This window comes from Amblyraja radiata, unplaced genomic scaffold, assembly GCF_010909765.2.
Source record: "Amblyraja radiata isolate CabotCenter1 unplaced genomic scaffold, sAmbRad1.1.pri scaffold_313_ctg1, whole genome shotgun sequence".
Lineage (NCBI taxonomy): Eukaryota > Metazoa > Chordata > Chondrichthyes > Rajiformes > Rajidae > Amblyraja > Amblyraja radiata.
In genome coordinates, this window is record NW_022630505.1 from 51,014 (window position 1) to 123,102 (window position 72,089).

At 46.9% G+C, this 72,089-nt stretch overlaps 1 protein-coding gene across 1 annotated transcript; it reads right to left on the bottom strand.

Moving 5' to 3' along the window:
- Positions 1–22,887: 22,887 nt before the first annotated feature.
- LOC116969863 lies at positions 22,888–57,893 on the bottom strand. Its single transcript, XM_033016627.1, has 5 exons — positions 57,827–57,893; positions 55,841–55,933; positions 32,964–33,248; positions 30,713–30,805; positions 22,888–23,093 (listed from the first exon to the last, which is right to left on the bottom strand). The coding sequence occupies exons 1-5, from the start codon at positions 57,876–57,878 to the stop codon at positions 22,888–22,890; spliced, it is 729 nt and encodes a 242-aa protein (XP_032872518.1). The 5' UTR covers positions 57,879–57,893.
- Between the last annotated feature and the right edge of the window lie 14,196 nt (positions 57,894–72,089).

A 72,089-nucleotide genomic window follows, 5' to 3' on the forward strand; every position in this document is an offset into this window, starting at 1 on the left:
TCAGGCCCTCTCGCCGGGATGATGGAACTCCAATGACGGAACGGGAGAACAACCTCAGCGGCTTGGACCTCCGAAATCGGCCGCTTCCTACCGGAGTCCGTGGGTCCCGAAGTCCACAGGCCACACCGAGTGGAGACCCATGCTGGCGGCCCTCGGCAAAGATGCCCCAGGGCACCACGATGTTGAAGTCAGCGCCACCCGCGCTGGAAGCTCTTCAAACCACAGCCCCGCGATGTTGTTTCATCAGGCCCAGCACTCGGTAGCTTCAAACAGCGATACCAGGTGAGGCATCGCCCGCTCCGCGATGTATCCAGAGCTGCGCCGCCGCTGCTGGAGCTCTGGTCCGGTCACCGCCAGGAAAGGCCGCGCCAATCCAGTTGGTAGGCCGTGAGGAGGGGGGCGAGGACGCGACCCGAAGAATAGTCGCATTCTCGCCAGGAGGCGACTGGGAGATGGTTTCCCCCTTACCCTACTCCCCTCCCCCACATAGAAAAACTAAAGAAACCTCCTCAACATACTTTTAAACAAACTAAAAAATAAATTAAAGATGGAAAAAATGGACAGACTGTAGGCCGAGGCAGCCTTCATGCGGCGCCCCTAGTGGCCAGGAAGGGTGATAGACAACCCCATATTTACCCGAAGAAATATTTTAAAGTGGAGAAAATAGTAGCATCAGGGGCTTGCTTCAATTGTAACCAGCTAGGTCACTGGAGCAGGGAATGCCCTTCACGAAGACAGAGAAGGAAAGAATGGAGCAAGAGCCAAGGGGAAGCTACAGAGAAACTAAGAAGGGAAACAAAGTAACTGCTATTGATGTGAGGGAACAAAGTGGAAATAAAGACCCTGTCCCACAATGCGAGTTTTCCCAAGAGCTCTCCCGAGTTTAAAAAAAACCAAACTCCTGGTACTTCATCACGAGTATTTTTTTACTCTTGGAAAATTTTCACACTGTTGATAAACTTCACGAGGTTCACGAGCTTACCGCGTTTCCCGAGTACCTGCCGTTAGCTTTATGAGCTGCTACTAAACGTCCACGAGCTCCGGCGTACCCGCTATGTACATTCTACGTACTCACCACGAGTTAGATTTTTTTTAAACACGGGAGAGCTCTTGGGTAAACTCGCATCGTGGGACAGGCACTTAAGAATTTTGGCACTAGAGGAAGGAATGGAGGCCACTGCGGAATCCGCTGAAGTACCTGTGAATTTATGGAAACGAACTGCAGATGTTGCTCCACATATTAGCAAAAAAGTAAACTTTCCAACAAGTGCAATAGATCTTGGAGCAGTGGTGAAAAAGGCAATTAATATGACAGACCCGAATAAGTACGAAGAGCAATATTTGTCTAACCAGTGTATTGTTATGTTTTATCAGGTCCCAAGGACAGTTGTTACCCGGCTATGCCAGCATCTGGGGAGTGAGTTATATTAAATGTGGACCCGCAACTATGGGTAGAAGATGCAGCTCAGGTAGGATGTGTTTGCATTGATCAGATCCAAGTAGCTCTCCAGACAGAGGAAACACTGCGTTCGATACAGCAGTATCCATTGAAACCACAAGCCATTAACAGCATAGAAAAATTAATTTGGGGATTGCTGGAACCTAGTAAAATGCCAGTCCATTTGCAACACACCAATCCTTGCAGTTCCGAAACCAGGAAAGAAGGGCCAGTACAGATTAGTCCAAGACATAAGATCGATTAACTCAGTTGTAGAACCGCTCCATGCGCTATTGCCAAACCCTGCCCACACCTTAGCTCTAATCCTAGCCGAAGCAAGAATCTTCTAGATAGTCGACCTGCAACATGCATCCTTTACCTTGCCTCTCCATAAGAACAGCCAATATTTGTTTGGTTTCACATATAGGGGCCAGCAATACACCTGGACCAGATTGCCTCAGGGATTCATCAATTCGCCAACTTTATCTTCCAGGTGTCTACAGGACCAATTGAGTACTTTAAATTTTAGAAGAAGATCTACCCTCGTGCAGTACGTTGATGACTAATTAGTGGCCAGCAGAGATGAATCAAGCAACCGTGAAGATACTGCACAATTACCAAATCATCTAGCGAATTTGGCATATGTGGTCTCCCAGTCAAATTTACTGATAGCCCAGGAGAAAGTAACATTTTTAGGAGTCATCATTTTGGCAAAAGAAAGGAGTTTAGAAAGAGTGTCAATGCCAACTAAGGAAGCGCGAGGCTTTTGAGAACCTGAAGAAATTGTTGATGCGGGCCCCAGCATTGGGACGATCACTATATGACAGACCCTATAAACCTTATTGCACTATTCTCTCTGAATGTTCGATGGCAGTCCTTACTCAAAAACATGGGGATAGGCGTAGACCAGTGGCCTATTATTCATCCAAACTCGACCCAGTAGCAAGGGGGCACCCATTATGCACCCAAATTCTGACTGCTGTTCACAATAGTTTACAGTCTGCTGGAAATTTGACCCTGCAGCAGGAGATAGTAGTAAGTAAGTAGGTTTATTGGCCAAGTATTCACATACAAGGAAATTGCCTTGAAGCTCCGCCCATAAGTAACAACATGACATACAGTGACAGTTACTAATGACTCCGAAAACACTAAACATTAATAATAATAAAACATTCATGATAAAACACCATTGATCAAGCATGTGAACCAACAAAATTCCAGATCAAAGGGAGGCTACAGATGTTTGGCTGTTGAGTAGAGCAACTACTCGTGGATAAAAACTGTTTTTATGTCTGGCTGTGGCAGCTTTGACAATCTGGAGTCGCCTTCCAGAGGGAAGTGATTCAAAGTGTTTGTTGACGGAGTTAGAGGGGTCAGAGATGATCTTGTCCGCTCTCTTCCTGGCCCTTGCAGTGTACAGTTCATCAATGGAGGGAAGGTTGCAGCCAATAATCTTCTCTGCTGATCGGACGATTCGCTGTAGCCTCCAGGTGTCGTGCTTGGTGGTTGAGCCAAACCAAAATGATGGATAAGGTGAGAACAGACTCTACGATGGCCGTGTAGAATTGGACCATCATTGCCTGTGGCAGATTGTGCTTCCTCAGCTGCCGCAGGAAGTACATCCTCTGTTGTGCCTTTTTGACTGTGGGGTCGAGGGTAGCCCCCCACTTCAGGTCCTTGGAGATGATGGTTCCCAGGAACTTAAAATACTCCACAGCTGAGACTGTGGTGTTGTTGATGGTGAGTGGGGTGATGGGAGCTCTCCTAAAGTCTACAATCAATTCCATTGTCTTTAGAGCATTGAACTCTCGGTTGTTGCTACGGCACCAGGACGCCAGCTGTAACAGTCACTGTCTGTAGGCAGATTCCTCCCCATCCTCGATCAGTCCAATCAGGGTTGTGTCATCCGCAAACTTGAGAAGCTTGACAGAGGTGTCTGTGGAGGTGCAGTCGTTGGTGTAGAGAGAGTAGAGGAGAGGAGAGAGTACGCAGCCTTGCGGTGCTCCTATGCTGAGCATTTGCGGGTCCGAGATGTGCGTTCCCAGCCTCACATGCTGCTTCCTGTCTGTCAGGAAGTTGGTGATTCACTGACAGAGGGGTTCAGGCACAGTCAACTCGGAAAGTTTGGAGTTTAGTAGCTCTGGCAGTATATAGTTCGCATTCAGTGGCAGCCTTGTTAGGGCAACTCCAGACTAACAATGACTCGTCAGGACAAATATGAAATTAACTTATTGAATAACCCAAAGCATCAGTTTAAGCATTGTACAACAATTAATCCTGTATCTTGTCTTGTTTTACCCCCAGAGGAGCAGTCAGAGGCGGGACATGACTGTTTGTTTATAATCGAGGAGACATCTGTGAGGGACAACATGAAAGACGCACCTATAGAGGACCCTGACATGACATTGTATGGAGATGGGAATGCATCCATTGCACCCTGGGGTGAGAAATTGTCTGGGTATGCAATTATTAATCAAGATAGGGAAATGTAGAAGCAGGTGCCTTTTAGTCACCTTATTCAGCACAGCAGGCTGAGTAATTTGCTTTAATTAGGATTAGCATCATGGGGTAAAATTTAAGGGTAAACATATATACAGATTCTAGATATGCATTTGGAGTGGTGTATGATTTCAGACAATATGAAGAAATAGATGATTTCTTACCTCGGCAGGAACTCAAATATCAAACAAACAATTGGTGACATTTATTTTCCTGGCTCTGATGCGACCCAGACAATTTCAGCCATGAAATGTAGTGCAAAGTCAAAGTCGATTTTATTCGTCATATACACTCGAAGGTGCAGTGAAATAAAATGCAGTGAAGATGCAGGGAAATGCGCACACACAAGGGGACAGACCCCCAGCAGACATTGGTAATCATAGTGCCGATCACGCAGCAAAGGAAGTATCCCGGGAACGTAAGATGGCGGTACCAAAGATGATGAGGCAGACTAAAAGTTTAAGTAACAGGTCCCCATTGGAGAAGCCGTTGCCAACTGTCCAAGAGATTATTCAGTTGCAGGAGGAGGCTAATGAAAGGGATAAAGAATGATGGAAGCAACTTGGGTGTACACTGGATTGTATGACAGGATTATAGACCACTCCGGCAGGGTAAACTTGCATTACAGATTCTCTGGCAGTGTGGGTTGTAGAGTGCATGCACTATGCAGGGAAATCTAGCCTTAGCCCAGCTGAAATTGTTTATGGTAGAACAAGGTAAGAACACCTTGGAACCAGAATGTGATGAAAGTTATAAATGTCCATCATATGACGGCGGAGATGACCGACTACATTCTGGCTTTGAATCGATCTTTGACAGAATCACATTGTACGGTGAGAGCAGAGTTTGGTGAGTTGACTTTGTTGACTGCTTCTACTAAAGTGGAGCCTCAAGAATATGTCCTTATAAAGAACTGGGTAAGGAAAGGGTTAGATGTTTGATGGGCAGGACCCTACCGGTTTCTCCTAACGACTCCAACAGCAGTGAAGGTAGAAGGTAGAAATGCATGGGTGCATCTCCACCACTGCAAGTGTATCAGTGAGAGAGTAGGCTGCTGACTTATTTTGTTTAAGATTTTCTTAGAAAACATCATATTCCTCAAAGTCAAAAACACATGCAGCTGAGAGAATGGATGGAGGAGATTCACGGCCATGAAAACTCAGGAGGTGGAGACTCATCAGGCAGGAAACATGAAGCTACGCCCATGAAAACTCGGGAAGCTTGGTGAAATCCTGAGAAATTACATCAGCATCTGCATGTTAGGATATCTGACTAGAATGGGGTTATTGTTGTGTTTTGGTTATCATAGTATGATAATATTGGCCAAATAAATATGTCACACAATGGAGGAGCTCTGCATTTGCAAAGCCTGCTTGTTCTCTTTCTGTGAAAAGCTGCAAAGCCACAAGTTTCATAGCTCCAAGGTGTCCGGACCCTGGGAGGAAGTTGAAAATGGCGGCGCACACAGTTGCAGCAGCTCGATGTTCTCCCGGTCAGTGTTTCGTGTTTTTTGTGTATGTGTGCGTGTTGTTTTGTGCCCTGTGTACTTACTGTCGGGCGAATAACGTCTACGGCCGGCAGGAGCTTCTTAGGATTGGAGCCGGTCGCGAACGGAGGGTTACCGCCGAGTTTGTCCGCTCACATAAGATCCCGGCGGACTTAGCAAGGAGCCCCGACTCTCCGTGGATTACCATCCCCGCGGGGAGGAGGCAAAGACAGCGAAGACGGCGCAGAGAGAGAAGGCAAAAGCGCGGCTGCAGGGCCGGCGTGCTAGCCAGGCTACGGAGGCAGCCACTGAAATCACCGCTTTCCAGCCTCTCTAACAAACGCCAGATCGGCAGGTGCTGTGGGTTTGCTCTTGAAACCATCCAAAACTACCAATTCAATTAACACTCCGTCTCAAAAATTGATTTAAATTGCATTTATTGATTTTAACCCCTGCCTGAGGTTTGTCTGGCTTACACTGATGCTGCTCCTAGCTGATGATATAGAGGTGAATCCTGGCCCGCTATCTGTGAATGTCGCAGGCCTAAACATCACAAATGGCTGGAAAATCTACCCGTCTGCGCTCCTCCTGCCATCTGCAGTGTTCCCGTGGCTGCCTCCTCCAGTGGCGCCGTGGTTCTTTCCTGGTGGACTGCTCGGGACCAGCGACAAACATCTTGCGGCCCAGACCTGGGACGGGGGCACGACAAGGCCCCCGGTGGTCCCTCGGGCAGCTTCATCGACGTCTGCGGATCTCCACCGGCACCAGGGTACAACAGCGGTTCCGCGCTCACGACCTGCGGTCCAGCAGCTGGCTCTCTCGGCCCCAAGGGATTCTCGGGCTGACTCACCGACCGCATCAGATACTCCACAAACTGGAACTGCTAATATGATAGTCCAGGGGACCAAAAACAATCACAATAGCATTACGGTCGCTAAGATGGATGAGTCCTCCAATGTCACATAGCAAAACTGGCAGATAAATAAAGCGATTACTAAACATCGTCAATACAGGTTCCTCCAGACTTTAAACCACGCTCGTGTCCTATGGGACTCAAAAGCTAAACCAAGGGGTCTATTTGGTGGACACTTGAATATCAGAAGTATCATATCAAAATGCGATCAAGTACAACATCTGCTTATTAACTCAAACTTGGACTTTCTGTGTATTTCTGAGACTTGGCTACACGCCAACTCTCCAATGGCTGGTCTAAATGTACCGGGGTATAACATCTTCAGAAAAGACAGGTCTGAGGGTAGAGGTGGGGGGGGGGGTGATGTTTTATGTAAGGGATCACTTAAAGTGTAAACAAATACAATGGTCATGTGTAAATAACATAGAATGTATTGGTCTCACGATAATTCTCTCCCCACAAATGACGATCACACTGATTGGAATTTATAGACCTCCATCAGCCCCTAGTGTATTTTATGAGGAACTGCAAGCTATTCTTAAAGAATGTAATTTTAAGAAAGAGGTTATTTTACTTGGAGATCTTAATATAAATTGGAATGACAAAACAAATCGAAAACGTTTAAAATCAATAACAAATAGCTTTGATCTCTCACAACAAATTACAGGACCTACTAGAATAAGTAGCTCATCAGAAACATGTATAGACTTGGTCTTCAGCAATAAATATGACAGAATACAAAAAACATATAATATGGTTACAGGTCTCTCTGACCATCATTTGATCCTCTTTTCAAGAAAACTGTCAAAAAATAGGTTCACCTGTCACTCCAGTAAAAGGTCTGAGCAACTAAGAATACCCAAGGGTGAAATAAAAAACCTGGAAAATGCCTTGAATGAAATTAACTGGTCTGATCACCTCAACCATGAACACGTTGATGAAAATTGTAATGTATTTATGACAGTTATTCAAGAAACAATGAATTGTTTTATGAAAAAGATAAAACCAAAACCACGGAAAAAGAATCATCTTCCCTGGCTAAATAGTGAAATATGGCCACTGATGAAACAGCGAGACCATACCCTTACGATATCCCTGAAGACAAAAGCAGCACATAATAGACAAATATTTACCTCACTCAGAAATAAAGTCACTAAAGAAATTAGGAATGCTAAGGCAAACTTTTTTATTAATGTAATAAGCAACGCAAGAGGTAATGCTAAGGAGATTTGGACAAACATAAGGAAACTAACTGGAAATAATATCATCAACAAGAACATTAGGGAGTTGCAACTAAATGAAAATCTGACTAATGATCCAAATGAGATTGCAACCGCTCTTAACACGTATTTTATAGATTCTGTGAAGAACTTGACTCATAGTTCCTGTTCCGCAGTCCGACATGCTATGCCGCTGAACACTGCTTCTCCGGTTCTTATTTTGAATGAAGTGTCTCAGCCATGGGTTAACAGGATTATTTGTGGTCTTAAAAATTCAAAAGCCAAAGATGCTTTTGGTATGGATATAATGTTTCTTAAAGCTCATCAACAGTCACTCATTGCTCCAATTACCAGCATCATCAACAAGTCCATAAACGAATGTGTATTCCCAAATTCTTGGAAATCTGCAGTAATAACTCCAATTTTAAAATCAGGAGACCCCACTATAATTAGTAAATATAGACCAATAAGCATTCTTCCGGCAATTTCCAAGATAGCTGAAAAATGGGTTGCAGGACAGATAATTAAACATTTAAACAATAGTCCATATACCCTAAACCCAATGCAGTTTGGCTTCAGAAAATATCACTCCACTGAGACGGCACTTTGCTTCCTTTTGGAAAATATGAAGTCCAAAATTGATGCAGGTGGTGTTATAGGAGCTGTTTTTCTTGATTTACGAAAAGCCTTTGATACTGTGAACCACCAGATCTTGATGACCAAATTGTCCTATTTTAACCTCTCTTTGAGCATGATGAAATGGATTGAGTCATATATGGTACAGAGAAAACAATGTGTTAGAGTGCACAACAGTAAATCTGCAACTTCTAAAAACCCTCTTGGTGTACCTCAAGGTTCAATCTTGGGACCGCTATTATTCAGTCTGTACATTAATGATTTACCAAGTAGCTGTACATCAAATGTAACTTGCCAGATGTATGCTGACGATGCAGTTGTGTATGTACATGCCAAAAACAAACATCAAGCTGCACAAGACCTATCAGCTGCTATGATTAATGTGTCAAACTGGTTGCATTTTTCTGATCTACATCTTAATGTGTCAAAGACTGTCTGTATGTTTTCTCCAAAAAGGCAAGTACTGATGGAGATCCTGATGTGTTTGTACATGGAACAAAACTTAAAATTGTACATGAGTTTAAATATTTAGGAATCGTGATCGATTCACAGCTCTGCTTCAAACAACAGGTGAAAAGAACAGTAAATTTAATAACATTTAATTTGTCCAACTTTAGATATATTAGAAATAATTTAACTATTGATTCAGCCAAACTATATTTTAATGCAATGATTGTGCCATACATGACCTACTGTATAACAACTTGGTCACTGGCATGTAAGTCCACACTAAAGCCTGTTGAAATTGCTTATAAACAAGCCCTAAAAACTCTTGACAAAAAGCCCAGAATGTACCATAACTGTAGCATCCTGAAGAAATTTGATCTGCTGAGCTGGGAAAACGTAATAAAATATTCGGACTAGATTTTGGTTTACAAAATCTTCCGTGGACTAGCCCCACCTCCGTTAAAGGACTTCATAAAGAAAAACACAAATAGGTCGACAAGAGCTGCCTCCAGGGGTGATTGTATAGTCCCGTTTAGGAAAAGTATCTTTGGGCAGTCAGTATTTTCATATCGAGCGTCGCAGACCTGGAACGCGATACCATGCGTCATACGGGATCTGCCAACCCTTACCTCATTTACCAAACATCTAAAAACATGGTTATTGCAAAATCAAAATTGCAATCATAATCTACTTTAAAATTATCCTATGGTACTCTTTTATTGTTACTTTTTTACTTTATTGTTTGTTTTGTTTTGGTTTTGTCTTTTTTCTTATTGATTGATTGTGTTGTGATGTGTTTACATTGTTTACCAGAGGGACTAAAGATGGAAATTAGCTACTGGCTACAATCTTGCGTATTACAAGTAAATGTTTATTAATATGCACTGTCCCCTAAATAAATAAATTACAAATTACAAGTTGAATACAGGGTGATGTCCAGATGTCCCCACTATTGTTAATATGTGTGAGGGTTTTGAAGAAAGAGCTGAGCAGGTTTGCAAATGCATGATCAGGATTGGTTATGGAATGGGGTGTTGTAAACTATTGTTCATTATATTGCAGAGTCTTTGTGCTGTTATCTTGTGATTGGTCAAATTATGGAGCCTTGTTCAAATTGTTTATACTACCTGGGGAAATGTTTCTTTACTTTGGTGAAGTGTCTTCCAACTAGAACCTTCTGTGGAAGCAATGTAATGGGGTACTTTGTGATTGGGAACTGTCAATAAACGAGTTTTATTATCTTTATTTGTGATTAGCTTGTAGGGGTTGCCCCTCAATGTACTTTCGTGCCACGGGTCTGTAACAGTATAAAAGAGGGGACACTACATGGATCAGAGTCGATCTTCTGGAAGTGCACGTGGGACTGTGTTGACTGTCTGGAGGTGTCTATTCACATGAGGCTGAGGGCTTGGACGAGTAGAGACAAGGATCTGACCCACGGTGTTGGTTAGGTATCGTATAGGAAGTTTGTTTGTGAGTGAGAATAAAGAGTTAGTTGATCCAGTGCTTGACTCAGTGTTTTGTTGAACTAGACTAAATGGGTAAGCTGTAGGAGTATAATTACAATATATGTTGGTCTGAAACACTCTACAGTGCAAGAGCCCACTCCATCTTTTCAAATAACATGGACCAATTTCAAATGGACCATTTGAATCAAAGTTGCCTTTGTATGTATGGGGTATCCACATAGAATGTAGAACAGTACACACAGGAGCAGGCTCTTCAGTGTCCCTGGCATGTATAGTATGGCACCATGTTAAACTAATCTCCTCTGCTTGCTTGTGATCCATATTCCTCCATTCCCTGCATATCCATGTGCCTCATAAATATCACCATTGTTTCTGCCTCCATCACCACTCCGAGCAGTGCATTCCAGGCACTCATCACCCTCTATATAAAAAAAACTTGCCACACATATCTCCTTTAAATGTTGCCCCTTTCACCTTTATCCTTGACAGTTCCACACTGGAGAAAGGTCCCTGACTGTCGACACTATCTATCTAACTTTTATACACTTCTACCAGGTCTACCCTCAACCTGCGATGTTCCAGAGAAAACAATCTAAGTTTATTCAAACTTTCCTTATAACTAATACCCTCCAATCTAGTGACATTCTGGTAAACATCCTCTCCATTCTTCCTGCAATGGGATAACAAGAACTGCACACATTACTTCAAATACGGCCAAAACAAAGGCATACAAGGCTATAAACATGTCTTCCATATTCATATACTCAATGATACAACTGATGAAGGTAAGTCAAAGATACATCTTTACCATTCCATCTACTTGTGTTGCCACTTTCATTGATCTTCGGACTTCGATCCCATGATCCTTCTTTCATCAACGCTGTTAAGATCCTGCCATTAACTGTAGACTTTGCTCTTACATTCGACCTCCCGAAGTGCAACACCACGCACATGTAGAAACATGGAACTACAGATGCTGGCTTACAAAAAGGAAATAAAGTTCTGTCGTAACTGAGTGGGTCAGGTAGTAGTATTTTATTTTATATATTTTATTTCAAACATGTAAAACAAAAAAAAGTTAAAAACAAAGCAAAGTACCAATAAAATGAAATGAACAATAAACCGATACACAACTCATTGAATAACTTCTCATAAACATCACAAATTAAATCTTACATGTTCGAAAAGGAGTAGGAGGAAGTATACACTTATTTATTCCTAAACCCCTTCTCCGCTACTCATCAATTAATTCACAAACATGATCTCATCTACATATGTATATATACACAATGTGCACATACACAAACATGTGCATACATACATACATATATCCATACATAAGCCATATGCATACATACACGCATATTGGTGGTAGCCCGTCGGTAATGATGATGGCGGGTTGTGCAGTCTCAATTCTGATGAGTTCTACCTCAAGAGTTGTAGTGTAGAGAAGAGGGCTGCACAAAAACCTGTGCGTGAATGAGTTTAAGGTGGAGAAGTTGTTGCACTGTAACAACCCCATCCTCTCGGCCGCAGAAGTCAGAGTACAGTGGTATGAAAAATCATCCCGGCTGGAGACTTCTTGGCTGCAGTAGATAACCATGTGGTCTTTAGGTATCTGACTGGCCCTTCGCATTCCACAGTGCATTGCTGCGTCGCCTTTCCAGCCGTTGGTTCATAAAGATCGCTTCCTCCTGGTCCGCCAAAGCAGACTTTCCATGAAGGATGAGTATGTCCCACAGGTTGAACTGGACTACATGGTACCATGGCAAACTTACATATATACAGTTCATAAACAATTATCCAAATTCTATGTACAACACGAATATCACACTGTGTCATTAAACTAAAGCATAACCGTCATCACATCCCTTCCTCATTCTAATACCTCTGGAAAATATTTTGTTTGGACTTCTTAAACTGAGTAATATTTGTGCTTCGCTTGAGTTCCACATCCAAATAATTCCACAATTTCACCCCACAGATTGAAATACACATAATCTTCATAGTTGTACAAACACATAGTTTCTTGAAATTAAACGTTCCTCTCAAATTATACCCGCCCTCCCTGTTAAAGACCATTTTTTGTATATTACCTGGTAGTAAATGATTTCTTGCTTTATACATTGTTTGTGCTGTATTCCACTAGATCCACAAACTTCAAGGCATTTGATTTTAAAAACAGAAAGTTGGTTTGTTTACAAACTCCTACATTATTAACTATTCTCATGGCCTTTTTTTGCAGTTTGCTTTTGTAAATGTTACCCTGCAGCGACACCTGCTGGTGCGGGCCAGCGTTGAAACCTGCGGTCGGAAGCCGCGCGAACGTGACTGTGGAGCGGTTGTGTATCGGCGCGGTTTCTGGGCTCAGCCCGCCAGTGTATTGAGGACCACCGTTGTGGTCAGTTGTGTGTTAGGACTTGTGATACCAGAGAACCTTCATTCACAATAAATCTAGTTTCAAACCACTGGTCCTTGTCTGTGATCCACTAAAACCCCATACTTCCACACAGTAATTTAGATATGGCAGTACAAGTGAACAATAAACATTGTACAGTGCTTTGTGATTCACAATGTGCCTTGTTCTTCCCAAGACTGCAATGCTCCTTGTCCTTGCCAGCTTTGCTCGCACATGTTTTATATCAGGTTTCCAGCAGATGTTGTGGCTTAATATCACGTCTATGTGGCGGCACCTGGGGGTCGGCCACAGACAGAACGAACCCTTGGCTCTGGAAGGAGGAGATAGGAGGCGCAGGTCACGGGGTTGACCCTTAGGGGTATTTAAGGTCGGGCAACACCCGTACCCATTTGAGAAGTAGGAAGCTGTATCTTACCGATAAAACACGTCTCATGCACAACATGTGTCCATTAGTTGTTGGCTGGACTCCAGCGAGTCCCCGTTATACTGGTGACGCCCACGTTCAGGAGTGTGTGTAATCCTGGAAGGGACATTTCATAAGAAGATGCATTCCGCCGCTGCCGCCAACGAGGCCGAACTAAACGTGGTCTCCCTGAAGCTGCTACATTTTGGACTTCGCAGCCGCGGGTTTGGTTCCGACCGGCCGAATCTTACATCCGCGGAGTAACGGCTGATGAGACCCGTTACCACTATGTGGGTAAGTGTTCTTGATCAACGGACGGCCGGTCGGGTCGTTCCTTTCACCACGAAAACCCACCGGCGGCGGGTAAGTACATAGGCTTCAAGAAGCTACAGCTCCAGATCTATGGGCCGAGCCGTATGGAGCGCGGCTGTCGGGTCCTCAACATGGGTGGGCTCGGCGACCAGAAGCCCTTGACCATGAGTGAGATGCTAACGCTCCTGGGCGACCACCAGCCCTGCCCGCTGTTTGAATTTACCCACCTGCAGCAGTTGCCGCGAGACATCCGCCGGCAGCTCTCAGGGGGAGAGCATCGAATATCCGATTAGACTAGCGGCACATGCCACCGGCGCTGGTGGACTGTCCGTACATCTTTCTGCACCGTGACGCCCACAGGTCATCCTTGCAGCGCTCTTATGAAGGTCCCTTTCGGGCGCTGTGGCACGGGTACACGACATTCGTCTTGGACATGGGGGGCCGGCAGGAAACTGTATCAGTGGCTCATTTAAAGCCAGCCCATATTCACCTGAGTGAGCCAGTACAGGTGCCTCAGCCCCTCCGTCGCGGGCGCCCACCATCCCGGGTCCCCTTAAATAATTCCCGACCGGGCAAGTTCCCTGTGCGATGGGACGTATTTACACGATCTGGCCGCCTCGTTCGGCGTCCCGTCCGTTCGGGGGGGAGGGGGGGGGGGGGTCATGTGGTAGGCCACGGGCAGAGTGAACCCTTGGCTCTGGAGGGAGGTTAGGCGTCGCAATGTGGGAGGCGCAGGTCACAGTGTTGACCCTTAGTGGTATTTAAGGTCGGGGCAATGCCCGTGCCCATTTGAGGAGTAGGGAGCTGTATCTTACTAATTAAAACACATCTGCAACACACAACATATGTCCCCTTAGTTGTTGGCTGGACTCCTGTGAGTCCCCGCTATACCTAGAAATGTATTATCATAAACTCTTTCTATATCAACATCCTCACTTGTACCTGGGTGATTATTTTACATTTTCCAAACAACATCATCTTTGTTTTGTTCAAATTTAATGATAATTTTTTTCTGCCAAATCACCTTTTTATTTTTCTCATTTCTGATGTGATCTCCTCCAAAACCTGCTGTAAATTCTCTCCAGAACAAAATATATTAGTATTGTTCACAAATTAAACACATTGCAATGCTTTTGATACTCTCTATATATCATTTATATACAAGATGAACAATGTTGGTCCTAATACAGCCCCTGAGGTACTCCACATGTAAAATCCAATCATGTTGATTAATGCTTACCTATCTTCACAAACTATTGCTTGTTACATAAAAAGCTTCTCAACCAATTGACCACCACCCGGCTGATACCGTACATTTCCAATTTATCAAGTTGTAGCGGCACCTGGTGGCAACCCAAGGGCACAACAATCCATGGGCTCTAGAGGGCGGGCGGTGTCTTGGTATGGGAGGCGCTACTCACAGGGTCATTAACAGAGTTGGTATTTAAGGCCGGGCAACGCCTGTGTCCTGTGTCAGGTGAAGTTTAGGGAGCTGCATTGGAGAGAATAAACACGTCTAGTGCACACAACTTGTGTCTGACTAGTTTGTGACTGGACTCCTGCGAGTCCCTGCCACATTGGTGACCACCAACACCCAGGAGTGTAATCCTAGAAGGGAAATTTGAAACAATGCATTCTGCCGCTGCCGTCCACGAGGCCAGACTCAACGCAGTCTCCCTAAAGCTACCGACATTTTGGACCTCGCAGCCAAGGATTTGGTTCCGACAGGCCGAATCCCAATTTTACATCCGCGGCATTACAGCCGACGAGACTCGCTATCTATGTGGTAAGCACCCTTGACCAGCAGACGGCCGGTCGGATCATTCCTTACCTGGATAACCTGCCGGTCGTGGGTAGGTACGCAGGCCTCAAGGAGCTGCTGCTCCGGATCTACGGGCCGAACCAAATGTAGCGTGCCTGTCAGGTCCTTAACATGGGCGGGCTCGGGGACCAGATACCCTCGGCCTTCAGGAGTGATATGCTAATGCTCATAGCCGGCCACCTGCCATGCCCACTCTTTGAATTTACTTTCCTGCAGCAGTTGCAGCTCGCGGGGGAGAGTTTTGATGATCCCATCTGGCTAGCGGCCCGCACCGATGAACTGTGGCTGTCCGACCAGCAGCAGGTGAGCACGCTGGAATGCCTGGAACCGCTGGGATCCCCGGAATCGCTGGACCGGATTAATTCAATGACCAGGCTGGCCCAGCAACCTAGGACCACGCCCACAAGAGGACCATGCCCACAGGAGCCACAGACAAGACAAGTTGCACAGGAGAGGAGGATGGCTGAGCAGGACCCAGGAGATCCAAGGAGAAGAATGTGGGGTTTTTACCACCGGCGCTGGGGTTCAGCAGCCCGCCAATGCCACCAGCCACCAATATTCACCGCGGTTGCCGGCAGGATCCATCGACTCTATGTCTGGGACCGGCGATCATGGCTCAGATTCTTGGTGGACACCGGGACGGAGGTCAGCGTATTGTCTCCATCTGGACTCAACCTTCGTGCTGGTAATAGTCCCCCCCTCCCTTGTTAACTGCTGCGAATGGCAGTTCAATCCACTCATATGACATCTGCACAATTCCTGTCATTTTTGGTGTGTGCCATTTCACCTGGCCATTCATCATCGCGGACGTGGCCCAGCTGCTGCTGGGCGCAGATTTTTTGTGGGTGCAGTCACTCCTCATGGACGTGAGCTGCCAACGTCTCGTCCATGCTGTAATGTCTGCCGTACGGGCCTGTTGTGACGAGCACAATGAATAAATGTCTGCCATCTTGTAAGAAAGATTTAATCAGAACAACCAAACAAAACTTATAGGTCACCTGACCTCAGTCACGTGGCAAAGGCACATTTGCCAGCTTCTGCTTTTGGCCTCGAGGGGAGCTGGCATTTATAATACACGAGAGCAAGTGCAGAGGGGGGGTGGTGGGTGATGCGGCTTCATACGCACACTAACCACCCTCCCCCCCCCCACACACACACACACCTGGGGGAGGGGGTAGAGGGGGGGAGTGGAAGGGAGAGTGGGGTGAGGGGGAGAGAGGGGAAGGGCGAGAGAGGAGTGGGAGAGAGGAGGGGTGAGAGAGAGGAGGGGGAGATAGGAGGGGGAGAGAGAGAGGAGGGGGAGAGAGAGGAGGGTGAAAGAGCAGAGGAGGAGAGAGAGAGGAGGGGGAGAGAGCAGAGGGGGAGAGAGCAGAGGGGGAGAGAGAGGAGGGGGAGAGCGTGGGGAGGGGAAGTGAAGGGGACAGGGGGAGGGGGAGAGGGAAGGGGGAGATGGAGAGAGGGGAGTGGAGAGAGAGGGGAAGTGAGGAGAAGAGAGGTGGTGGGTGGGGGTTGGAGGAGTAGAGAGGGGGTTGGATGAGGGGAGAGGGGGGTTGGAAGAAGGGAGGGGGGTGGATAGAGGGGGAATCGTGGGGATGGAGGGGGTGAGTGGTAGGGGGGAGAGAGGGGTGAGAGTGGGGAGGGAGGGGAGAGAGGCAGGGGGAGGGAGAGGGGGTAAGGATGGAGGGGAGGGGAGAGGGAGAGGAGGGAAAAAGAGAGGAGATGGGAAGGGAGAGAGAAGGTAGGGAGAGAGAGGAGGGGAGAGAGGTGAGGGGAGAGAGTGGGAAGGGTGAAGGGAGAGGGGGGAAGGGAGAAGTGGTGAAGGGGGTACGGGAAGGGGAGAAGTTTGGGGAGGGGGAGGGGTGGATAGAGATGGTACAGAGGGATAATGGTAGAGAGGGAATATGGTAGAGGGAAAGGGGTAGATAGGGAGTGGGGAGAGAGGGTAATAGGACAACTTGCTCTATTTGATTTTATTTGATTGTGCACGCCAGACCATGTGAATGTTGCAATCTCCCACCCCTGTCCCTTTGTGGTTTAATATCATATTGTGGCGTCAGTCTAAACACCGGCCACATGCTCGAACCCTCGTCAGGAGACACGAGGGCGGGCACGTGACGTCATGGGCTAGAGGGAGTGTCCTGGTATTTGAGGTCTCACCTCAAGACCATGAGGAGTCAACGTGCTGAGCCCGAGAGAACAACCTCGCTCTGCTACAGCAACATTGTAATATAGTTAGCGCACCAACCTAACGTGTCACCACTGAATAAACGACTCTTTGAACTGGCCTGACATCTCACCTTTATTCACCACATACGGTACCGCTATACTGGTGACCCCCGACTATCCAAATTGAAATTTGGACTCTCCTGAAGCTCGCAGCCTCAGGTGACCTGGTGTCTGCAGCTGGCTGCCCAGCCCTGCAGAACGGCGCTGCCACTAACCCAGCCCTGCAGAACGATGCTGCCACTAACCCAGCCCTGCAGAACGATGCTGCCACTAACCCAGCCCTGCAGAACGACGCTGCCGCTAACCCAGCCCTGCAGAACGATGCTGCCGCTAACCCAGCCCTGCAGAACGATGCTGCCACTAACCCAGCCCTGCAGAACGATGCTGCCACTAACCCAGCCCTGCAGAACGATGCTGCCGCTAACCCAGCCCTGCAGAACGATGCTGCCGCTAACCCAGCCCTGCAGAACGATGCTGCCACTAACCCAGCCCTGCAGAACGATGCTGTCACTAACCCAGCCCTGCAGTGAGGAATGCCGCCTCTTCCCCACCAGCTGCTGCTCACCGGAGCTGAGAAGCCGCCGCTGCTGCCGCTCTCCCGCACCCGGCAACGGGCTAGGCCCACACCCTGCACCGCACCGGGCCTCCCCGCGACACGGCTCCAGGCCCTGCACCGGCCTCACCTCAACCGCACCTGGCCCCGCCGGCCGGCCGGCCGCAGCCCAAGGCCGAGCCACCCGTTAGCTCGGGCTTACCTGGGGCGCCTGCAGAAGATGCCCTTTCTTCACCTCACCGGCATGGACTGTGAAGATCCCTGGGTGTTGGCTGCCTGTCTGGCCCAGGGATTCAATCACTGTTCAAAATGGCCGCCGCGCGCGGCTGCATCAAGTAAACGGCCAAACAACTACTAAAATGGCCCCCGCAGCTGCATCAAGTAAACGGAGCACAACTACTAAAATGGCCGCCGCTCAAACTTACAGTCCACAGCGCCACCTCCCAGCCGGATGCCGTCACTGCAGCCTGACCGCCGGCAACATCGCCACCTCCCAGCCGGATGCCGTCACTGCAGCCTGACCACCGTCTACAGCGCCACCTCCCAGCCGGACGCCGTCCCTGCAGCCTGAGCACCGGTTGCAGCGCCACATTCAGGCCAGAGGCTGTCACTGCAACACTATCCTGCACTATGGACAGTGGACAATTTGAACTTTGGACACTGATTGCACTGTAAATTGACTTGTTACTGTTCATTTTGTGTTCACTGCTTTTCCCCGCCCGGTTCAGGAATTGGTTTGTTTATATTATGTCGTTTTTATCTTCATTGTTGCCGACGTCTCCCAGCCGTCACTGGGGGCCGTATTTCTCAGGACACGATCCCTTAGCTGGTCGACTGTGGGACTGTGGTACCTTGGGATCACCCACGCAGAGCGTCACTGCGCCCGTGGAGCCTCCGTCCCGACTCACGCCCGGGGTGTCCCCGACCCACATGCAGGAGCCACCCTTGACCATTCTATTCCTTCCTCCGGTTCTGGGACGGGTCCTGTGGCATCAGTCTAAAAACGGGCCACTCATGCTCGAACCCTCGTCAGGAGATACGAGGGCGGGCACGTGACGTCATAGGCTAGAGGGAGTGTCCTGGTACTTAAGGTCTCTCACCTCGAGACCTTGAGGAGTCGACAGGTAGCTGAGCCCGAGAGAACAACCTCGCTCAGCTACAGCAACATTGTATTATAATTAGCGCACCAACCTAACATGTCACCACTGAATAAACGACTCTTTGAACCGGCCTGACGTCTCACTTTATTCACCACGTTTGGTGCCGCTACAATATGTAAATGAGATCCAATGTAATTGAACATCTGTGAGATTGGACTTTGAATCATGCAGCAGTTTGATTTTAAATGTTTTAAAAAAAAAATTTTACTAAAAGATCAGGGAAATTAATAACCAAATTTTCTAATTTTCAAAGCAAAATGTGGAGGAAGAAAAAATCTACAGGAATATGTAAAATGTCTCAGTTGCGGTAAAGGGTGGAAGAGTTGATCCCCAAACACTTTAAGCAAATAGTCACGAAATAGAATCCGCATAAACCAAGCAAGCAACGAGAGTTTTAATAGTTACTAGACCAAGCGCATTGACATTAATCCAGAGAGGCAGGGGGCGGGGCCCCGAGCGAGCTGGGCCACGAGAAAGGGCAATGTTGGGTCAGCAGCTTGGCAACCTTAATATTTTTAAATTTACAGTTTGGTTATAAATTTTAGTAAATATCTAGGAAATAATTGACCAAAGTTATAGAGGATTGGATTTTTGAAATCATAAGGAACATTTCTAACACAAGAATAAACATTTTCAGTTAAAAAAGGTCAGATAGGTCAACAATGTTAATGAAATTCAGGAAAATAATGTACCAAATGTACAGATTTCTAAAATCACAAGGACAATCTCTACTGAAATATATTAAAATTTCCCCGTTTCGGGAATTGGTTTTCGAGGAGATATATTTCAAAGGCAAAATTACACACATACAACCACACACCCCCAAACAGTTTTAGTAGTTCAAGAAGGCACTGCAGATGCTGGAAGTTCGAAGGTACACAAAAATGCTGGAGAAACTCAGCGGGTGCAGCAGCATCTATGGAGCGAAGGAAATAGGCGACGTTTCGGCCGACACCCTTCGGTTTCGGCCTGAAACGTTGCCTATTTCCTTCGATCCATAGATGCTGCTGCACCCGCTGAGTTTCTCCATCATTTTTGTGTACCTTCAGTTTAGTAGTTACTAGGCCAAGTGCAGACCCATTGGGTCTGTTCCAACGTGCGGTTGCAGGGGCGGCATGTGGCGTCACACAGACTAACCACCCCCGCACACACTCACAACCGCCCCGCGCACGCACCAACTACCCACCTTGATTTAATATTAATATTACTAATTTGCTCTTCTTACACCATAACCACCCTATCTACTGACGCATAGCCCCCAACTCGCAGGCGCGTCTAGAGAGTGAGGGGGGGGGGAGGTAGAGAGAGAGGGCAGAGAGAAAAGGGCAGACAGAGAGAGAGGGGCAGAGAAAGCGAAAGGGGCAAGAGACAGAGGGATAGGGGGTGGAGCGGAGGAGGAGAGGGAGGGTGGGTGAGGGGGGGGGGTTGGGGAGGAGAGAGAGGGGAGGAGAGAGAGAGGGGGAGAGAGAGTGGGGAGAGTGAAGGGGGGTGAGAGGAGCGGGGAGAGGTGGGTGGAGGGGAGGGGGGAGAAAGGGAGTGTGGGAGAGGGGATGGATGTGGAGGGAAGGAGCTAGAGGAGGGTGTGGAGGGGAGGGGGTTTAGGGGAGGGAGGGTTGGGGAGGGGGAAGGGGAGAGAAAGGGGCGGAGAGGGAGAGAGGGCGGAAGAGAGAGGGGGGGAGGAGAGGTGGGGGGGAGGCGGTGTAGGGGAGGGTGTGGAGGGGAGGGTGTGGAGGGGAGGAGGCTTTAGGGGAGGGGAGGTGGTAAAGAGAGAGGAGGGAGAGAGGGGGGAGAGAGCGACTGGCTGCGCGTTGGGTTTGCGGAGGGTGGAAGGGAGGGGCATGACTGTATTCGCTAGCCGGGGGCAGGTTCCCCACAGGGAGTAATGGCCGTGAGGGCCGCCGCCATGTTGTACCATCGTGCGGGTAGACGGAGCGGAATCAGGAACAAGCCGGTGGCCTCTGGTGACCTTGTGTGTGACCTTGTGTGTGTGCATGTGCGCGTGTGTGTGTGTGTGTGTGTGTGTGTGTGCGCGTGTGTGTCTGTGTGCGTGTGTGCGCGCGCGCGTGTGTGCGCGTGTGTGTGTGTGTGTGTGTGTGCGTGTGTGTGTACATGCATGCGTGCGTGTGTGTGTGTGCATGTGCGCGTGTGTGCGTGTGTGTGCATGTGCGCGTGTGTGTGTGCGCGCGTGTGCGTGTGTGTGTGTGTGTGTGTGTGTGTGTGCGTGTGTAAATAACTAATGTTTGGTGATGAGCTGAATTATTGAGGAGTGAGGAAATTGGGCACGTCTCCAGTGCATCCTACCTACCTCTAAATATGCAGCATGGAAACATGGGTGTACTACAGACCTTTAAATAGTCAACGGGAATTAGAACAAACATGCCAGGAGATTGCCCCTACCTCCCTCCCCCCTCCAATCTCACTCTCTCTCCCTCTCTGCCCCCTCTCACCCCCCTCCCCCCCCCTCTCCCCCTCTCCCCCTCCCCCCCCCCCCCTCTCCCCATCTCCCCCTCTCTCCCCCTCTCTCTGTCACCTCCCGATCTGCATAACGCACGCTCTTTCTGCGCTATTTGAGGAACCGGCGGGGAAGCTGCGCATGCGCGTTGACAGTTGCTGCATGAATCCAGAGCGGGGGAGGGGGCGGAGGCCACGTGCAAGCTGAGAGGAATAGATTGGGTAGATGCACAGAGTCTCGCCCAGAGTAGGGAAATCGAGGACCAGAGGACACAGGTTCAAGATGAAGGGGAAAAGATTTATTAGGAATCTGAGGGGTAACCTTTGCACACAGAGTGTGGTGTGTCTATGGAACAAGCTGCCAGAAGAAGTAGTTGAAGCTGGGGCTATCCCTACGTCTTTAGAAACAGTTAGACAGGTACATGTATAAGACAGGTTTGGAGAGATATGGGCCGTGAGCAGGCCGGTGGGACTAGTGTAGCTGGAACATATTTATATGTTGCAGAATTGGCAGATAAATGGCTGCAGATGTTTCGACTCCACCGCCTTTGGGAGGAAAGGAGGAAAGAAGATAAGACTTGCCATCCATCACAGTGGGGAATTTGGAGGAGCTGCTGTGGTGGATCTTTATGTCAAATTTTTATGTGGTTGTGTGTCTTGTTGATATTTTGGTATGACTATCGCAAATTCCTCGTATGTTGCAAAACATACTTGGTAATAAATTACGAGTATGATTATTATTATGATTATGATTTGTAGGTTAATTGGCCTCTGAAAATTGCCTCTCGAGAGTAGGGAGTGGATGCGATAGTGGGATAACATAGAACTAGTGTGATTGGGTGATTGATGGATGGTGTGGACTTGTTAGGCCAAAGGGCCTGCACCAATGTTGTATCTCTAAACTAAACTAAACAGAACTTTCCTGGTATGGTGGGATTGTCCTTCGAGGAAAGACATAGAGATTAGGACTCTCCTCATATGTCCGATGGAGATGAAATGCACTGTTATTGAAAGTTAAGATTCTTACGTATCTTGTCGCAATTATACATATTTCTTATCAGTAAAACCCCTACCAAGTCTGAATATGGCATGACTGAAAGATTCTGCAGCCTTTCAGAATATAGGAAAAGCTGGGTCCAAATCAAGCTCATCCAATAACAAGTTATTACTTATCTCTGGAGCATCAGCTATTTTTTCAATCTTGGCTTCTTTATGGCCTTGAAAGAAGCACATGTTATTACTGCAGGATCCCCTCTTAATGTCTTTATTAAAAAGACAACCTGGTCTCCATATTGTGTTCCATATAATTTACAGTCATTCAGACTTGGCACCGAGCCATTCTTTTGTTCCACTAGACCATCCTTTTGTAGAAGAACGACTCCATTTCAGATTTGACTATTAGATTTGACTATTAGCTCTTCCCCTCAATGCCGTCAGTTCTGTGACAGGAAACAGAAGTTGCTTCCACTTACCCCGTGTTCTTGCTCACTGAAATATCCCTGCCATCTCATCATGAAGCCGAGAATTTCAACCTTTTCTTCAATCGCCTGTTTCAGTCTCTCCCGATAGAATTTTGTCAGCTGGAACAATTGGTAGTCGCTCCACTGTGTCAGGAGTTCAGAGAATGTAGGCTTTAGATCTGTGTACACAAAGAGAGAAACTAAACACCATCTGAATCAGTCCCCTTGGCTCCCGCTACAACAGCAACCCTCATCCTGACTGTTCCTGCCCCCTAATTAGAATGATCAAAACCAAATATCGGAATAACACAACGTGCTGGAGGAACTCAGTGGGCCAACCATCATCTCTGGAGAACATGGATAGGTGATGTTTCAAGTCTGGACCTTTCTTCAGGCTGATTGTGGTGGCGGTGAGTGGGGAGAAATGTAGACAAGAGGAGGGACAGGTCAAAGGCTGGTAAGTAAGGTGGATGCAGGTGAGGGGAGTTGGTGATAGGCTGATAATTGGACAAAGGCCAGAGATGAAAAGACAGGTGTGAAGCGTTGCAAATTGTGAAGTGAGATGCATTAATATATGTGGAAAGGGAGGGGGAAGGGAAAAATCTGAGCGTGGAGTAAAAATCGTAAGTGTTTAGCAAAACAGTCGTCGAGTCTATGCTTTGTCTCACCAATTGCCAACCATTCTAACTCTCTTCCCATTCCCATAGCAACCTCTCTGTCCTTGGACACATGCTCACTGGAGGAACAGCACCTCAAATTCCGCGTGGGTAGCCTACAATCCAATGGCATGAATAGTAAATTCTCCTATTTAATGTAACTATCCAAACTACCCACCCGCCTTATTTCCTCCCACTCTCTCCGCTGTCTCAAACCCATTTCACCCCTTCCCATTTCCTGCCTCCTATATTCCTTTCTTTATTTCCAACATCTCCAACACTCAATCTTTCTGCCTAGCACCTTGATATTTCACTTTAGACTTTGTTCAACCAACTCCCTGTTGAAAAAAAACCTCCTCTATAATATCCATCACACTTGTCAGGCTTTATGTTGCCGTTCCTCTCTGCCAGCTTACGGCTGTCCCCTACAATCAGTCTGAAGGATCGGGGAGGCCGAGGCAGCGTGAGAGCAGGGGAGGGTGGGATAGCATCTGGCCTGGGGAGGATGGGACAGTGTGTGTGACTCAGGGAGCATGGGCCCCAGGGGGATGGGACAGTGTGTGATACAGGGAGAATGGGCCCCAGGGGGATGGGACAGTGTGTGATACAGGGAGAATGGGCCCCAGGGGGATGGGACAATGTGACCCAGGGGGATGGGACAATGTGTGACCCAGGGAGAATGGGCCCCAGGGGGATGGGACAGTGTGACCCAGCGGGATGGGACAGTGTGTGACCCAGGGGGATGGGTCCCAGGGGGATGGGACAGTGTGTGTGACCCAGGGGGATGGGTCCCAGGGGGTTGGGACAGTGTGTGTGACCCAGGGGGATGGGTCCCAGGGGGATGGGACAGTGTATGTAACCCAGGGGGATGGGACAGTGTGTGTAACCCAGGGGGATGGGTCCCAGGGGGATGGGACAGTGGGTGTAACCCAGGGGGATGGGACAGTGTGTGTAACCCAGGGGGATGGGTCCCAGGGGGATGGGACAGTGTGTGTAACCCAGGGGGATGGGACAGTGTGTGTAACCCAGGGGGATGGGTCCCAGGGGGATGGGACAGTGTGTGTAACCCAGGGGGATGGGACAGTGTGTGTAACCCAGGGGGATGGGACAGTGTGTGTAACCCAGGGGGATGGGTCCCAGGGGGATGGGACAGTGTATGTAACCCAGGGGGATGGGACAGTGTGTGTAACCCAGGGGGATGGGTCCCAGGGGGATGGGACAGTGTGTGTGACCCAGGGGGATGGGACAGTGTGTGTGACCCAGGGGGATGGGACAGTGTGTGTGACCCAGGGGGATGGGACAGTGTGTGTGACCCAGGGGGATGGGACAGTGTGTGTAACCCAGGGGGATGGGTCCCAGGGGGATGGGACAGTGTGTGTGACCCAAGGGGATGGGAAGTGTGACGCAGGGGCATGGGTCCCAGGTGGATGGGACAGTGTGTGACCCGGGGAGGATGGGCGCTGGGGGAGTGTGATCATCTCCATAGCCGGTGTTCAGACAGAGAACAAATCACAGCAAAGCACAGTAGACAAATGCACTGATGAAGAGGTGCAGATGCATTTATCACCTGAGGCAACTCTGTAGTTGGTGCCAGCTAATCTCCCTACGATTATCTTCCACATGCATGAATCACCCAATTTACTTTTGTAAAATGGAACACCTTGCAATTGCTCTCCTTCAACCAAGTCTGTCCCACCCACCACCATCGCTCCCAGGCTTCAATGATACTTTGTCATGTGTACACAAGTTCAGTGACCATCCTCCTATACACGAGGATCAGGAGAGGAACAGATACACTATCTGTTATATATAATAGCAAGATTAAATGAGAATTTACCAGTCAAGTTTGATCTTTATTTTATGAGGAGTTACGATGAGGGATTACGCGAAGAAGCCCGTTCAGCCGCACGTGCGTCAATTTTCAAAGCAGCGGTGTGAAATCACAGATAATACTGTGACTGAAGTATGATAGTAAGATGAAAGAAGACTAGAACTACCAGATGATCTTAATGAGGGCTGGGAGCGGAAGGCACGTCATCCCTCATCGTAACTCCTCATAAAATAAAGATCAAACTTCAAACTGGTAAGCTCGTTTAATCTTACTATTTTACTTCGGAGTCACGAGAGTGACTACGTGAAGATTTCAAAGCTCTGTGATTTCATGCCGTGAGAAACAAGTCTACACAACCACAACTGCCCCATTGACAAATGAGGGAAAACAGTAATAATGCATACAGTCATGACATAGATTTAAACATGCTAATGCTGTTAAATAAGCAATAACAATAGTCACATCTCTCATCCGGATAGAACCTATAACACAACATAAAATAAATTGAGAAATACCCCTGGTCTGGCAACGGGTTATTATAACATGTTTGAAAATGTGTTCGTTTGACCACGCTGCAGCCGTTAGGATGTGGTCCAGCGGAACGTAATTAACCCTTGCTGTTGCTGTTATAGCAGCCCTGGTGGAGTGAGATCCGGATCAGTATCTACTCCTGCATAACTGAACTCAGTTTTAACACCTGGCAAGATCTGAGCAGATAGGTTCTTATAACGTATTTTGTAACTAACAATCGTAGTTAGCTCAGAGTCTCAAAGGCTCTTGGTGACCTTAACGTATTGTTGTATGTGTGTCCCTACACAACGAAAGGTCCCTGGGTATGTTTTGAGCTATTTTGAGACTTGACACCCCTACTGCCCTGCTTAAATTAATTATACCATAAAATACTATGCATATATTTGCAAATGTAATCATCCTCTCCTGTCACAATAATTTAGTGAATGACCTGTTGCGCTAACCAGCGCCAGCAGGATAACTACCTAATGAGGTCCGATCAAAGCTAAGAATGTAGCTGGAACTCCCTGGTTAAATAGTGTTACACAACGTCAATCTCCCATACTGCATTGTGCTTGTCCTGGGAAACCTGTGTAACAGATATCCTTTACTAACTCGATATCCGAGGTGAACCCAACAACTTGGACCTCGTTTGCTGCAGTTAGTCTGATGGAAAGCCCCTTGGCACAGTTAATGACCCTATAATTCAATATTGTCAAAGACCATTTAAATGAATTGCAATAACTCAGAATCTGTACCATTTTAAATGTGACATGAGCATTAAACAAATGCTTCCCATCTCCTGAAGCAGCAAAGTACCACTTTTTGGTATCATTTCAGCTCTGTGAATACATACAAAAATAGGCATGACAACCCAAGCCGTAAGCAGTCTATTGAGAATCTGTAGAACATATATTGATTTTATCATGCAACGGTTGATCTCCCAAGCCACAGGCTGAACCAGCAAGTTACGTTTAAAATAACCATATCAGGTTGCATTATTATTATTCCCGACAAATCGGGAATCAAACTACATAGGCCAATTCCCCAGCTGGAACCTAAAGCGTCTCTTGATGACTTTATTTCAGTGACTTTACATCATACTCCAATGGCAAATGAGATGATGTACCTTTTACAGGATCTGTTCCCTGATTGCACCCTCTTGCTTATCATATGCCACATCACAGTGTATCCACAGGAAGTTGAGCATGCACCTATGCATATTTACTCAAATTACTCTTTAACCCATAAAATGCACTTAGGGTCTATAGACCGTTGAGACCAATACTGAAGAGTTAATAACTCATGCAAATCTCCTGCACCTCCAACTAGAGATGACATTTGCATTTCCCCACCTTAAGCCATAGCATCATTTTGCAACATAATAACATATTTATTGATCAACTACTGAATACTGTTTGTCCATCATAGTGACTTCAGCCGGTAATAGCAAAGTTGTATTATCAATGACCTTCATGGCCCTTAAAGTGTGCCATTAAGCATGCTGTCAGTTCTTCCACTTGCACAGCTGCATCACACCTATTACATTGCCAGTTAGTCTAATGAATAGAAACTGTTTTATAACAACAAGGCTGTTCCATGTTTCTAATGACTCCAATCTGTTGCCCAGGGCAAAGTCATAGGCCAACTAACTATATGATAACAACCTAATTTAACTGGATAGGAGAGAACAATTTTTCAAGTAGCTTGAGACTGAAACATTGGATTTTATCCAAATACAGCATCAAAATATAATCCAGACAATACATCACAAGTGTTTTTGAACTCTGAGTAGTCCTTTGAATGATTTATTGTTATCATACTGTTAAATTGCCTCATCATAGCAATGCCTTCAAATATCTCTGATGATCATCGTACATGGAAAACCCTATGAAATCTGTTTGATCACCCTTCTTTCATAATGAACAGGCCACGCCTGCCATAATTTCATGTCTGTCCTGAACGACAACTCTGGCCCGGTTCTGACAATTCTCACATGTCCCAAGACAACTCTTGCCATAACTCTGACCTTGCCTTGAAAGACCATTCCCCATATCTCTGAGCCTGTCTTGGAGGCAAACTGGCTAAAATACTGGACCTGGCTGAACACTCTTCTGGCCAAATTTCAACCTTCTTGGAATACTAGTAATGCCCCGTTTACCTGGTTAAAATGCCTCTGAGTAGATGGCAATGTCTCAATCATTTGTTTATTGCACAACCAATTGTAAATCTTACCAACTTGTTTGTGGTCACTTAGTTGTAGAACAACTCTGGTCAGCTTTAATGCTGCTACCAGCTTCAGTGAACCGCTTCCTACCGATGAAGCCGTGGGGTGCGTTTTCCCCTAAACAATGAATCCTTACTCGTCATTGGCCTAATTGGTCCAACAGTTTATGCTTAGTCCTTCAGGTTTTGCCTGTGGAATAGGTCTTACCTGAATAGAAGATTTTGGCGGGTGGCTCTAACGTCCCCAGATAGCGGTGTTCACTGCATTGTGTTGGGATGGCAACCTTGCTGCCAGGAATCGTACCTCTGACATGTGCCCTTCATCCCTTGAGGTATGCTCCACGCTATACCCTCAGCCTCGGCATCAGATTTACACTGACCCGGCATGTTCTCCTCTTCCATAAGGGAGACATTGAGCAGCCCTACTTCAAGGCGCTGCTGGTGCAGCCTCTCCAACAGGCCCACCCTTCAGGGTCAGAAAATGCCTCGGTAAGCTCACCTCCTCCACGAGGGAGACATCATGCAGCCCTTCTACAGGTCCTGCTGTCATACATTTAAGCAGCCCTACAAGGCGCTGCTGACGTGGCCTAGAGCAATAGACCAGCACTGCCATAGATTCGGCATTCCCATTATGGAGCCCTGTTACAAGGCGCTGCTGGCAAGGGCTTTCCCATCTGCCCAACACTGCCATATCTCCTGATGTTAGGGTGTATCTATCTTGAGCCTCCTCTCAATAAGGTTCCATCCTGGTCAACCTCCACACCACATTATTAATTTTACCGGAAGGGAACCCTCCCGGCACCAGGACTGACCACTTGGGTCGATTTACCCCATATCTTGGGGACCTCTGCGGTCTGGGCACCGCATAGCTGGTGGATTTCCCATCCCCCGGGAATTCCAGCACCCTTGTATATTACCGGAGGGAAAACCCCTACCAGCCCCAGTGCTGACCGTTCCGGTCCATTTAACCCCTTTCCTGGGGACCCCTGCGGTCTGAAAGCCGCATAACTACTGGATTCCCCTACCCGGGAACTCCAGCCTCTATATGTATGTCGGGGAAAATCATCCCGACACCCGGCATCTATATTTATATCAGAGGGAAAACCCTCCCGACTCCCGGCAGCTATATTTATATCGGGGAAAATCCTCCTGACTCCCGGCAGCTATATTTATATCGGAGGAAAAACCCTCCCGACACCCGGTCTACTGGAGGTCCCCTCCCCGGGAACCCCAGCGTCTATATTTATATCGGAGGGAAAGCCCTCCTGGCACCCAGCCTACTGGAGGTCCCCTCCCCGGGAACCCCAGCGTCTATGTGCCTATCGGAGGGAAACTTTCCCGGCACCCGGAGCACCTAGAAGGCACTGACCCCCCCGTCAGCGACCGACTTTGCGACACCCGACAACCCAGCTATCCACACCTGCGGCAAGAGCCGGGGTTTCCCCACAGCCCATAACTGGTTCCCTCGTCGGGCCTCGCGAATCCTCCAACAGGAAGCCTCTGGAACAAGAGGTTCCTGCAAGGAGTAAACCAGGTAAGAAAAACCTGAAGTTTAAACTTTACCGCGCTGGAGGCGATCCTGCTGCTCGAACCGGTCGCCTGCACCAATGCGTCTGACGTAATGACGCACGTGCGGCTGAACAGGCTTCTTCATGTAGTCACTCACGTGACTCCGAAGTAAAATAGATGAATGCACAGAGGAGGAGGAGTAGGATAGTCAAGAAACAAATGACATAGGTTTCAGGTGGGGTCAGGGATTTTATGGTAAAATCAGTACATGAATTGGATAGGTTTAGAGGGACATGGGCCTTACGCAGGCTTGTGAGACTACAGCAGATCGGCTATGCTGTGTGACGTGTCCAAGGTGGGGCTGAAGAGGCGTGTTCCAAGCCGTGTGTCATACTCTGAGGCACAACTTGGGCCATAATAACTCCAACAGCGCAGACTACACAGAGTCCAAACACAAGAGTGCCACATTTCATGCGACATCTTATACTCTTCACTTTCTCAGAAAGCCTCTCCCCAGTCACTGCATTAATGCACATCTGAATCTTCAATGAGGATGATTCATCGCCTATACGATCACTCCCTCTGTCCTTTCAACTACTGCCTGCAGATGTTAACATCCTCTCATCTATGACCCATCTCACCCTGGCCACAAACTCTTTGAATCACTTCTCTCTGGAAGGCGACTCCAGATTGTCAAAGCTGCCACAGCCAGACACAAAAACACTTTATATCCATGAGTAGTTGCTCTACTCAACAGCCAAACATCTGTAGCCTCCATTCGATCTGGTATTTTGTGTGTTCACATGCTTGATCAATGGTGTTTTATCATTAATGTCTTATTATTATTAATGTTTAGTGTTTTCTGAGTCTTTCGTAACTGTCACTGTATGTCATGTAGTTACTTGTGGGCGGAGCCCCAAGGCAAATTCCTTGTATGTGAATAATTGGCCAATAAACTTACGTAGTCCCTTTATTAATCCCCTATCCTTCTGACCTGTGGACTGTGCATTAGGTGCAAACCAGATATCAAGGCAACATATATATCGTGAAGAATGCTGCAACACACCTGTGTCCGTCCTTGTTGTTGAGATCACTGGAGCCGTAGTCCTGTTTCCAACTTCAGCCATGGTGTGGATAGGTGTTACCATATTCTGCTGATCTGCAGTAATCCAAATAATAATAGTAGGATTAGACAATGATAAAGACAAGAAGGAAAAGATTACCCAGTGAACCTTGACCCACTATCCATCACGATCAATCTCCCGGTGTTGGGTGTGGGAGCGGGTAGGTTATGGGGGAGGGGGAGGGGGCGTGGAATGTCAACATTGAACCAGAAACTAAACAATCAGCCATTTCCATCCTGTGGCCTGGTGGTATAACAGTATTGAAATCTTGCACTGAGCCACTCGCTTCTTCACATTCAAACCTTTCCCCATGGACCACAAGGGACACAAGAGATGTTGCTGCTCCTACACTATCCAGGATAACACTGACCACTTGCCTGGCAGCCCATTCACTTGGATAAATGGGTCATTAACTAGGCCGATGCTGCAAAGGCCAGTGCTGGGTCTCCATATTTTACAACCTATATTAATGACGCGGATAAAAGGACTTCACGTTATAGCAAGACACTTGAAAATATGGCGCGCGGATTGTTTGGAGCATCAAAATAAGCTGATTGAGTAACTAATATAAAGGCAAGATAGAGAATTGACCATGAAAGGAAGCAGAAGGTGATGGTGGACAGTGTCTCAGACTGCAGTTCTGTGACTAGCGGTGTTTCCCATGGATCGTTGCTGGCCCCATTGCTGTTTGTGGCGTATATCAAAGATTTGGATGAGTACACAGGCATGATTTGTACGATGGTTATCAAATGTTGCAAAGTGGTCTTCATCCGCTGGGTTGAGAAATGTTGAATGGAGTTTAAAACAGATAGGCTCAAGGTGTTGCCTTTTGGAAAGTCAAAGCAGGACAGGACCTCAGTGAATGACATCAATCAGAATATTGAGTATAGAAGTTGGAAAGTTATGTAACAGGTGTACAAGACTTTGGCGCGGTCAAAGTTAGAGTAGTGTGTTCAGTTCTAGACCCCTGTTATAGCAAATATGTTACCAAACTGCAATGGGTACAGAGTTGATTGAAGAGCATGTTGCCAGGACTCTAGGGCCTGAGTTACATGGAGAGGTTGAGCACCCTGGCACTTTATCCTTGGAGCGCAGGAGGATGAGGGATGATCTTATTGAGGTGGATATGTGCATGAGGGGAGTTGATAGTGTCTTCGACCCAGAGTAGGGGAATGAAGAACCAGATTTAAGGTGAGAAGAGAAAGATTTAATAGGAATCTGGGAGCGAAGATTTTCACACAGAGCGTGTTTGACATATGGAACGAGCTACCAGAGGAGGTAGTTGAGGCAGGTGATACCACAACATGTAAAATATATTTGCACAGGTGCTCGGATCGGAAAGTTTAGAAGAGTATGGGCCAAATGCAGGCAGGTGGGACCAGTACAGATGCGGCCTCTTGGGCCGAGGAGCCTGTTTCCTTCCTGTACAAGTCTATGACTTTATGATTTGGATTAACAAAGACAAACCTGGAGATGATACATAGAATATAGAATAGTGCAGCACGAGAACTGGCCCTTCGATGCTCCATATCTGCACCAGCAATATCACGCCAATTTGATCTAATCCCATCTACCTGCTCATAGACTGGATCCCTCTGCTCCCTGACTGTGTCATTCATGTGGCAGTCTAAACAGCGTTTCCACTACCTCCTCATGCAGGACCTTCCAGGAACCGAACAAAGTCTGTGCACAAAGCTAGTCCAACCTGTCCCCTTTAAACATTCCTGTCTCCAGTCAGAGACATCCCCACCCTGGGAACAAGACTGACAATATCTATGCCCCTTATATTCTATACTTCTATTAGGCCTCCACTCAGCCTTCATTACTCAGATCAAACAAACTAATCTTTGTCTGCCTGAACTCAGACCATATTTCCAACTGATGTGTATTCTAGAGGATCATTTAACAGCTTTCCACTTGATCCACAATTCTGCAAATAGCTCTGTTGTTTTTAAACTTACTAACTCGACCACCTACGCTTTTATCCAAATCATGGACATGTTTAGAAATTGCTGTTGTTCCAGAACTGATCCTTGCAGAATACTATTGGTCATGAACCTAGTCAGTATAACACTCCTCCACCACTATTCCTCTCTCCTGTTTCCCCTCGCTCTAACCCCTTTGTTTTTTTCTCTTCCCCATCCCTACAGTCTTCACCATTCTGCAGCTCCACTCCATTCCAATTTCACTCACCTGCCCCTTGGATGAGACTCGATGATTCCTTGTTTGGTGAATCTCGGTCATGCTGGATTTCACCACTTGGGTCATTTCCAGGGCCGTGAACCACGTCTCCTATTCCTCTCTCTCGGGACTGACATTGTTCCCTTTTCTCATCGGCGACTTCACATTCCATTGACGTTCTGCTCTCAATCCGACTTTGCTTTTCTGTCGTTGTTCCTGTGTTCTGGCCATCTTTCTTTGATTTGGTGCCTTGCCAAAGTATTTTGAGGACCTTGCCCGCTTGAGTAAATTTCCCACCTGAACAAAACATTAATTGCAGATTCCACAGCAATTTCATATTGAGAACACCATTGATTGGGAATAGCCGGCAGCAATCTGAGCTGACATTCTGGGGCAAGTGGAAGTTAATGGTCATATTAGATACAGAACAAAAAATAGGCACTTTGGTCCAATCTAACCAAAATACCCCATCAATCCACAGTTTGACCTTAATATCTCTAAACCACATTGTACAAATGTCTTTTGGGGAAATTATTTAATAGGAACCTGAGGGGTCACTTTTTCACACAAAGGTTGGTGGGTGTATGGAACAAGCTTCCAGAGGAGGTAGTTGAAGCAGGGACTTTCCCAACGTTTAATAAACAGTTAGACAGGTACATGGATAGGACAGATTTGGCGGGGTATATGCCAAACGCGGGCATGTGGGACGAGTGCTGCTGCGACATGTTGGCCGGTGTGGGCAACTTGGGCTGAAGGGCTCTATCGCTGTATCACTCTATAACTCTATGACATGTTACTGTACCCGCTTCACTTGCCACACCGGACGGCTTGTTCCAGAAACCCACCACTCTGCGTGAAGATGTTAACCCCCAGGTTCCTATTAAATGGTTCCCATCTCACCTTAAGCCTCCGCCCTTCAGATTATTTTACTTTGAGGAAAGAAATACCTGTGCATACACCCTATCTATTTCCCCGCATGATTTTATACATCTTTATAAGATCACCCTTCAATCACAATATTCAATGATACTTTATTTTCTCATGTACCGAGGTATATTTTGCACATAACCCTGTAAAAGCATACAGCAGACCGCAGCTTGGCCATACACAAGAGTCGCCACGTTAATGGAACAGTTCTATATGCAGCTCTCAACGGCGAACCAGCCTGCCACTGCACGCTACCACAACAACAACCTCTCCCTCCCCTCCCTCCCCCCACCGCTGGGTCCATTTCGTTCTCAGGGATCTCAGATGTGTCCCACTTTGTTCTCGCAATCCCCTCTGGGCGGCCCTTTGTTATCCGTGACCTCCCCTTGGTCCCCTGTTTTCGTTGGCCCTTTGTCGAGTCCCACCTTTGTCTTCTGCAACCTTCCCTTGCCCCTCCCCATATTTGTTCTCAGTGTCTCCCACCTCCTCCTTGCTGTGTCCCACATTTGTTCTCGGTGACCATTCCACCCAGTCGCTCCTCTCCTGTAGTCCTGGAATCTGGAACGTGCCAACAAGGGTAGTGAGTAAGGGGCGACCGTGGCTGACAAGGGAAGTCAGGGAGAGTTTAAAAATAAAAGAGGAGATGTTAAATGTAGTACAGATGAGCGGGAAGCAAGAGGATTGGGTAATGTTTAAAGAACAACAGAAGATAACCAAAAAGACAATACGGTGGGAAAAGATGAGGTACGAGGGTAAGCTAGCCAAGAATATAAAGGAGGATAGTAAAAGCTTCTTTAGGTATTTGAAGAGGAAAAAAATAGTTAAGACCAAAGTTGGACCCTTGAAGACTGAAAAAGGTAAATTTATGGGGAACAAGGAAATGACAGATGAGTTGAACAGGTACTTTGGATCTGTCTTCACTAAGGAGGACACAAACAATCTTCCTGATGTACTAGTGGCCAGAAGATCTGAGGTGACAGAGGAACTGAAGGAAATCCAAATTAGACAGGAAATGGTGTTGTGTAGACTGATGGGACTGAAGGCTGAGAAATCCCCAGGGCCTGATGGTCTGCATCCCATGGTACTTAAGGAAGTGGCTCTAGATATCGTGGATGCATTGGTGATCATTTTCCAATGTTCTATAGACTCAGGATCAGTTCCTGTGGATTTGAGGGTAGCTAATGCTATCCTACATTTTAAGAAGGTGGGAGAGAGAGAACAGGGAATTATAGACCAGTTAGCCTGACATCGGTGGTGGGGAAGATGCTGGAGTCAATTATAAAAGATGAAATAGCGGCAAATTTGGATAGCAGTAACAGGATCGGTCCGAGCCAGCTTGGATTTACGAAGGGGAAATCATGCTTCACTAATCTTCTGGATTATTTTGAGGATGTAACTAGTGAAATGGACAAGGGAGAGCCAGTGGATGTAGTGTACCTGGACTTTCAGAGAGCATTTGATAAGGTCTCACATAGGAGATTAATGGGCAAAATTAGGGCACATGGTATTGGATGCAGAGTGCTGACAAGGATAGAAAATTGGTTGGCAGACAGGGAACAAAGGGTATGGATTTACAGGTCCCTTTCAGAATGGCAGGCAGTGACTAATGGGGTACCGCAAGACTCAATGCTGGGACCGCACCTATTTACAATATAAATTAATTATTTAGATGAAGGGATTCAAAGTAACATTAGCAATTTTTCAGTTGGCAAAAAGCTGGGTGGTAATGTGAACTGTGAGGAAGATGCCATGGGAATGCAGGATGACTTGGACAGGTTGGGTTAGTGGGTAGATGCATGGCAGATGCAGTTTATTATGGATAAATGTGAGGTTATCCACTTTGGTAGCAAAAACAGGAAGGCAGATTATTATGAAAATGGGAGTTGGTAAAATGGGAAGGACAACAAAATGATATCTGTGGTCCTTGTTCATCATTCAATGAAAGTAAGCATGTAGGTACAGCATGCAGTAAAGAAAGCAAAAAGGAAAGAGGTCCTTCTGCAGTTGTTTCAGGCCCTAGTGTGACCACTACTGGAGTATTGTGTGCAGTTCGTTCCCCTAATTTGAGGAAGACATTCTTGATAGTGAGGGAGTGCAGCGTACGTTCACAAGGTTAATTCCCGGGTTGGCAGTACTGTCATATGCTGAGAGAATGGAGCGGCTGGGCTTGTACACTCCCCCTCCCCCACCTTGGTCAGTCTGACCACCTCTCTCTGTTCCTGCTCCCCAAATACACACCTCTGATCAGACGTGTGAAACCTACCATGAGGACAGTGAAGGTTTTGCCTGAGTGGGCTGTCTCTGTTTTACAGCAGCAGTTTCAGCAGACAGACTGGAGTCTGTTTGCTACTCAGTCCATCTTCAATTCACAAGTGGACATCAACTCATACACCTCAACAGTTATGGACTATATAAAATTCTGCACCGATAATGTCACTACCCACAAAGAGATAAAGACCTTCCCTAACCAGAAGCCGTGGATGAGCAGGGAGGTCAGACTCCTACTGAAGGCTCGCGATGCCGCTTTCAGATCTGGCGACGCTGAGGGATACAGCTCATCCAGGGCCAATCTGAAAATGGGAATTAGGAATGCCAAACTCAATCACAAACGGCGGATTGAGGAGCACTTCCATAACAACTCTGACCCCAGGCGCATGTGGCAAGGAATCAAATCCCTTGCCGATTACCAGAAAGTTAACACCCCTCCCCCAGACAACGCCACCCTTCCTGACGAGCTAAACCATTTCTATGCTCGCTTTGACCGGGACAACAAAACCCCAGCCATCAAAGTTGCTCCACCCCCGAATGAACAACCCCTCAGTCTCTCCACCTCTGCTGCACAAGATGCACTGAGCAAGGTGAATGAGCGCAAAGCTGCCGGCCCCGATGGCATCCATGGCCGGGTGCTTAGGGCATGTGCTGGACAACTATTCCCAGTCTTCACCGACATTTTCAATCTCTCACTGGCCCAGGGTGTTGTCCCCACTTGCCTCAAGACATCAACCATCGTGCCAGTGCCCAAACAGTCAGCCACAGGGAGTCTCAACGATTTCCGCCCAGTGGCACTCACCCCTGTCATTGCTAAGTGCTTTGAGCGGCTGATCTTGGCTCACCTCAAAGCCAGCCTCCCCCCCACACTGGACCTCCATCAGTTTGCCTACCGGGCCAACAGGTATACAGAGGACGCCATATCGGCGGCCCTACACTCTGCCCTGACCCACCTGGACAACAACAACTCCTACATCAGGTTGCTGTTCATTGATTTCAGCTCTGCCTTTAACACTGTCATCCCAGCCAGCTTGATCACCAAACTCAGCGGACTTGGCATCTCCACCTCCCTCTGCAATTGGACACTGGATTTCCTCACCAACAGACCACAGTCTGTTAGGGTCAACAACCTCACCTCCTCTACTATAACACTGAACACCGGCGTGCCACAGGGCTGTGTGCTCAGCCCTCTCCTCTACTCCCTCTTCACCCACGACTGCATCCCTAAGTACGGATCCAACGCCATCATTAAGTTTGCTGACGACACCACGGTGGTAGGACTGATCAGTGACAACGATGAGTCAGCCTACAGAGAGGAGGTCCAGCACCTGACAACCTGGTGTGCCAACAATAACCTCGTCCTCAACTCCAAGAAGACGAAGGAAATTATTGTTGACTTCAGGAAGAACAGAGGGGGCAGACATACCCCCATTCACATAAACGGGACTGAGGTGGAGCGCGTCTCCAGCTACAAATTCCTCGGGGTACACATCTCAGAGGATTTGTCCTGGTCCCTCAACACCTCCAAGCTGATCAAAAAGGCACAGCAGCGCCTTTACTTCCTGAGGAGGCTCAAGAAAGCCCACCTGTCCCCCCAGATCCTGACCAACTTCTACCGCTGTACCATCGAGAGCATCCTGACCACCTGCTTCACGGTATGGTACAGCAGCTGCACTGTTGCGGACAGGAAGGCACTTAAACGGGTGGTGAAAACCGCGCAGCACATCATCGGTGCCCCGCTCCCTGCCATGGATGCCCTCCACCGAAAACGGTGTCTGAGACAGGCTGGGAAGATCATTAAAGACCCCTCCCACCCCAACCATGGACTGTTTGCCCTCCTCCCATCAGGGAGGCTGTACAGGAGCCTCAGGTCTCGTACCAGTAGGATGAGGAACAGCTTCTACAATTATACCATCACATTGCTGAAATCGGAGTCCCGCCGATAGATTCCTCCGGTCCCTCCGTCCCCATTGTTTAATTATTCTGTATTTTTGATTATTCTGTATCTTCTTTTTTTTAAATTTCTATATGCACTACTACTATGGACTGATGCAAAACTGCATTTCGTTGTACCCATACTTAGTATTTGTGCAATGACATTAAAGTTGAATTGAATTGAATTGAATTGAATACACTCTGGAATTTAGAAAGATGAGAGGGAATCTTATTGAAAAAGTTAAGATTATTAAGGGTTTGGTCACGTTAGAGGCAGGAAACATGTCCCCGATGTTGGGAGAGTCCAGAACCAGGGGCCACAGTTTAAGAATAAGGGGTAAAGCATTTAGAACAGAGACGAGGAAACACTTTTTCACACAGAGAGTTGTGAATCTGTGGAATTCTCTGCCTCAGAGGGCGGTGGAGACCGGTTCTGTGGATTCTTTCCTGAGAGAGCTTGATGGGGCTGTTAAAGATAGCGGAGTCAGGGGATATGGGGAGAAGGCTCTGAACCCTTCAGCAAGATGGCGCCTGCCTGCGGCGACTTTTGCGGAGCTCCGGAAAATAAAAGGCTCAACTACAACTTCCAACAACTTACCTGGATCAGAAAAACGGCAGATATCGGTGCCGTTTCGGACAAGCTGCTTGAGATCCTCAAGGCTCTCGCAATTTCGCGAGCTCCCGCAGCTGCGGGAATCCAGGACTTTAAACTTTCCCACACTGGCTGTGGAACTCCCGACCCGACTGCGGATCACAGGTACTGTACCTTGAAACCCCGGGATGACCCCCAGAGCCGACGGGCTGGATCTCCCAGCAACAACGGAGCTGCAGTTGCCGACTTTGAGGGAACCCCTGTTCGTTACGGAGCTGGAGCTGCCGTCTGTGAGGGAATCCCCGTTCCAGCGCAGGTCCGCAGAAACAGCAAGTACAGTAAACACAGTACCTGGGAACAAAGGGGAAGCCTCCATTGTGTCCGGAAACGTGGCCGTCGGGCAGGACTTCAGGTCAGAATGAAGCGTAGGGGCCTCCGGCCCCCTCTCCCTACTATCCTACTGGCTAATGTACAGTCCCTTGAAAACAAAGTGGAGGACTTAAGGGCAAGACTGCTTTATCAAAGGGAGCTGAGGGAATGCTCTGTGTTCTGTTTCACAGAGACATGGCTCACCCCCAGCTCCCCAGACTCAGCGGTCCAGCCTGAAGGGTTCTCCATCCACCGCATGGACCGTACCCTGGCATCTGGGAAAGGGAGAGGAGGGGGCGTCTGCCTCATGGTCAACTCTGCGTGGTGTTCCGACGTGGCAGTCCTGTCCAACTCATGCTCTCCACACCTCGAACATCTGGCGGTGAAGTGCCGTCCCTTCTACCTCCCGAGAGAATTCACCTCCGTTATCCTGACCGCGGTCTACATCCCACCCCAGGCAGACGTCCGTCTGGCACTGGAGGAGCTGCAGGCCGTGGTCAACAAACACCAGACGTCTTACCCCGAGGCATTTACCACCATTGCTGGGGACTTCAATAAGGCGAACCTCAAGAAATCACTCCCCAACTTCCACCAACATGTCTCCTGCTGCACCAGAGGACCAAACACCCTCGACCACTGCTACACCACCATCAAGAATGCCTATCGTTCTATCCCTCGCCCTCACTTCGGTAAATCCGACCATACCGCGGTGCTGCTTCTTCCTGCCTACAAGCAGCAATTAAAGAGCGCACCCCCAGAAGTGAGGACAGCACAGAGCTGGTCGGGGGGGGGGGGCAGAAGAACAACTCCAGGACTGTTTGGAGTCTGTAGACTGGGCAATGTTCAAGGACTCGGCAACGGACTTGAACGAATACGCCACAGTCGTTACAGACTTCATAAAGAAATGTGTGGAGGACTGCATCCCTACAAAAACCTTCCGAGTGTTTCCCAATCAGAAACCTTGGATGAACTTTGAGATCCGCACTCTCCTGAAGTCCAGACACAGGGCATTCACCTCCGATGATACAGTGGCCTACATGAAGACCAGATACGACCTTGGTAAGGCCATCAGAAAGGCCAAAAGGGACTTCTGCTCCAAACTGGAGGACGAGACAGATGTTCGGCAGCTGTGGCAGGGTCTGAATGCAATCACCTCCTACAAGGCAAAACCAGGAGGCAGCTCGAATGCCGGTGTAACATCACTCCCTGACGAGCTCAATGCATTTTACGCACGCTTTGACAGGGAGAATACTGATGTGCCTTCCCGATCCCCCATTCGCTGCGATGGCATTTCAGTCTCAGTCACAGAGGCCGATGTCAGGAAATCCTTCAGAGGGGTGAACCCCCGAAAAGCACCTGGTCCTGATGGTATACCCGGCCGTGTTCTAAAAACCTGTGCGGACCAACTGGCGGGAGTTTTTACGGACATTTTCAATCTCTCACTTCTGAGGTCTGAGGTCCCCACCTGCTTTAAAAGGGCATCAATTATACCGGTGCCCAAGAAGAGTAAGGTGACATGCCTCAATGACTATCGACCAGTGGCACTAACGCCGGTGGTGATGAAGTGCTTTGAGAGGTTGATCATGGAGCAAATCAACTCCTACATCGACAAAAACCTGGACCCACTGCAGTTCGCGTACCGCCACAACAGATCAACGGTGGATGCGATCTCGCTGGCCCTCCACTCCGCACTGGACCACTTGGACAACAAAAACTCATATGTCAGGCTGTTATTCATTGATTACAGCTCGGCATTTAACACAATCATCCCCTCCAAACTGGTTACCAAACTCGCAGAACTGGGTCTCTGCGCATCCCTCTGCAACTGGATCCTCGACTTCCTCGTCCACAGACCACAGTCTGTTCGTATTGGTGGAAATGTGTCAGCCTCAATAACAATCAGCACGGGAGCACCTCAAGGCTGCGTGCTCAGCCCCCTGCTGTACTCACTCTATACCCATGACTGCGTAGCGAACCACAGTGCGAACTCCATCATCAAGTTCGCTGACGACACCACTATTGTGGGGCGTATCACTGATGGGGATGAGTCAGAGTACAGAAGAGAGATCGAGCAACTGTCCATATGGTGCCAGCGCAATAACCTGGCCCTCAACACCAGCAAAACCAAGGAACTGATTGTGGACTTTGGAAGGAGTAGGAGGGGGACCCACAGCCCCATTTATATCAACGGGTCGATGGTTGAAAGGGTCAAGAGCTTCAAATTCCTGGGCGTGCACATCTCTGAAAATCTGTCCTGGTCCGAGAACACTAATGCAATCATCAAAAAAGCACATCAGCGCCTCTACTTCCTGAGAAGATTACGGAGAGTCGGATTGTCAAGGAAGACTCTCTCTAACTTCTACAGGTGCACAGTCGAGAACATGCTGACCGGTTGCATCGTGGCTTGGTTCGGCAATTTGAGCGCCCTGGAAAGGAAAAGACTACAAAAAGTAGTAAACACTGCCCAGTCCATCATCGGCTCTGACCTTCCTTCCATCGAGGGGATCTATCGCAGTCGCTGCCTCAAAAAGGCTGGCAGTATCATGAAAGACCCACACCATCCTGGCCACACACTCATCTCCCTGCTACCTTCAGGTAGAAGGTACAGGAGCCTGAAGACTGCAACAACCAGGTTCAGGAATAGTTACTTCCCCTCAGCCATCAGGCTATTAAACCTGGCTCGGACAAAACTCTGATTATTACCAACCACTTTCTGTTATTTGCACTATCAGTTTATTTATTCATGTGTGTATATATTTATATCATGGTATATGGACACATTTATCTGTTTTGTAGTAAATGCCTACTATTTTCTGTGTGCTTAAGCAAAGCAAGAATTTCATTGTCCTATACAGGGACACATGACAATAAACTAACTTGAACTTGAACTTGAACTTGAAGGCAGGAACGGGGTACTGATTGTCGATGGTCAGCCATGATCACATTGAATGGCAGACTCGAAGGGCCGAATGGCCTACTCCTGCACCTATTGTCTATTGTCTATTCCCTCTTTGACATTTCAACTGAGCTGGGAGGACACATTTTGGACAGACCCAAGAGTACCACACTCCTGAAGAACAAAGATTAATGTCTCCTGCACAGCAAATAATAAAGTCCTAGCCGGTTCAACCTCTTTCTATAGTTCATGCCATCAGGAACTGGGCACATCCCCATCAATTTTCCTAGCACAACCTTCCTGGAGAACTGCTGTAGCTTTGGGAGCGGGAGCAACAGCAGCAGCAGCAGCAGCAGCAGCAGCAGCAGCAGCAGCAGCAGCAGCAGGAGGAGGAGGAGGAGGAGGAGGAGGAGGAGGAGGAGGAGGAGGAGATTAGCAAGAGATACGACTGATTGGCTCTAGCCCAAGTGGGAGGAGAGAAGTGAAAACAGTTTAAGTACAGGTCAAGGACAGGCAGACTTGACTCAGAACTGCTGTAGCTTTGGGAGCAACAACAGCAGCAGCAGGGGGAGATTAGCAAGAGATACGACTGATTGGCTCTAGCCCAAGTGGGAGGAGAGAAGTGAAAACAGTTTAAGTACAGGTCAAGGACAGGCAGACTTGACTCAGAACTGCTGTAGCTTTGGGAGCAACAACAGCAGCAGCAGCAGCAGCAGCAGCAGCAGCAGGAGGAGATTAGCAAGAGATACGACTGATTGGCTCTAGCCCAAGTGGGAGGAGAGAAGTGAAAACAGTTTAAGTACAGGTCAAGGACAGGCAGACTTGACTCAGAACTGCTGTAGCTTTGGGAGAAACAACAGCAGCAGGAGGAGTTCCGCAAGAGATACGACTGATTGGCTCTAGCCCAAGTGGGAGGAGAGAAGTGAAAACAGTTTAAGTACAGGTCAAGGACAGGCAGACTTGACTCAGAACTGCTGTAGCTTTGGAGGCAACAACAGCAGCAGCGGCAGGAGATTAGCAAGAGATACGACTGATTGGCTCTAGCCCAAGTGGGAGGAGAGAAGTGTGTCAGTGCTGGGAAAACAGTTGAAAACTGAGGAATTTGGTTTGTAAATTGGTAAATAAAGTAATAAAGAGGCAACCCTAAAACCTGCCACAACAATTGCACAGAGGAAAGCTGACCCCACACTGGCCAAGGTGGCTGCTGCCGCTCAGAGGCCTGCGGCCAAGAAGGCCAGTACCAACTCGGACAGCGAGTCCGATTCCTAAAGTATTGAAGAATCTTCACGCGATGAAGAGCCTCAGTTGAACACCCCCAGAGCCCAACTGCGAATGCAAAGGCCAAGTCTGCCTGCAAAGTCTGTGGCCAAAAAAGCCGACAGCAGCAGCAGAGGCTGCAGTAGCAGCTCAGATAGTTCAGGATATAAATCTGGTTCTTTAGCCAGTTCGGTATCTAGGGCTTCTGCTCGAGTTATAGCTGAGCTAGCTGCTCTCTCAATCGAAGCGGATGCCTTGAGAAGGAAAGATGAGATCGAGGAAGAACACGAAGAGATGACGTGGCAGCAAGAAGAGATGACGTGACAACAAGAGATGAAGTGACAGCAAGAAGAGATGATGAGACAGCAAGAAGAGATGAAGTGACAGCAAGAAGAGATGATGAGACAGCAAGAAGAGATGATGCGACAGCAAGAAGAGATGACGAGACAGCAAGAGATGACGTGACAGCAAGAAGAGATGACGTGACAGCATGAGATGACGGGACAGCAAGAGATGACGGGACAGCAGGAAGAGATGACGAGACAGCAAGAAGAGATGATGCGACAGCAAGAAGAGATGACGTGACAGCATGAGATGACGTGACAGCAAGAGATGACATGACAGCAGGAAGAGATGACGTGACAGCAAGAGATGACGTGACAGCAAGAAGAGATGACGTGACAGCAAGAGATGACATGACAGCAAGAGATGACGCGACAGCAAGAGATGACATGACAGCAAGAGATGACGTGACAGCAAGAGATGACATGACAGCAAGAAGAGATGATGCGACAGCAAGAGATGACGTGACAGCAAGAGATGACGTGAGCAAGAGATGACGTGAAAGCAAGAAGAGATGACGTGACAGCAAGAAGAGATGATGCGACAGCAAGAGATGACGTGACAGCAGGAAGAGATGACGTGACAGCAAGAGATGACGTGACAGCAAGAGATGACGCGACAGCAAGACATGACGTGACAGCAAGAGATGACGGGACAGCAAGAGATGACGTGACAGCAAGAGATGACGCGACAGCAAGAGATGACGTGACAGCAAGAGATGACGGGACAGCAAGAGATGACGTGACAGCAAGAGATGACGAGACAGCAAGAAGAGATGACGAGACAGCAAGAAGAGATGACGAGACAGCAAGAAGAGATGACGGGACAGCAAGAAGAGATGACGTGACAGCAAGAAGAGATGACGTGACAGCAAGAAGAGATGACGTGACAGCAAGAAGAGATGACGGGACAGCAATAGATGACGGGACAGCAAGTGATGACGGGACAGCAAGAGATGACGGGACAGCAAGAAGAGATGACGGGACAGCAAGAGATGACGGGACAGCAAGAAGAGATGACGGGACAGCAAGAGATGACGGGACAGCAAGAGATGACGTGACAGCAAGAGATGACGGGACAGCAAGAGATGATGGGACAGCAAGAGATGACGGGACAGCAAGAGATGACGTGACAGCAAGAGATGACGTGACAGCAAGAGATGACGGGACAGCAAGAAGAGATGACGAGACAGCAAGAAGAGATGACGAGACAGCAAGAAGAGATGACGGGACAGCAAGAGATGACGGGACAGCAAGAAGAGATGACGAGACAGCAAGGAATGACGGGACAGCAAGAAGAGATGACGAGACAGCAAGAAGAGATGACGAGACAGCAAGAAGAGATGACGTGACAGCAAGAAGAGATGACGAGACAGCAAGAAGAGATGACGTGACAGCAAGAAGAGATGACGTGACAGCAAGAAGAGATGACGGGACAGCAAGAGATGACGGGACAGCAAGAGATGACGGGACAGCAAGAAGAGATGACGAGACAGCAAGAAGAGATGACGGGACAGCAAGAGATGACGGGACAGCAAGAGATGACGTGACAGCAAGAGATGACGGGACAGCAAGAGATGACGGGACAGCAAGAGATGATGGGACAGCAAGAAATGATGGGACAGCAAGAGATGACGGGACAGCAAGAAGAGATGACGAGACAGCAAGAGATGATGGGACAGCAAGAGATGATGGGACAGCAAGAGATGACGTGACAGCAAGAGATGACGTGACAGCAAGAGATGACGGGACAGCAAGAAGAGATGACGAGACAGCAAGAAGAGATGACGAGACAGCAAGAAGAGATGACGGGACAGCAAGAGATGACGGGACAGCAAGAAGAGATGACGAGACAGCAAGGGATGACGGGACAGCAAGAAGAGATGACGAGACAGCAAGAAGAGATGACGGGACAGCAAGAAGAGATGACGAGACAGCAAGGGATGACGGGACAGCAAGAGATGACGAGACAGCAAGGGATGACGGGACAGCAAGAGATGACGGGACAGCAAGAAGAGATGACGGGACAGCAAGAGATGATGGGACAGCAAGAAGAGATGACGGGACAGCAAGAGATGACGTGACAGGAAGAGATGATGGGACAGCAAGAGATGACGGGACAGCAAGGGATGACGGGAGAGCAAGAGATGACGGGACAGCAAGAGATGACGGGACAGCAAGAGATGACGGGACAGCAAGAGATGACGGGACAGCAAGAAGAGATGACGGGACAGCAAGGGATGGCGGGACAGCAAGAAGAGATGACGAGACAGCAAGGGATGACGGGACAGCAAGAGATGACGAGACAGCAAGGGATGACGGGACAGCAAGAGATGACGGGACAGCAAGAAGAGATGACGGGACAGCAAGAGATGATGGGACAGCAAGAAGAGATGACGAGACAGCAAGGGATGACGGGACAGCAAGAGATGACGTGACAGGAAGAGATGACGGGACAGCAAGAGATGGCGGGACAGCAAGAAGAGATGACGAGACAGCAGGAGATGACGGGACAGCAAGAAGAGATGACGGGACAGCAAGGGATGATGGGACAGCAAGAGATGACGAGACAGCAAGGGATGACGGGACAGCAAGAAGAGATGACGGGCCACCAAGGGATGACGGGACAGCAAGAAGAGATGATGAGACAGCAAGAAGAGATGACGAGACAGCAAGAGATGACGGGACAGCAAGAGATGACGGGACAGCAAGAAGAGATGACGAGACAGCAAGAAGAGATGACGGGACAGCAAGAGATGACGGGACAGCAAGAAGAGATGACGAGACAGCAAGGGATGACGGGACAGCAAGAAGAGATGACGAGACAGCAAGAGATGACGGGACAGCAAGAAGAGATGACGAGACAGCAAGAAGAGATGACGGGACAGCAAGAGATGACGTGACAGGAAGAGATGACGGGACAGCAAGAGATGACGGGACAGCAAGGGATGACGGGACAGCAAGAGATGACAGGACAGCAAGGGATGACGGGACAGCAAGAGATGACGGGACAGCAAGAGATGACGGGACAGCAAGTGATGACGGGACAGCAAGAAGAGATGACGGGACAGCAAGGGATGACGGGACAGCAAGAAGAGATGACGAGACAGCAAGGGATGACGGGACAGCAAGAGATGACGAGACAGCAAGGGATGACGGGACAGCAAGAGATGACGGGACAGCAAGAAGAGATGACGGGACAGCAAGAGATGATGGGACAGCAAGAAGAGATGACGAGACAGCAAGGGATGACGGGACAGCAAGAGATGACGTGACAGGAAGAGATGACGGGACAGCAAGAGATGGCGGGACAGCAAGAAGAGATGACGAGACAGCAGGAGATGACGGGACAGCAAGAAGAGATGACGGGACAGCAAGGGATGATGGGACAGGAAGAGATGACGAGACAGCAAGGGATGACGGGACAGCAAGAAGAGATGACGGGACAGCAAGGGATGACGGGACAGCAAGAAGAGATGACGAGACAGCAAGAAGAGATGACGAGACAGCAAGAGATGACGGGACAGCAAGAGATGACGGGACAGCAAGAAGAGATGACGAGACAGCAAGAAGAGATGACGGGACAGCAAGAGATGACGGGACAGCAAGAAGAGATGACGAGACAGCAAGGGATGACGGGACAGCAAGAAGAGATGACGAGACAGCAAGAGATGACGGGACAGCAAGAAGAGATGACGAGACAGCAAGAAGAGATGACGGGACAGCAAGAGATGACGTGACAGGAAGAGATGACGGGACAGCAAGAGATGACGGGACAGCAAGAGATGACGGGACAGCAAGGGATGACGGGACAGCAAGAGATGACGGGACAGCAAGGGATGACGGGACAGCAAGAGATGACGGGACAGCAAGAGATGACGAGACAGCAAGGGATGACGGGACAGCAAGAGATGACGGGACAGCAAGAAGAGATGACGGGACAGCAAGAGATGACGGGACAGCAAGAGATGACGGGACAGCAAGAGATGACGTGACAGCAAGAGATAACGGGACAGCAAGAAGAGATGATGCGACAGCAAGAAGAGATGATGCGACAGTAAGAAGAGATGACGGGACAGCAAGAGATGACGGGACAGCAGGAAGAGATGACGGGACAGCAGGAAGAGATGACGTGACAGCAAGAGATTACGTGACAGCAAGAAGAGATGACGGGACAGCAAGAAGAGATGATGCGACAGAATGAGAAGCTGAGAAGACGAAAGGAACAATTACAAATAGACTGAGAGAAAAGTGGAGAGATGAAGTAGACAAAATAAGGGACGAAGGAACCAAGTAGCCAGGCTACCAGACCTGGTGAAATTCTTGGACACGGAAGTATGGAACATGTTAGAACCACACTGGACAAAGCACAAACCACTTGCAACTAACATAGGTTCTACCTTTACCAAAACTGAAGACATATCTGAACCTAAGAGAAGTAGTTTTGCTAATCCAACCAAACCTGTGGAAGCAACAGATGGAAGAAAAAGAAATGTGCCTACTAGCAAGCAAGTAGTATTTTGTTTGTTATGAAATGAAGTTGGTCACACCATAGGATGGTGTCGAAGCTTCCAGATGAAAGAATATGAAGATAGGATGGATTTCTTGAAAGAGAAGGGAATCGGTTTTGGATGTTTGAAAAGAGGACGTATGGTGAGAGACTGTAAGAGTCCTATGATTTGTTATGAATGCAGGAAACATCATCTTAAAGCACTTCGCACTGAAAAAGAGCTACCAGAGCACCGAGAAGAAGAATTGGAACAAACGGATGACGGTATCAGAGCCAATAGAAGAAGATGAACCGGAGCAAATAGAAAAGAAGGAGAAGCCAACTACTATCTACTGCTATCACCTCACCTCAAGTAGCTGCTCATATTGGGGCCGGGGTAGAAGCCTGTAATTTTTCTATCTTACCAGTACAGGTAAGGAACAACAAGATGAATACAGTGTTGCAAACATATGCTTTTCTGGATCACGGAAGTTCGACTACATTTTGTACAGAAAGCCTGACGAGAAGGCTGAATATCACAGAAGAGACTAAGGTTCGATTACGTATCATGACTAAAGATAAAGCGTGCATGAGTCATTACATTAAGAGTATGGAGATATCCAGTTTGGATGAAAATAATTTAATACCGATATCTGAAGTGTTTACGTAGGTATGTTGCAAAGCCTACCTGAAGTGTCGCTGAAAATCTGTCGCTGCGGGTGTGCGCGATTTTGGCGCCGTTTAGAGGGGGCGGGTTTAAAACGCGATTTTCTCTAGGCTGTTCAAATCGAAGATGTTCAGCCTAGTTAATTATTAACGAAAAATCGCTGAAAGACCCCGTCGCAAAAGCTATTATTAGTTTTAAAGGCCTTGAATAATAGTTATAGTAGTTTAAAAATCAATCTATAAACCCGCGACCACCAGCAACCGCAGGGTCTCATAAAGCAGACAACTGAAGTTAGGCTGTATATTTTTACATTAAAAAGGGCTTCTTAAGATCCCTTTATACAAAGTTTAATGTTGCGAGTAGCTCATTTTGGGCCCATTATATCCCGCAGTATTTTTCTGGGCATTTGGGGCACAAATCTACCGCAATGTGAACGTTCTAAACCAGCGCGTTCCACAGGGTCCCACTGGAAAGCTGATTTAAAATGGGCATTTATTTACAGCAATTGAACACTGAATTCCTTCCATTTGGCCTATAAATTAATGTAAATGAGATTTAAAAATCATGTTTTATTGTGAATTATTTGTGAATATTATTTGGACATTTAGGCTATTTAAAAATGTTAATCATTTATTAAGAAATGGATAGATGTTTAGATCTAGTAATTGAAGTCTGAAATTAGCTACAATTAGGTAAACTAATTATATGCTTTAATTTCAGGTCATCCAAGTAACATTATTTTATATTTGTTTCAGAATGCTTCAATCTATGATAACTGAAAATGTCATTCAGTTCTCTTAATTTTTAAGAAAGTTATGGGCTTTTGACTGTTCACGATCACAGCTTTTTTGTTATGTCCATAGAAAATCAATAGGGAACAAGATGCTCATTTCCGAGTATGAAAATGGCCATAACTTTTTAAATACTTGAGATATGAAAGTGAATTAGGTGTCAAATTAAACTTATTTTTATGCTTTATCTGATGGGATAAATTGCAGACTTGATTTTTAAAATCTCAAAATATTGTAACATTGCTAGACTTTACGCATGGAACTATGCCTGTTGGTCGTCAAAATATACCAAGACATGAAGGCTTAAAGCAATGGGCTTACCCGAAGGATGTCAAGATATCTGAAATAGTGTTGCTCTACTTATTGGAATGAATGTTTTGAAGGCTTTGGTCCCCGAACAGATTGTTAGGAGCCAAGGCGATGGACCGTATGCTACAAAAACCCGACTTGGATGGGTTATCTATGGCTCCTTGAAAAGGAACCACAAAATCGGAAATCAGAAGAACTGTCCTACCATTAGTTAATTAAATGTCTACTGATGAATTAGAAAAGTCGGTGATGATGCCATACACTCATGACTCTAATGAAAGTACTAGCAAGGAATCTGAAGAGATGTCGAATGAGGAGTTGAAGTTCATGGATGTTATGAACTACTCAGTGAAAACTGATGGACACTGTTGTGTGGACTTACCTTTCAAACAAGAAAGTGTTATGCCCCTGTCCCACTTAGGAAACCTGAACGGAAACCTCTGGAGACTTTGCGCCCCACGTAAGGTTTCCGTGCGGTTCCCGGGGTTTCCCGAATGTTTTTGTCAGTCTCCCTACCTGCTTCCACTACCTGCAACCTCCGTCAACCACCTGCAACCTCCGGGAACCGCACGGAAACCTTGGGTGGGGCGCAAAATCTCCAGAGGTTTCCGTTCAGGTTTCCTAAGTGGGACAGGGGCATTATTCTGCTGAATATTCATTGTATGGCAGAGCAACGTACCCAGACTTTGAAACGCAAGTGTGGCGAGAATAGTACATTTCATGAAGTAAGAATCTCTTTGAAAAATAATTTATACAAGGATGATTGCTTAAAATCTATGTCTACTGAGCAGGAAGCAATTCTACCAGTAGAACATCTGATCTCTTTGCAATAAGGGAGGATTCATACTTTCTAAGTGGAACAGCAACAATTGTGAAAGCATTCCACTAGATGACAGAGCCAAAGAAACCAGAGAGTTAGATTTGGACAAAGACTATCTGCCAATGGAAAGAGCATTGGGAGTTACTAATGTTGTACAACTGAAATATGTTAACACATAAGAAAATTCTGCGAATGAGGTTTCTAGAGAACCGTTTCTTAAGCGATAAGAGATGGATCGATGAACTAAAATCTCCTTGTAAGCCAGACAGAGAATGACCAAGGTTTGAGCTGGGATTTGAAATCTCTGCTAATGATCCAGACATTAAATCAAACCTAACGGTGAACTTTATTAGTGAAGATCCTGTTAATGTTTTGAAGGATTTTCACACTTCAACATTACTGTTACAACACATCCATGAGTTGTTCGGACATGGAGGAAAACGTTTCATGCTATCAAAGCTTTGGACTATAATGTTTTGAACGATATACTGGGTATCATGCCTGATTTTAAGGGTTTGTTGCACACAAAACGACTTTGAACTAAAACCACTGTTGTAATAACCAAGTTGTGCTTGCTTCTAGAAGGCGAAAGTCAAGATGGAAGAGTCGATGAAGAATTCTGATTGCGGATATATAATGCATGCTATTTTATCCTTGTTCGTTTAATGATTAGTATCCCCACCTCTCACGTGGTAGACCGGGGTTCAATTTCAGGACGAGGAGCCACCGGGGTTTAATTCCCTGACTTTTTGCCAAGTCTATATGTTAAGCCTTTATGGCCACTTTTTAATGCTTATTAGTAATTGCCTCATTATGTATTCGGAACAATTAGGGGCTGGTATGTAGTGGCCATTTGGCCGGTTTTGCATGTCATTGTGGATGGCATGTGCCTTTAAATTTTTTATACTGCCCGTTATATTGTGGGTGGGATTTATGACGTGTTTTGGGGTGTCTTTGGAGCTCAGATGCTTACGCAGAAGTTTCGTTTTTAGTGTATTTGGAGCGAGCAGGGAGAAGGTTAATCCTTCGATCATGCAGGATCATGCGAGTTTTAGAGGAGATCATGCCCGTGTTACGGAGACACGAGGAGTTTTCTAATGTTTAAAGTAATAATCTGGTTCGATGAAGATTGCAGTAACGTCAGAAGAAGTTTGGATGTATCTTACTGTTTTCTATCAACAATAAAGCATTTATTAATCAAAGGACTGGGTTGTTGAAGACTTATCTGAGAAGCAGCTCTGAATGTCCCTGTGTGATGAGCTCGCATGTGTTTCGAAGACACCCCCTTTAACCATGCTTATCCATTTAGCGGCTAGGGAGTTAATTTCTCGAAAGATATGAAAATCTGCCGCTACAGGAAAGAACGTAAATGGGTAAAAAGGTAAATTGGGAGAACAGGAATATATTTCTTGCTTCTGAGGGGTTCATTCACGAATTCGATAAGAGCGAGGAAGAAGCTGCCCTTGAAACTTGAGTTATGTTATCTCCAGATATCCAATATCAAATTTGGAAGCTTATTACTTTGATATAATCTGATAATTTTGTTTCAAGTATTCCCGATTTTGGCCTTTCAGTTACCTGCCAAAATTGGGAGCACTTGACTGTGCATTTACAGTGGCTTGCAAAAGTATTCATACCCCTTGAACTTTTCCACATTTCGTCACGTTACAACCACAAACGTAAATGTATTTTATTGGGATTTTATGGGATAGACCAACACAAAGTGGTGCATAATTGTGAAGTGGAAGGAAAATGATACATGGTTTTCAAATTTTTCTACAAATAAAAAACTGAAAAGTGTGGCGTGTAAAAGTATTCAGCCCCCCTGAAAATACTTTGTAGAACCACCTTTCGCTGCAATTACAGCTGCAAGTCTTTTGGGGTATGTCTCTACCAGCTTTGCACATCTAGAGACTGAAATTTTTGCCCATTCTTCTTTGCAAAATAGCTCAGTCAGATTGGATGGAGAGCGTCTGTGAACAGCAATTTTCAAGTCTTGCCAGAGATTCTCAATTGGATTTAGGTCTGGACTTTGACTGGGCCCTTCTAACACATGAATATGCTTTGATCTAAACCATTCCATTGTAGCTCTGACTGTATGTTTAGGGTCGTTGTCCTGCTGGAAGGTGAACCTCCGCCCCAGTCTCAAATCTTTTGCAGACTCTAACAGGTTTTCTTCCAAGATTGCCCTGTATTTGGCTCCATCCATCTTCCCATCAACTCTGACCAGCTTCCCAGTCCCTGCTGAAGAAAATCATCCCCACAGCGTGATGCTGCCACCACCATGTTTCACAGTGGGGATAGTATGTTCAGGGTGATGTGCAGTTTTAGTTTTCCGCCACACATAGCGTTTTGCATTTAGGCCAAAAACTTCAATTTTGGTCTCATCTGACCAGAGCACCTTCCTCCACATGTTTGCTGTGTCCCCCACATGGCTTGTGGCAAACTGCAAACGGGGCTTCTTATGGCTTTTTTCAACAATGGCTTTCTTCTTGCCACTCTGCCATAAAGGCCCGATTTGTGGAGTGCACGACTAATAGTTGTCCTGTGGACAGATTCTCCCACCTGAGCTGTGGATCTCTGCAGCTCCTCCAGAGTTAACATGGGCCTCTTGGCTGCTTCTCTGATCAATGATCTCCTTGCCCGGCCTGTCAGTTTAGGTGGACGGCCATGTCTTGGCAGGTTTGCAGTTGTGCCATACTCTTTCCATTTTCAGATGATGGATTGAACAGTGCTCCGTGAGATGTTCAAAGCTTGGGATATTTTTTTATAACCTAACCCTGCTTTAAACTTCTCCACAACTTTATCCCTGACCTGTCTGGTGTGTTCCGTGGGCTTCATGATGCTGTTTGTTCACTAATGTTCTCTAACAAACCTCTGAGGCCTTCACAGAACAGCTGTATTTATACTGAGATTAGATTACACACAAGTGGACTCTATTTACTAATTAGGTGACTTCTGAAAGCAATTGGTTGCACTGGATTTTATTTAGGGGTATCAGAGTAAAGGGGGCTGAATACTTTTGCACGCCACACTTTTCAGTTTTTTATTTGTAAAAAAATGTGAAAACCATGCATCATTTTCCTTCCACTTCACAATTAATGCTGCACGTTGTGTTGGTCTATCACAGAAAATCCCAATAAAATACATTTATGTTTGTGGTTGTAACGTGACAAAATGTGGAAAAGTTCAAGGGGTATGAATACTTTTGCAAGCCACTGTATACCCCCGGAACTGGATTATGACCAGTTTTTTGTGGAGGAATAGTCAACATGTTGGGCGGAAAAATCACATTTCAAATGTAATCCTGATAAGGGCAAGTGAACGCATGTTGAAGGGATAAATACACCAGGATATTCACCATGAATGACAATGGCCTGGCGACCACTAAGAAACACCCATACAAATCCATAGATCCCTAAAGTCAGCAGCACACACGAAGACAACATTTAGCATTCTTGTCATTAACTAGAGCATAGAATGCAAGTGCTGGGCAGCCTGGATACAAATTCATAGGGAGTTGAATAAGCCCCTATGGAGAAGGTGCAGAGGAAATTATTCAGGATATTGCTTGGAAATCAAGATTTAAATTATCAGCTGATGGCAAAAAATACTTTCGAATTGTATGGATAGTATGCAACAAACCTAGGACTGCTGGGAAATGGAATTAGTTTAGTTTAATTTATTGTTGTCACGTGTACCAAGCGACAGTGTAAAGCTTTTTTTTCTGAGGAAATCTGAGGAAAGACATTCTTGCCATAGAGGGAGTACAAAGAAGATTCACCGGACTGATTCCTGGGATATCAGGACTTTCATATGAAGAAAGACTGGGTAGACTCGGCTTGTACTCGCTAGAATTTAGAAGATTGAGGGGGGATCTTATAGAAACTTACAAAATTCTTAAGGGGTTGGACAGGCTAGATGCAGGAAGATTGTTCCCGATGTTGGGGAAGTCCAGAACAAGGGGTCACAGTTTAAGGATAAGGGGGAAATCTTTTCGGACCGAGATGAGGAAAACTTTTTTCACACAGAGAGTGGTGAATCTCTGGGATTCTCTGCCGCAGAAGGCAGTTGAGGCTAGTTCATTGGCTATATTTAAGAGGGAGTTAGATGTGGCCCTTGTGGCTAAAGGGATCAGGGGGTATGGAGAGAAGGCAGGTAAGGGATACTGAGTTGGATGATCAGCCATGATCATATTGAATGGCGGTGCAGACTCGAAGGGCCGAATGGCCTACTTCTGTACCTACTGTCTATGTTTCTATATTTTTGCCGCGTACTGACCAGAGAAAATGCTATACATTGCAATCAAGTCAGCCACTAGGTTCTGAACAAGAAAATGGGAATGGGATTCAGTGTATGCTAAATTCCAGTAAAGTGTGATTAAAGATAGTCCGATGGTCCTCAATTTGGCGGATGGAACCACTAGATATCTAGTGAGAGGATGGTTCGGTTGCCTGATAACAGCTTGGAAGAAACTGTCCCTGAATCTGGAGGTACGCGTTTCCACACCCTTGTCTGGTGGGAGATGGGAGAAGAGGGGATGATCAGTGTGAGACTCATCATTGATTGTGAGGGTGGCATTGCCAAGGCAACGGGAAGTGTAGATTGAGTCAATGGTATGGATGTTGGTTTATCTGATCGTCTAGTTGCATTCACAATTTGCTGCAACTTATTGAGGACTTGAATGGAGCTCTCACAAAACCATAGAGGGACACAAAGTGCTGGAGTAACTCAGCGGGACAGGCACCATCTTTGGAGGGATGGGTTGGGTGACGTTTTGGGTCGAGACCATTCTTCTCGATCCGAAACATCACCCATTCCTTCTCTTCCGAGATGCTGCCTGTCCCGCTGAGCTACTCCAGCACTTTGTCTATCTTCAGTTTAAACCAGAATCTGCAGTTCCTTATTACAAAACCATGCTGTGATGCACCTTGATAAAATGCTTACCAGGACGCATCTGCAGATATTGGTGAGAGTGTAGAGGGACTGGCAGCTGGCAGACCCATTGTGGGTCAAATACCCATTTCTGCGCAGTATGACCCTTGATTCTGGACATTGATATTCTGACAAATTTTGTCATAACACAAACCAAAATGCAGCGTTTTCTCACACAGTTCCTGCATCCCTCCACATGTGACTGTCCACTTCTTTTGTTAACCTCAGTATTTGCACCAACTCCACGCCCATTGTCAGGACAACATTTATATTTCACAGAATGCTCTACAAACCTTTCTGTTTACTTGATGTATGTGTCACTGCATCTCCTCCCCAATCGCCACCTTCAGCCATGATGATGACAAGCGTTTCAAACTTCTGTGGTTCTGGAATGAACAATATTAAGGTATCCGTAAAGCAACAGTTGAATGCGAAGGAAACCGCTACCTGGTGAACCAACACACACAATATCTGATCCAATCAACCCGTCCTCCCAAGGTCATCAACTATCTGATCTCAAACAATGTCCGATAAACCATCTGAAAGTCCAAATTCAACGCATTAACTAATTCCCGCTTTTCTATTCTAAACGTTATCTCCTCAGAGAACTGGAAGATGATTGCATCCTTTTGCCTGAATACCGCCGAAAGTGGTTGTTTAATTATTCTACCATTACTCAGGGAGCTTTTTAAACTCTTCATTGTCTGTCTGCTTTACGTGATGTTCGACAGATCCAGGTTTTAGTCTGGATCGGGAAGTTACTGTGAGGAAGTGGCAAAATAATGTAATTATCGGATGTCTTCAGAAGTGGAAAAATGAAGTGAGTTCTGCATCTACTTTGGATAAATCATTAACTGACGGAGTATATGATCATAATTGAATCGAGACTCCGAAAACACTTTCAAATGTTCCAACTTTGCTACAAACATCATATTCTTTAGTATCCATGTAAACCTCTCTCCTTTCCCAGCCACAGTGCCGTGTCCTTAATCCAGAATAAAGGTGCGGGGATCCATACTGTTGTAACAGACAACAGCAACAACACGCATGTCACCAGTGCAAGCACAATTATAACCCCCACGCTATTGATTCCTGGGAGAAGGAAGGAAAAAGTGAGGAGGAGCCCGAGGGCGGGGGGATGGGAGGAGACAGCTCGAGGGTTAAGGAAGGGGAGGAGACAGCAAGGGCTAGCAAAATTGGAAGTAGGGGATGGAGTCCTTACAGGAGGCAGGGTGGGAAGACGTGTAGTCCAGATAGCCATGTGAGTCAGTGGGTTTGTAGTGTATGTCGGTCAGAAATCTATCCCCTGCGATGGAGATGGTGAGGTCAAGGAATGGTAGGGAAGTGTCGGAAATGCACCATGTCCCAATTCCTCCGCCTACGCCGCATCTGCTCCCAGGATGAGACGTTCCACACCAGGGCATCGGAAATGTCCTCGCTCTTCAGTGAACCGGGATTCCCCTCCTCCACCATAGATGAGGCTCGCACCAGGGTCTCGTCCATACCCCGCAACACTGCTCTCTCTCCCCATCCCCGCACTCGCAACAAGGGCAGAGTCCCCCTAGTCCTCACCTTTCACCCCACCAGCCGGCAAATACAACAAATAATCCTCCGCCATTTTCGTCACCTCCAACGTGACCCCACCACTCGCCACATCTTCCCATCTCCCCCAATGTCTGCCTTCCGCAAAGACCGCTCCCTCCACAACTCCCTTGTCAATTCTTCCCTTCCCTCCCGTACCACCCCCTCCCCGGGCACTTTCCGTTGCAACCGCAAGAAATGCAACACCTGTCCCTTCACCTCCCCCCTCGACTCCATTCAAGGGCCCAAGCAGTCGTTCCAGGTGTGACAAAGGTTCACATGTATCTCCTCCAACCTCATCTATTGCATCCGCTGCTCTAGATGCCAGCTGATTTACATCGGGGAGACTAAGCTGAGGTTGGGCGATCGTTTCGCCGAACACCTTCGCTCGGTCCGCAATAACCTACCCGAACTCCCGGTGGCTCAGCACTTCAACTCCCCCTCCCATTCCCAATCCGACCTCTCTGTCCTGGGTCTCCTCCATTGCCACAGTGAGCAACACCGGAAATTGGAGGAACAGCACCTCATATTCCGCCTGGGTAGTTTGTGTCCGGGGGGGGGTATGAACATTGAATTCTCCCAATTTTGCTAGCCCTTGCTGTCTCCTCCCCTTCCTTAACCCTCGGGCTCCTCCTCCTCCCTTTTTCCTTTCTTCTCCCCCTATCAGTCTGAAGAAGGGTTTAGGCCCGAAACGTTACCTATTTCCTTCGCTCCATAGATGCTGCTGCACGCGCTGAGTTTCTCCAGCATTTTTGTCTCCCACCAAAGATCTTAGCTGTCCAGAACAAAGTGGATTCTAACCCGCACATTCCTCACATCAGGGAGCGGTCTCGCTGCTGAAACCAAGACCAACCGGTTGGACAATCTACTATTAATAAAGTTGTTTTATTTCCTGTTAACCCTTTCTGCTGATAGGGATACAGTAACATGGATATGATTTGAATATAACCTGGAGGAATTGTGTCTGCGGCATTCCTGGAAAAGTCTCCGCCGTCCTCCTGCAGGCTGTTACCCACTATGGTTATTTATTAGTTATTAAATAAAGACTGGTGACAGAACTCTCCTCTCCAGAGCTCAGTTCACATGTCTCCACCCCCGTGAGGGATTATTTCAATATGGATACAATTTAAGCGAACAGGAATATTTTTGATGTTCTCTTCAACGTGAGTCTATGGCACTTCCCTTCTCTCACCCTGTTCACGTCTGATACCAGCTAAAGCCACACCCAAGAACTGTTCTGGTGAATCGGAGAACACGTTTGTCTTTGTGGGTTGTTTTAGTTTCGCTCGGGTGATCTCGGGCTGGTTTCTCGGGTGCGGAATGGAGACGGACAATCGCCCAGTGTAGCGTGTTTATCCGGCAATGAGCTGAAGAGTTCGCTCTCCACTCATCGTCCAGGAACTGTTGGAACCGGATCAAAAACCCGCTCAGCTGGGATTACAGTGGACGTGAATTAGCATGGGTTCCAGTGAGTACAGGTGGCACGGTACCCAGATTACTGCTCAATAATGTGTGTGTGGGAGCGGCCAACACCCGGACTTGGCTGACTGCTGGATACTGGGGGCAACAGCGGGCAAAACGACTGCGACAGAAGTTGCATTGGATGCCGCAGACGTAATTCCTGTAGGTGATGTTAAAATCCGGATCACTTCCTGCATTGCCAGCAGCAGGAAGGGTTAACTAGAATTGACTCGGGCCCGAGGTGAAGGTGGATTGCCGCAGTCCCGGTTGCACCCACCCTCACAGGGCGAGCGGACCAGTGGTCCAGGACAGGTGATAAAGCGGCAAGAAGGAGAGGGGGCCAAATGGAGGAGACATTGGCAGCAAACCTTACCTCACCGTCGCAATGATTTTCTGCTTGGATTTCCGTGTAGATCTCACAACTTTTGTCTTTGCTCTTGCATTCGGACCAATGGGGCGGGTGTTTTTTGTTTTAATTCAACGAATCCCAAGCTGTGAATCTGATCAGCTCCATTGGATTGGGAGGTTCTCGGCTCCGCCTTGTGTGTAAGATGCTGCCCAAAGATGACAGAGCCGTTTCGCTCTTTAATCCTTGGTCAAAACGTGGCGCTGAAGCAAAGCCGAAGAGACAGACGTCAGTCAGAGCCGTGGTAGTGGGGGATTACATCATGAGGGGGACAGACAGGGGTTTCTGCGGCAACAGGTGGGAGTCAAGGATGATGTGTTGCCTCCCTTGTGACAGGATCCAGGACGTCATGGACCGATTGTAGAGCATCCTCAAGGGTAAAGGTGAGCAGCCGGAAATGATCCCGCATATCGGCACAATAACATTGGGAAGAAGAGGAAAGATATTCTACAGCGTGACTTTATCTAAATGGCATCGTTGGGAAAAGGGGAAGTACAACGGGCTCTGGGGGTCCATGTACATCAGACTATGAAAGTAAGCATGCAGGTACAGCAGGCAGTGAAGAAAGTGAATGGCATGTTGGCCTTTATAACAGGAGGAATCGAATATAGGAGCAAAGAGGTTCTTCTGCAGTTGTACAGACTCCTAGTGAGACCACACCTGGAGTATTGTGTACAGTTTTGGTGCCCTAATTTGAGGAAGGATATTCTTGCTATTGAGGAAGTGCAGCGTAGGTTTACAAGGTTAATTCCCGGGATGGCGGGACTGTCATATGCTGAGAGAACATCAAAATAGGAACATACAAACATAGAAAATAGGCGCAGTAGTAGGCCATTCGGCCCTTTGAACCATCACTGCCAATATCAACATGGCTGGTCATTCAAAATCAGTACCCTGTTTCTGCTTCTTCCCCATCTCCCTTGATTCCGTTAGTCCAAAGAGCTTTATCTAACACTCTCTAGAAAACTACTAGTGAATTGGTCTCCCCCTGCCTTCTGTGGCAGAAAATTCCACAGATTTACAACTCTTTGGGTGAAAAAGGTTTTCCTCATGTAAGTCCTAAATGACCAACCACTTAGTCTTAAACTGTGGCCTCTGGTTCTGGACTCCTCCAAAATTGGGAACATTTTTCCTGCATCTAGACTGTCCAATCCCGCAAGAACTTTATATGTATCTATAAGATCCCCTCTCATCCTAAATTCAGTGAATATAAGCCTAGTTGATCCATTATTTTATCATATGTCAGTCCCGCCATCCTGGGAATTAAGCTGGTGAACTAACGCTGCACTCCCTCAATAACAAGAATGTCCTTCCTCAAATTAGGAGACCAAAACCGCAGACAATACTCCAGGTGTGGTCTCACTAGGTCCCTGCGCAACTACAGTAGGACCGCTTTGCTCCTAAACTGAAATCATCTTGATGAAAGAATGGATCGAATGGACTTATATTCACTGGAATTTAGATGGATGAGAGGGGATCTTACAGATACATATAGCATTGTTAAGGGATCGAACAGGCTAGAACAATGAAGAATGTTCCAAATGTTGGGGGTGTCCGGAACCAGGGTACAGTTTAACAAAAAGGGGTCGGCCATTTAGGACTGAGGTGAGGAAAAACGTTTTCACAGAGAGTGTTGTGAATCTGTGGAATTTCCTGCCACAGAAGGCAGTGGAGGCAAAGTCTCTGGATGTTTTCAAGAGAGAGTTAGATATAGCTCTTAGGGCCAATGGTATCAAGGGATATGGGGAGAAAGCAGGAACGGGCTACTATAATAATAATGCATTTTATTTGCTGGCGCCTTTCTGGACACCCAAGGACACCTTACAGGACATAAAATCACAATACATTTATCAATATTAAAATCTTGATTAAAAACAAAAAAAAAAGGTTTGAAGGTCAGCAGTAAAATCTTGTAGTTAATCCGGTGGTGCACAGGGAGCCAGTGGAGCTGAGTGAGGATGGGTGTGATGTGGTCCGATGGTCTGGTGCGGGTGATGATCCGGGCTGCAGAGTTCTGGATGCATTGGAGGCGATGACGAAGTTTATTGGAGGTGCAAGTGAGGAGGGCGTTGCAGTAATCGATGCGGGATGTGACCAGAGCGTGGATGAGGACTTTTGTATTGTCTTTGGAGAGGGAGGGGCAGAGTCTGAAGATGTTGCGGAGATGAAAGTATGCAGAGCGTGTGATATTGCTGATGTGGGGGCCAAAGGAAAGTGTACTGTCCAGAATGACGCCGAGACTTTTGACATGGGAGGAGGTGGGTATGTGTGAGCCATCAACTGAAATGGTGAACGGGTGGGTTTTGGAGAGTGTGGACTTTGAGCCAATTAGCATGATTTCTGTTTTATTTCCATTGGGTTTTAGAAGGTTGAGTGACATCCAGTTGCTGATAGCTTGAAGACAGGTGGTGAGGGCAGTTGGGGGAAGGGAGGTGTTTGGTTTTGTGGAGAGGTAAAGTTGCGTAGCAGTGAAAATTGATTCCAAAATGACGGAGAATATTGCCAAGAGGTTGAATATAGATGATAAAAAGCAGTGGCCCCAGCACCGATCCCTGAGGAACACCATGGGTGACTGTGGCAGTTGTGGATGTGACTTTATTTCCCTGGATGAACTGTTTTCTGTCGTGTAGATAGGACCTGAACCAAAGTAGTGCATTGTTGTTGATGCCGGTGGCAGATAGACGTTCCAGAAGAATTGGGTGGGAGATGGTGTCAAAGGCTGCTGTGAGGTCGAGGAGGATCCGGATGGATAAGTGGCCGGTGTCAGCTGCGAGAAGGAGATCATTTGTAATTTTTACCAAGGCTGTTTCAGTGCTGATTGTGGTGAAAACCGGACTGAAATGGTTCATAGAGGTTATTGTTTTGAAGGTGGACTTGAAGTTGTGTCACTACTGTCCTTTCCAGAAGTTTAGTGATGAATGGGAGGTTGGAGATGGGGCGGTAGTTATTTGGATTGTTTGGATCAGAACCTGGTTTTATTAGAATCGGGGTGACAGAAGCTGTTTTGAGAGATGTAGGGACAGTAGCAGTTGTTAGGGAGGAGTTAATTATGGACGTTATGATGGGTGAGATAGAGGGCAGACACGATTTAACCAGGACAGTAGGGATGGGATCAAGCAAGCAGGAGGAGTTCTTGGACTTGGTGATGAGTTTAGTTATTTCTTCGACTGTTGGAAGCTGGAAATTGATTGAGGATGATCAGCCGTGATCACAGTGAATGGCTGTGCTGTTCCACGTCACTCACTCGCTCGCAGCCTCCCCGTCCTCGCGCTCTCTCGCTCACGCCCAGCCTCTGCTCATCCTATCCGGAGGACCATCGCCACTCGGCCCATCCCGCCTGGCCTGGAGGACCGCTGGCTACCATTACAGAGCGATATCGCTCTGTATCATCCCGTTTCCTTCACTCTCCCTCATCCCTCCCTCTTACTTCCCCCCTCCCCCTCACTCTTCCCCTCTCTCTCCCTCCTCCCCTCCCTTTCCCTCCCCACCCCCTCCTCTATCTCCCCCTCCCTCCCAGCTCTGTCCCCTACTCTCTCTCTCTCAAACCTCCCTCACTCCTTCCCTCTCTCCATCCCAAGCCTGTTCCCTCAACCCCTCTCATCCTTCCCCTCCACCTGTCCGCACACTCTCACCTCCTTCCCCCTCATAGAGGTAGAGAGAGAGGTAGAGGGAGGGATTTTAAGGGGAGTTGGTCGGCTGATTGGACGCCGTGACGCATGATGTGATTGGACGCCGTGACGCATGATGTGATTGGACGCCGTGACGCATGATGTGATTGGACGCCGTGACGCATGATGTGATTGGACGCCGAGTGAGCATGATGTGATTGGACGCGAGTCCCCGTGGAGACAGCGTCTGATTGGCTGCGTATAGGGCGGGAGGCGCGAGGAGTCGGTTACAGAAACCGTTTGGATTCGAACTTGTGGGAGAGAGATGGAGATGGAGATGGAAAGTGAAAAATAATATGTTGGGGAAGGATCTCTCTCTCTCTACCACGGCTCCACTTTCAACGGGGCCGCCTCCTCTTCCCGCCCGCTCACCGTCCAGTGCGGCTCGGGCTCGGCTCCATCTGGGCCCAGACCCGGTCTCCGGCCTCGTCGCTCCCGCTGGCGGTTGGTTGATCTTCGCTCCGGCCCCGGCTGCCATCAGCCCTCCGTCGCTCAGCCCCCCCCCCCTGGCCTGGAGGACCATTTGTCATCCGCTCAGCTCACCTGGAGGACCATCTGTCATACGCTCACTCACCCCCCCCCCCCCCTGGCCTGGAGGACCATCTGTCATCCGCTCAGCTCGCCCCGCCTGGCCTGGAGGACCATCTGTCCACCGCTCAGCTCATCCCCCCCCCCCCCCCGCCTGGCCTGGAGGACCAGCTGTCATCCGCTCGCTCACCCCCCTGGTGGACCATCTGTCACCGCTCACTCACCCCCCCTGGCCTGGAGGACCATCTGTCATCCGCTCGCTCACCCCCCTGGAGGACCATCTGTCATCCGCTCAGCTCACCCCGCCTGGAGGACCGCTGGCTCCCATCACGGAGTGATATCGTTCTGCATCGTCCCGTCTCCTTATCTATCCCCCCCTGAAGCCCAACATCCAACCAAATCTGCTTATCCTTACCCACTGCCTCAAGGATATAAAGTGTTGGATGGCCCAGAACTTCCTCCAACTAAACGAGAGTAAGTCTGAGGTCATCCTACTCAGCCCCTCGGACTCAATCAAAACGATAGCAGGCAGACTTGGTAGCCATACCCCATTACTCAAACCTCATGTCAAAAACCTTGACGTCATATTCGTTGAAATTTGAAAAACAAGTCAAAGCCGTGGTAAAAGCTAGCTTCTTCCAGCTTCGAACGATAGCAAAAATAAAACCTTTCCTCCAATTTGACGACCTCGAAAAGATTATCCACTCATTTGTCTCCTCCCGCCTCGATTACTGCAACTCCCTTTACACTGGCATCAGTCAATCTTCCTTGTCCCCCCTGCAACTGGTCCAAAACACCGCAGCGAGACTCCTGATGGGCACCCGAAAAAGGGACCACATCACCCCGATCCTGGCCTCTCTCCTCTGGCTCCGTGCGGTACCGAATCAATTTCAAGCTCCTTCTTTTTGTTTACAAAGCACTTAGCGGGCTCGGCCACACCTACATCAAAAATCTGCTTACCCACCACACAACCTCCAGGTCCCTCAGATCAGCCGACTTGGGGTTACTGACTATCCCGCAGTCTAGGCATAAGCCCAGGGGTAGACCGCACTTTTGTGATTGCAGCACCTAAACCATGGAACAGCATCCCTCTTCCCATCAGAACTGTCCCCTCCATCGACTCCTTTAATTCTAGACATAAAACCTATTTCTACTCTCAAGCCTTTCTTGAGGTCGTTGAGGGAGCGCTGTATGTATTTATATATGTATTGTTGATCTATGTACCACTGTTTGTAGCAAGTTTGTACCTGCACTAATGTAAAGCACTTTGGTCAACAAGAGTTGTTTTGAAATGTGCTATAGAAATAAAATAGATTTGAATGCATCCACGATTTCTAGAGCCACTTCCTTAAGTACCCTGGGATGTAGACCATCAGGCACTGGGAATTTATCAGCCTTCAGTCTCATCAGTCTACCCAACACCATTTCCTGCCTAATGTGGATTTCCTTTATTTCCTCCATCTGGCCACTAGTACATCTGGGAGATTGTTTGTGTTTTCCTTAGTGAAGACGGATCCAAAGTACCTGTTCGACTCGTCTGCCATTTCCTTGTTCCCCATAATAAATTCACCTGTTTCTGTCAAGAGACGCACATTTGTCTTAACTAATTTTTTCCTCTTCACATACCTAAAGAAGCTTTTACAATCCTTCTTTATATTCTTGGCTAGCTTACCTTCGTACCCCATCCTTTCTCCTCGTATTGCCCTTTTAGTTATCTTCTGTTGCTCTTTAAACATTACCCAATCATCTTGCTTCCCGCTCATCTTTGCTATGTTGTGCTTCTCTTACATTTTTATACTGTCCCTGAGGTCCCTTGTCAGCCACGGTCGGCCCTCACTGCCCTTGGAATATTTCTTCCTCTTTGGAATGAACTGATCCTGAACCTTCTGTATTATTCCCAGAAATACCTGCCATTGTTGTTCCACTGACGTCCCTGCGGGGGCATCTTTCCAGTCAACTTTGTCCAGCTCTTCCCTCATGGCTCCATAATCCCCTTTGCTCAACTGTGATACTGACACTTCCGATTTACCCTTCTCCCTCTCCAATTGTAAATTAAACTTGACCATATTATGGTCACTACCTCCTAATGGCTCCTTTACCTCGAGTTCCCTTATCAAATCCGGTTCATTACATAATACTAAATCCAGAATTGCCTTCTCCCTGGTAGGCTCCAATACAAGCTGCTCTAAGAATCCATCACGGAGGCACTCCACAACTCCCTTTCTTGGGGTCCAATACCAACCTGATTTTCCCAGTCTACCTGCATGGTGAAATCTCCCATAACAACCACAGCAATAGACAATAGGTGCAGGAGTAGGCCATTTGGCCCTTCAAGCCAGCACCACCATTCAATGTGATCATGGCTGATCATCCCCAATCAGTACCCCGTTCCTGCCTTCTCCCCATATCCTCTTTTAAGAGCCCTATCTAGCTCTCTCTTGAAAGCATCCAGAGAACCTGCCTCCACCACCCTCTGAGGCAGAGAATTCCACAGACTCACCAATCTCTGTGAGAAAAGGTGTTTCCTCGTCTCCGTTCCAAATGGCTTACTGCTTATTCTCAAACTGGCCCCTGGTTCTGGACTCCCCCAACATCGGGAACATGTTTCCTGCCTCTAGTGTGTCCAAGCCGTAAACAATCTTATATGTTTCAATGAGATCCCCTTCTGAACTCCAGAGTGTATAAGCCCAGCTGCTCCATTCTCTCGGCATATGACAGTCCCGCCATTCCGGGAATTAACCTTGTAAACCTACGCTGCATTCCCTCAATAGAAATAATGTCCTTCCTCAAATTAAGGGAACACAATTGCACACAATATTCCAGGTGTGGTCTCACTTGGGCTCTGTACAACTGCAGAAGGACCACTTTGCTCCTATATTCGATTCCTCTTGTTATAAACGCCAACATGCCATTCGCTTTCTTCACTGCCTGCTGTACCTGCATGCTTACTTTCATAGACTGATGTACAAAGACCCCCAGATCCCATTGTACTTCCCCTTTTCCCAACTTGACGCCATTTGGATAGTAATCTGCCTTCCTGTTTTTCGTACCAATGTGGATAACGTCACATTTATCCACATTAAACTTCATCTGCCATGCAGCTGCCCACTCCCCCAACCTGTCCGTCACCCTGCATTCTCATAGCATCCTCCTCACAGTTCACACTGCCACCCAGCTTTGTGTCAACTGCAAATTTGCTAATGTTACTTTGAATCCCTTCATCCAAATCATTGATGTATATTGTAAATAGGTGCGGTCCCAGCACCGAGCCTTACGGTACCCCACAAGTCAATGCCTGCCATTCTGAAAGGGACCCATTAATCCCTACTCTTTGTCTCCTGTCTGCCAACCACTTCTCTATCCATGTCAGCACTCTACCCCCAATACCATGTGCCCTAATTTTGCCCACTAATCTCCTATGTGGGACCTTATCAAATGCTTTCTGAAAGTCCAGGTACACTACATCCACTGGCTCTCCCTTGTCCATTTTCCCAGTTACATCTTCAAAAGATTCCAGAAGTTTAGTCAAGCATGATATCCTCTTCGTAAATCCATGCTGACTCGGACCGATCCTGTTACTGCTATCCAAATGTTCGGCTATCTCGTCTTTTATAATTGACTCCAGCATCTTCCCCACCACCGATGTCAGGCTAACTGGTCTATAATTCTCTGTTTTCTCTCTCTCCCGCCTTTCTTAAAAAGTGGGATAACATTAGCTACCCTAAAATTCACAGGAACTGATCCTGAGTCTATAGAACATTATCACCAATGCATCCACAATTTCTAGAGCCAGTTCCTTAAGTACCCTGCTGTACTTCCTTATGTAAAGCATTACTTTTGCTACATGCAAATTTTAAATCTTGATTTACTTGCACCCTATATCCAGGCTACTGTTTGGCGGCCTGTAGATAAGTCCCATTAGGGTCTTTTTACCATTACAATTCCTTAGTTCTATCCATACTGACTTCAGTTCTTCTGTTTCAATGTCACCCCTCGTAAGGGACTGAATTTCATTCCTCACCAACAGGGCAACCCCACCCACTCTGCCCACTTGTTTGTCTTTTCGATAGGACGTTTAAACTCTGAATATTCAGTTCCCAGCCCTGGCCCTCTTGCAGCCATGTCTCTTTAATTCCCACAACATCATACTTGTCAATTTCTAACTGAGCCTCAAGCTCGTCCACTTTATTCCTTATAATTCGTGCAATCATTATTCCTCTCACCTTTCACATTGATTCCGATTTCACTTGGCGATACTTTCCAACCCCTCCCTCAGCTTTCTGCCCCGTTAATTCTGGTGTCTTTATTAACTTTTCCTGTATTCGCTTTCCCTTTAACTCCATCCTTGTACCGCGGTCTCCCGCCGCCAGGAGGCGCTACTGTTGGATAACCAGAGCAGCTGCACCGTGGTCTCTCGCCACCAGGAGGCGCTACAGACGGGCACCCAGACCCAAATATTATAGAGCGTTCAAGAAGGAACTGCAGATGCTGGAAAATCGAAGGTGCACAAAAATGCTGGAGAAACTCAGCGAGTGCATCAGCATCTATGGAGCGAAGGAAATAGGCAACGTTTCGGGCCGAAACCCTTCTTCAGACTGAAGAGCAGAGCTCAATAATCTTTGCTTTTAACCAACACTGTGCCTTCCTTTGTTACTTCAGTGGCTCCTCACAAATCTCTTTGTCCCCCCCTGTATATGACGTGACCTGTGAATGAGATATTTTGTTGAAACTGATTCATAAGGTCACAAATAAATAGATTTTACTTCTTCTCGATTATTTCTTCCATCGCATTATTAACTGAGATACTCAAATCAACTACTAATAAAAGCAGTAACAGCCTAGTGTGCAATATTTCAGTGAGCTCTCACCTTTCATACTCTACTCTGAAATGAACTTTGACATTGTCAGCAAATGTGGGAAAATGTGGGAACAATTGTCTCTCTTTCAACAATAAAATATATTTGGAAATTCTGGATATATCTAATGTTGTTGAATTTAAAATAAGCAAAATACCACAACAGTAAAAATTTGTACTTAATGAATAACACATTTGGAAAAATATATTAAATTTAACAAATATTCCACCACTCAAAAAGATAAGAATAAAATCACCCTTACAACAGATTCCATAGGCTAATGGCCAAATTGATTAGAATCAATTTTATATTTGAAAAACTGCATTTAATATTCAAACAGATTTAAATTACGTTGTGGATTTTTTGTCAGAAGTTTAGGTGTCCAATCCTCATCTGACTCGCTGGATTCGTATACTTGGGTTGGACGCCTTCTGCTCCGATTGGTCATAAATTCTGTCTTCTGGATAACAAATCATTTTTAGTCAACGATTTTATTACCACCTCTAAACTGGATTTTATGTTTTTAACTGAAACATGGCTAGAACAAAATAACAGTGCAACCATTCTGATCGAGACAGCTCCTCCCAACTATAACTTTTTTGATGTATGTAGATCTGGAACAAGAGGTGGAGGGGTTGCTGCTATATTTTAAAATGTATTTCAGGGGAAACAGATGTCACTTGGTGATTTTCCATCATTCGAATACCTTTGTGTTGTATTGAAATGTTCCCCCAGAGTTCTCCTATTAATTATTTATCGGCCACCTAAATATTATGCTAATTTTTTCGATGACTTTACATAATTATTGTCTAGCATCTCCACTGACTTTGACTGTCTAGTTATAACTGGTGATTTTAATTTTCATACTGATGATTTGAATGACAAGGGTGCAAAATAACCTTTTACTATTTTAGACACATTTGACCTGTCTCAACATGTGAAAGAGGCTACTCATTGTAAGGGGCACACCCTGGACTTGATTATCACAAAGGGTCTCAATGTTTCTGATATTTTCATGACTGATCCTTCATTGTCTGACCACTTCTGTGTTTTCTTTAATATATCTTTTATTCCCGACATACAGACACAATCAAATATTGTCAAAAAACGGTATATAAATGAACATTCTAATGTACTCTTTAAAAATGCCATCTCCTTGTTGCCAACTCTAAACACATGTTCTGCTGATGATCTTGTAGATAACTTTAATTCCAAAATTGTGAAAGTTATAGATGTCATTGCACCTGTTACGGTTAAAACGATTCTGGTAAGCAAAAGGCACCCTGGAGAAAAGCTGCTTTTGTAACAGCCCAGAAAAGAGAATGCCGGAAAGCTGAACGCATCTGGCGGAAAACAAAACTTCATATTCACCATGACATCTATAAAGAGAACCTCCGTGCCTACAATTTATACCTAAAAAGTGCTAGAGAAACATTTTTCTCCAATATCATTAACAACAACACTAATAAGGCAAAAACCCTATTTGCAACTGTTGACAGACTGACCAACCCCCCAACACAAATGCCACCTGAACTCCATTCCACGCAGAAATGCAATGAGTTTGCATTCTTTTATACTGATAAAATTGAAGGCATCAGACGTGCCATCAATATCTCCGCTTCAAACAAAAATGTTGGACCACCACCCTGTTTAGGCAAAAGTAACATGGCAATGATGACATGCTTTAATGTCATAGACTCTAAAACTCTTGTGGAAACGGTGACACAACTAAGGCCATCCACCTGCTGCCTTGATGCTTTACCTACCAACTTCTTTAAGAATGTTTTTGACTGCCTAGCAATAATAATAATAATAATACATTTTATTTATTATTATTTTTTTATTATTTATTTTATTTATGGGCGCCTTTCAAGAGTCTCAAGGACACCTATAGACATACTGCAAATACAAGCAATAGACATACTGCAAATAGTTAACAGCTCTCTTCAATCAGGCAATTTCCCAAAAGCCCTGAAAACTGCAGTTATTAAACCCTTTTAAAAAGCGGAGCCTAGATGCCTCTATTATTAACAACTATAGACCAATATCAAACCTATCTTTCATAAGTAAAATCATTGAGAAAGTTGTCCTCCAGCAACTTAATCACTTAATCACTTCCTGGCTTCAACTGGCTGCTACAACTACTTCCAGTCAGGATTTCGACCTCTTCATAGCACCGAGACCGCCCTTATTAAAGTTGTAAACGACATCCGTCTTAACACAGACTCTGGCAAAGTTTAATATTAATGCTATTAGACCTCAGTGCTGCATTCGAACACTGTTGATCACTCAATACTTTTGGACAGGTTGGAAAAATGGGTGGGGCTTTCAGGCACAGTCTTAAGTTGGTTCAGGTCATATCTACAAGATAGGAACTATTTTGTTTCCATTGGCGACTTTGTATCAGAGCCAACAACGTGACGTGTGGAGTCCCGCAAGGTTCGATCTTAGGGCCCTCTTTATTCAACATCTACATGCTCCCACTAGGGCAAATCATGCGATATAATAATATTGACCACCACTGCTATGCCGATGACACTCAAATCTATGTAGCGCTATCACCAAATGACTATCGCCCCATAGATAGAAACATAGAAACATAGAAATTAGGTGCAGGAGTAGGCCATTCGGCCCTTCGAGCCTGCACCGCCATTCAATATGATCATGGCTGATCATCCAACTCAGTATCCCGTACCTGCCTTCTCTCCATACCCTCTGATCCACTTAGCCACAAGGGCCACATCTAACTCCCTCTTAAATATAGCCAATGAACTGGCCTCGACTACCCTCTGTGGCAGGGATGTTCCAGAGATTCACCACTCTCTGTGTGAAAAAAGTTCTTCTCATCTCTGTTTTAAAGGATTTTCCCCTTATCCTTAAGCTGTGACCCCTTGTCCTGGACTTCCCCAACATCGGGAGCAATCTTCCTGCATCTAGCCTGTCCAACCCCTTAAGAATTTTGTAAGTTTCTATAAGATCCCCTCTCAATCTCCTAAATTCTAGAGAGTATAAACCAAGTCTATCCAGTCTTTCTTCATAAGACAGTCCTGACATCCCAGGAATCAGTCTGGTGAACCTTCTCTGCACTCCCTCTATGGCAATAATTTATCCTTCCTCAGATTTGGAGACCTAAAACTGTACGCAATACTCCAGGTGTGGTCTCACCAAGACCCTGTACAACTGCAGTAGACACCTCCCTGCTCCTATACTCAAATCCTTTTGCTATGAAAGCTAATATACCATTCGCTTTCTTCACTGCTGCTGCACCTGCAATGCCCACTTTCAATGACTGGGTGTACCATGACCACCCAGGTCTCGCTGCATCTCCCTTTTCCTAGTCGGCCACCATTTAGATAATAGTCCTGCTTTCCTGTTTGTTGCCACCAAAATGGATACCTCACATTTATCCACATTATACGGCATCTGCCAAACATTTGCCCACGTCACCCCAGCCTATCCAGTCCACCTTGCAGTCTCCTAGCATCCTCCTCACAGCTAACACTGCCCCCCAGCTACGTGTCATCCGCAACTTGGAAGATATTGCCTTTCAATTTCCCTCATCCAGATCATTCATATATATTGTAAATAGCTGGGGGTCCCAGCACTGACCTTGCGGTACCCCACTAGTCACCTGCCTGCCATTGTGAAAAGGACCCGTTTACTCCTACTCTTTGCTTCCTGTTTGCCAGCCAGTTCTCTATCGCATCAATACTGAACCCCCAATGCCGTGTGCTTTAAGTTTGTAAACTAATCTCTTATGTGGGACCTTGTCGAAAGCCTTCTGGAAGTCCAGATACACCACATCCACTGGTTCTCCCCTATCCACGCTACTAGTTACATCCTCGAAAAAATTCTATAAGATTCGTCAGACATGATTTACCTTTTGTAAATCCATGCTGACTTTGTCCAATGATTTCACCACTTTCCAATGTGCTGCTATCCCATCTTTAATAACTGACTCTAGCAGTTTCCCCACTACCGATGTTAGACTAACTGGTCTGTAATTCCCCGTTTTCTCTCTCCCTCCCTTCTTAAAAAGTGG

Excerpts from the sequence above, each read along its gene's own strand:
- LOC116969863 (XM_033016627.1), bottom strand. The coding sequence starts at position 57,878 with ATGCTGGAGAAACTCAGCGCGTGCAGCAGCATCTATGGAGCGAAGGAA. Across the intron at positions 33,249-55,840 it reads TACATCAAGTAAACAGAAAG|GTGGGAAATTTACTCAAGCG; the intron begins GTTTGTAGAGCA and ends TGTTTTGTTCAG. Across the intron at positions 23,094-30,712 it reads AACAACAAGGACGGACACAG|ATCTAAAGCCTACATTCTCT; the intron begins GTGTGTTGCAGC and ends TTGTGTACACAG.